Genomic DNA, 69,413 nt, shown 5'->3' with positions numbered 1-69,413 from the left:
GCCTGACAAGTTCTCATTTATGTCAGATCCAATCCTCACAACAAATAAGTTTGACATCCCTGAAACTGAATATTTTGGGTTGATGACTTAGCCCACCCGTCTAGCCTTTTCAATAGTCTTAAGTGGACGTTTCCCTGCCTTTTTCATCCACGGAAAAAACACCAGTTTGGCCTTGACCTGAATGGAAATTAGCATTACACTTTCCCAGGGCTTTTTTTGTAGCAGGAACTCCTTTACATATTAGGCCACACCTCCCTGATGTAGCCAATCCTCCAAGAGCCTCTTAGTACAGGGCCTACTGTAAGCTCCAGGAGGACTGGCTACATCAGGGGTGTGTGGCCTAACATGCAGAGGAGTTCCTGCTACAAAAAAAGCCCTGCACTTGCCTGACTAGATCAAGATGGGTAGCTGCGTTAGTCTGCCTCTAGCAAAAGAAGAGTTCAGTAGCACCTTAAAAGTCTAAGAAAATTTGTGGCAGGGGAGGAGCTTCTGTGAATCACTGCTCACTTCTTCTGAAAGCTCCTCCCTGTCACAAATTTTGTCAGTCTTTAAGGTGCTACCAAACTCTTGCCCTGTTCTGCCTTCCTAAGTAGCTAGACATGGGGAGGGAGGAGCTGTGACTGGAAGAATGTTTTCATTTCATGTTTGCTGGGGTAAACACTTTCTCAGGACCAGCCTCTTCAGGGGACCTTACCCATTAAGCCTGTGTCCCCCATCTTAAGCTTTTCCTACATGCAAGGCTTCATTGTTCTCCCCAGTCTTGCCCTCTACTTCCGCTAACAGCGGCTCCTCAGCTCCCAACTATTTCATCTCCCCTCACAAAGCTCCAAAAAGGGTCTCCAAAACGAGAGCCCGTTTAGTGTAGTGGCTAATTGCACAGACTCTCGGAGAAGCGGGCTTGGTTCCCCACTACTCCACTTGCACCTGCTGGAATGACCTTTGGGTCGGCCATAGCTCTTGCTGAGCTGTCCTTGAAAGGGCAGCTGCTGTAAGAGCTCTCTCAGCCCCACCCACCTCACAGGGTGTCTGTTGCGGGGGAGGAAGGTAAAGGAGATTGTGAGTGGCTCTGAGTTTCAGAGTGGAGGGCAGGATATAAATCCATTCTCCTCCATCGCTGACATCTGGTCTAAAACATGGGGTTGGGGGGCTGCTTACCTTAACTTTCCAAAGGGGACCCTTGCCTGCAGCTGCTGACTTTTCTGCACCTTGAAGGGATCTGCCAGCCCTTCCAGTGGTCTGCTAGAGGCAGTCATTGTGATCTCAAGGAACAGCATTGTGAAGTCATCTGTGATGTCAAGCCTGGGAGATGAAGCTTCCGGAAATCCTGGGAAACATCCCCTGTGGACCACTTTCCCCTGGGCACAGAACCTTCACTGCCACAGAGACCCTCCAGAGGGAAATGGAAACTGAATGGTGACATGAGGGAGAGATTTGAGAGCTCTACCATGGAGGAAGAAGGTAAAGGGACTTCAGGAGAAGGCATTGAGTGGCCCTCTACTGTGAGCTTCAGCAGAGTGAAGGGGGAAAGGGATGGATGGGTAGATATGTAGGTAGATGATAGATAGATAGGTAGGTAGGTAGGTAGGTAGATAGATACGTAGGTAGATAGATACGTAGGTAGATACGTAGGTAGATGACAGACAGATGATAGGTAGGTAGATAGATGATAGATATGTTGCCAACAGGTTGAAGGGCCATGAAGGAAACTGAGATAATGCCTGGCTGAGAGGTTGAGCAGTCTGTCCTCCAAGGTCTGGTGAGAACTGCCTTGGTTGCTTCAGGCAGAACTTGATCAACACATCTCAAGTCTATAAACAAACCTTGGCTGGGCTTCCTCATTAGAATACAGGAAGGGAAAAGGGCTGTGTGCAGGAACCAAACCACCATAACTGCACTACACATTTGATGGTAAGGGCTTTTTGGAGAATCAAAGTAATGTCTTAGGTGTGAGCAGCCTCGAGCAGGACTCTGGAAAAGGCAGCATGTAAATTGTGCAATATAGAGCTCCGTGGTGCAGAGTGGTAAAGCTGCCGTCTGAGCTCTCTGCCCACGACCTGAGTTCGATCCCGGCAGAAGCTGGGTTCAGGTAGTCGGCTCAAAGTTGACGGCCTTCCATCCTTCCAAAGTCAGTAAAATGAAACACAGCTTGCTGGGTGTATTAGAATGCCAAAGGTACCCACAGACCCCAAAAATGCAGGGAAAAAACCTACAAAATGGCCACCACAGAAGGCAGAGCCTCTCACACAAATACATACAGAAGCAGCCCATTTGCAAGGGACAAGAGGAGTAATATGATTCAGAACTTCCTGGTCTTCTGCCTTGACGTGGATAACCCGGGCAAGCCAGATCTCAGAAGCTAAGCAGGGCTGACCTTGGCAAGTACTTTGATGGGAGACCTCTAAAGAATACCATGGCTGGGAGAGGTAGGCTCTATCAAGCCACTTCTCTGAATGTCCTTGTCACACTGGCAGGGACCAGGAAGGGCCTTCTACTGGCTGCCACCACTCTGGCAAGGGTCTGTATGGGAGGTGGACTTTATGGCATTGTACTGTGCTGAGGCCACTCCCCTCTCCAAACCCTCTCCTGGATCCATTCCCAAGTCTCCAGGTATTTTCCACTACAGACCCAACAACCCTGTTTTATGCTTTCCTCCCAGGTCTCACCCCTCGGGGCCAGTTTTCCCTCCAAAACTGCTGGCTACCCGATCAGACGGACAGAAGGGATCCTGGGAAATGTAGGCTACTCCTACAGGCTTTCCTGGAGGCCTCGCTAGGCCTAGGCTCATGACAGTCCTCCATGCCCAGGAGGGGTTGCCATGACTTCCAGGTACGAGTGTACACGCACACGCATACACAAGTAGAAGAAGAAGAATTGCAGATTTATACCCCACCCTTCTCTCTGAATCAGAGAGTCAGAGCGGCTTTCAATCTCCTATATCGGGGTGGCAAACGGTAACTCTCCAGATATTTTTTTGCCTACAACTCCCATCAGCCCCAGCCATTGACCATGCTGGCTGGGGCTGATGGGAGTTGTAGGCAAAAAACATCTGGAGAGCTACCGTTGACCATCCCTGTCCTATATCTTCTCCCCCCCACAACAGACACCCTGTGAGGTGCGTGGGGCTGAGAGGGGCTCTCACAATTAAAAAAATACCCCCAAAAGGGAACTTCCTATTCCTCTGATTAAGCATGGACTTCCATGCCTTCCTTGCTGTAGGCCTTTCAAAGCATTTGGATGGGTATCATGTATTGCCTGCTCTGCCTGTTTGGCGCTGGGCAAGAACTCTGTCCTGGTCATACAAGAACAATCCTAAACAGGACGGCTTTTTAAAATTCCAGATGCTCCACTTGAGAAAGAGTCCTGGGCAATGTTCCCTCTAAACTGCAGAGTCTTGTGAACAAAAATTCTACTTTGTGAGCTACTGGCATTAAAGTTGTGAGCTACTGCATAAATTAGAAGACTGCAGATTTATACCCCGCCCTTCTCTCTGAATCAGAGACTCAGAGCAGCTTACAATCTCTTATATCTTTCTCCCCCCATAACAGACACCCTGTGAGGTGGGTGGGGCTGAGAGAGCTCTCCCAGAAGGTGCCCTTTCAAGGACAACTCTTGCAAAAGCCACGGCAAACCCAAGGCCATTCCCACAGCTGCAAATGGAGGAGTGGAGAATCAACCTAGTTCTCCCAGATAAGAGTCCACATATTTAACCACTGCATCAAACTGGCTCTCCAGACTTTAAATTAGCATGCTCTGGGGCCATCCTTCTTGAGCTAAGACAAAAATGTGTGAGCCAGAGGCTAAAAAATCTGTGAGCTTGCTCACACTAACTCAGCTTACAGGGAACACTGGTCCTGGGCGGCTTGAAAGCTTGCTCCCAACATTTTAGATACTAGCAGGGCCAAAGAAAGGCCATGTTTCACCTTTTTATATCATAGGGTTGCCATACTCCAGGTGGGGCCTGGAGATTTCCTGCTTTTACAACTGATCTCCAGCTGGCAGAGATCAGCTCCCCTGGAGAAAATGGCTGCTTTGAAGGGTGGTCTCTGTGGCATTGTACCATGCTGAGGCCCCTCCCCTCTCCAAACCCCTCCCTCTCCCGGATCCACCCCAAAGTCTTCAGGTATTTTCCAACACAGACCTGACACCCCTATATATATGTACAGTACAACGATGATAAGCAAGTCCCTGAATTCAATGGCATGCTGTATTTTTCTAGCTATAGGCCACTAGGTGGCCTTCTTGGATCATAAATGCAAGCCAAGTTCCCTTTTGCCTGAGCTCCGCTGTTCATTGATGCCTTCGTTTCATTTTCACTTTTCTATATATGAACTATCACACATTTTCAGTCCTCTTGGGACCATAAGCTCAGTTCTCCCCCACTCCCAACATGTTTTCAAAGAACACTGGATTTGTGCAAGTACTACCCTATACCCTGCTTCTATAACTTTAAAGTGGGCATCCCCAATATACCACCTGTGGGCACCTTGGCACCTGCCAACACTTTGTCTGGTGCCCGCCAAGTATTTTTGGAAAGTGGGTGGGGACCAGTGTTTCCTCTAAGTTGCGTTAGCATGAGCTAGCTCACAGATTTTAAGCCTCCACCTCACATACTTTTGTCTTAGCTCAGGAAGGATGACTCCAGAGCACACTAATTATGCAGTAGTTCACAACTAATGTCAGTACATAAGAACATAAGAGAAGCCATGTTGGATCAGGCCAACGGCCCATCAAGTCCAACACTCTGTGTCACACAGTGGCAAAAAATTTTATATACACACATACACTGTGGCTAATAGCCACTGATGGACCTGTGCTCCATATATTTATCTAAACCCTTCTTGAAGGTGGCTATACTTGTGGCCGCCACCACAAGCCTGTAGGAGTAGCCTACATTTCCCATAAAGTAGAATTTTTGCTCACAAGACAGCTGTGGGGAACATTGGTGGGGACTTTTTCCACAGCAAGGCTTCCAGAAGCCCATTGGAGATTTAAATGGTCGTGCAGATTTTTAAAAAGATGTTGCTTTGCCAAGCAGCTGCCACCACAGCACAAAGATCTCCACAAAATCTACCCCTTTTGGCTAGACAGGTAGCTCTTCTGATGACCACTCCTTGCCTGCCTCTCCCTTCTTACCAAAGTCAGAAAATAAAGTATCTTTTGTCTTCGACTCAAAGAGTCAAACCTCTTGCCCTGTAACTCAGGGGTGTCAAACATGCAGCCCGGGGGCCAAATCAGGCTCCGAAGGAACTGGCTGTCATCTGCTTCCTTCTCCCTCTCTTTTGCTTCCTTCTGCATTACAGCTTGCTTTGCCAGGCTTGCCCAATCACACAGGAGCTACAGAACAAAGCCTCTATTTGCTCCATTGGCTGAGGCTTCTTCCTTGGGAAGGAAGCGGAGGAGGGAGAGCCTGCTTTGCCAGGCTCTCTCAATTGCACAGCAGAGCTACTGAGACAAGCCTCTCTTCCTTCTATTGCCTGAGGCTCCTTCCTCTCCTGGTCCCCTGGGAAAGGAAGGAAAGAGCCAGAGCTTCCTTTGCTCAGTTCACTGGATCACATGGAAAAGATACAAAGAAAGCACCTTTAACAAGCGTTTTAAGCTTGTTTTATTTTAAGATTTTTTAAAAAATCTTGAATTGTATTTGTCTGCGTCGTTTATAATGCCACCACCTGGCATTACATTTTATGATGCTCACGGCCCGGCCTGACAAGGTCTCATTTATGTCAGATCCAGCCCCCATGACACATGAGTTTGACACCCCTGCTATAACAGGAGCCAGAATCTGTCTCCAGATTGTTACAGTTTCCCAGCACAACCCCTTTCTTCCCAGTGGCAAAGTCCTGCTTTGCATGTTGAACATACAATGCTGACTTTTACTGAGCCAGTCCCTTAGTCTATCAAGGTTAATATTGCCAGCTTTGACTAAAAGCAGCTCTCCATGGTCTTGGACAGAGGTCTTTCCCCATCACCTACTTCCCAATCCTTTCAATTGAAGATGCTGGGGATTGAACCTGAGACTAATTGCAAGACAGATGTTCTACCACTGAGCCAAAGTCTCACTAGGGCTGCCAAGCTCCCACCAGGGTCAGGGGATCCCCCGCCTGGGAGGGAGCAGGCTGCCGGGGGGATCCTCACCCCCAAAGCGCCCCATCGGCGCGATGACATCACCTGGAGTTGACATCATCGTGCCGGGACACTCTAGGACTTGCACTAAAAACTCTATGGCACCATAGAGTTTTACCACAATTCCTAGAGCATTTCCAGTATGACTCTCTAGGAATCATGGTAAAACTCTATGGTACCATAGAGTTTTTAGCATGAGTCCTAGAGCATCCCTGCGTGATGTCCTCAGTGCGATGATGTTACTTCCATGTGATGCATGCATGCATGCATGCAAAGCATGTATGAAGAACAAGTCCCCCACCACAGTGGCAGAGGGACTTGGCAACCCTAGGTCCCACCTTGTTATTTTGGCTGATATTTTCATCCGCCAAAATGTGAGACTCTTACAGCTTTCTTGACCCACACTGTAGTTTGGTTTGCCATGGAATTGTCTCCATCCAAGTTGAACTGCAACCCCCCCCTTCTCCCTCCCACCCGATTGATCTCCCTGTTCTTGAAAGAATACGATGTTCATGCTGAACTGCTGTTTTGCAGCTGTTATGCAAAGTGAAACAAAATCCATATTGCAGTGTACTGACCACATGGAAGGCATTTCCAGATGTGGATACTTGGTTAAAAGAGGATTCCAGCATTAGCACAGCTTTTCCCTGCCAAACTCCATCTTTTCATTTTCTCCCCACCTCCCCCCCACTTGGTATTAAGTAGTCCCACTAGCTGAGATCAATTAGAGTCCATTTTTCTAGCCATGGAGTGTCACAGGCTGCTAAAAATAAGCTTCTGTTCCTCAGAACAGAGAGACAAACAGAAAGATTTTGTGCTAGTGGAAGAAGGATCATAACGTTATTTAAAGGCCTTGGCAAACCTTCTCTGTACTTAGATGAACTCCCAAATGACTTTGATTGTTAATCTTCAGTTTTTGAAGCTTGCGAGAGATGTTTCCATTTTGGGATTCTGTTACTTTTCCTGAGAACTGTAGCCTTCCATGGTAGCAATGCAACAAATGACTGGGAAACTGGATGAAACAAGTCTTTCAGACTGTAAGGGGAAATTGGGACGATTCTTCTAGCCTTCACTTCTGAGCCTCTTATGGCTCTCAATTCAACATGAATAGAAAATATATTATGGCGCAGGGGTGTCGAACTCATTTGTTATGAGGGCTGCATCTGACATAAATGAGACCTTGTAAGGCCGGGCCATGTGTGTCATAAAAGTGTAATGCCAGGTAGCTGACCCAGACAAACACAAAGACTTTAAAGAAACTTAAAATAAAACATGCTTAAAAGATTAGCACTCTTGCAATATTTTGTTTACTGAACAGTCTCTGATATCTGACACACTTCTTGTTCTGAATGACCGCATCAAAAAACTGGAGACAATAGGTATTTTTATATTCAGTTTGACCCAGAGTTTTAGAGTCTTCAAATCGCCTGCTGCTGTTCTGCTTTAATTATTTTCCTTTTACATTTAAGCGTTTCAATTGTGGGAGGGGGGGTCTCTCATCAGAGGGCAGCTGGAATACCAGTGCTTAGTTAAATGTATACGATTGCTTGGAAATCGTGTCAACACTGCAAAAACAATACAAATTTAAATTACTAGATGAGGCAAGCAATGATATGTAAAAATTTCAAGTGCTGTCAGTTCTCATGCAAATTACTGCACCTTGTGACTTTTGGAGGAGTCTTTTAAAATGCATGAAAACTTCTACAATACAAGTTTGAAACGCCTGTAGAGAAAAGACCAGATAAAAACTAGTCGAGAAAAACGTTGCAGCAGCAGCTCCAAAATGCATCTCACCAAAACAAATGTAGCAACGATGCAAAACAGTTGTGAGAACATTAGGTAATGTAAAAGGTGATGAGAGTCACAAACTCTCCAATGCGGTGATGAGAGTCACAAACTGTCAGTGTAAAAACACCCAATGTCTGTGCTGTAGCAATCTTGAGTATGCTGTTCAGGTGTTGTTCAGGTGTGTATCTGTATGTTGCAAACCTACTTTTGATTTGCTTGCGGGCCTGATGAGGCCCCTCTCGGGCCTGATGCAGCATGCTTGACACCCCTGGAATAGCATATAGAATAGGAAATGCACCCACAACAGCTAGGGATGCCAGCCTCCAGGTGAGACCTGGAGATCTGCTGGAATTACAGCTCATCTCTAGAGTCCAGACGACAGATATCAGTTCCCCCCAGAGAAAGTGGCTGGTTTGGAGGGTGGACTCTATGGCACTCTACTTCCACTGAAGTCTCAGTCCTCCCCAGGCTCCACCCCCAAATCTCCTGGAGTTTCTCATCTTAGATCTGGCAATCGTACCCTTCATCTCCAACCAGTGGCTGGGGAGAGGGCTCATGAGAGGCCTAGCTCTGCTGAAAGCTTGATGTCTATGGATTTGGTTTCTGAGGTCTGATTTGATTAACAAAACATGTTTCCAGTCCTCATGACAGCAAACGTAATGGGTGGTGATGAAAGCCCGCAAAAGAGATTTGTATAGGTTTTTTAAAAAATCCCTACCCTCAAATAAGTTGTGCAAATTAAGTCAGTATAGACAACTCTGTTTAATTTTGTTTGGTACAGAAGGTGAGTTGGTGCAGGAATTCGATGGGAGCAGAAGGGCTTATGAAGAGCAAGCTGTGGGGGGTGGCAGGGTGAGAGAAGCTCCTTTTACTCCTTGATTTGTGCTAACCCCAATGTTCCTCTCCCTTGTAGAATAGTAAAGAGTCCAATAGCCCCTTTAAGACGCACAAATTTTATTGTAGCATAAGCTTTCAAGAAACATAGCACTCTCAGATGACGAAGAGAGCTGTGTTCCTCAAAAGCTTATGCTGCAATAAAATCTGTGAGTCTTAAAGGGCTACTGAACTCTTTACTATTTTGCAGCAACAGACTAACAAAGCTAATCCCTTGATCTATCTCACTTGAAGGCCTCCCTAACTCCAAGTGAAGTTTAGAGATCTCTCAGAGTTAAAACTAGGACTTTTTTTGAGCAGAAACACACAGGAATGCAGTTCCAGCTGACTTTGTGTCAGGGGGTGTGGCCTAATATGCAAATGAGTTCCTGTTTGGCTTTTTCTACCAAAAAAGCCCTGATTAAAACTAGTCTCCCGACTACAGAGATCAGTTCCCCTGGATAAAATGGCAGCTTTGGAGGGTAGGCTCTATATGGCATTACCAGGGCTTTTTTTTTTTAAAGTGGGAATTCCCAGGAACACAGTCCCAGTTGGCTTGGCATCAGAGGGTGTGGTCTAATATGCAAATTAATTCCTGCTGGGCTTTTTAAAACAAGAACCCCTGTGTGGACCAATGGTAATACCAGGGGTTGTAGCCTAATATGGAAATGAGTTCTTGGTGGGCTTTTTCTACAAAAAGCCCTGTGTGAAACAATGGTAACATCAGGGGGTGTGGCCTAATCTGGAAATGAGTTCCTGGTGGGGTTTTTTAAACAAGAACCCTTGTGTGAACCAATGGTAACATCAGGGGTGTGGCCTAATATGGAAATGAGTTCCTGCTGGGCCTTTTCTACAAAAAGCCCTGTGTGAAACAATGGTAACATCAGGGGGTGTGGTCTAATATGAAAATGAGTTCCTGGTGGGCTTTTTGTAGCAGTACTCTCCGCTAAGGGTGGGGTTGCTAACCTCCAGGTGGTGGCTGGAGATCTTCCACTCTTACAACTGATCTCCAAGTGATACGAATCAGTCCACTTGGAGGAAATGGCCATTTTGGAAGGTGAAACTGAAGGCATTATACTCTACTGGTCCTTCCCCTCCCTTCCCCAAAGCCCACCCTCCTTAAGCTCCACGTCCAAATCTCTAGGTATTTCTCAGACTGTCACTGACAACTGTATCTCCATTTGGGGACAGGACTACTTAAATCGCAGCAAAACATTGTCTTCCAAGAAGCAAAGTAAATAGCTTCGATATGTGCTGAAATTACCCTACGCGTAGAAACAGTAATGGAAAAAAAACAAATGCAGCCCAAGACAGACTTACCCATTGGCTTCCCGGCTCTCAAAAATAATCACCTCCCTTTCTCCCAACAAACAGTGATGTGTGAATCATCTGGAGCCGGTCGGCCAGGCAGGTTTCAAAAAGATGAAAAAATTACACAGCCGTTAGCTTGAGATTTGCTTCTTTGCAAACCACGGGTAACCCTTTTAAACAGGAGCGTGTAGGGTATAAGAAGTCCTGTTTTGCACTAAACCCAGCCTTGGCGTGTTTGTTCTGTGATTTCCAACTCAAGGCATTCTTTGGCTTACTACCAAACACTTTAAGGCATGCAGATGTTTGTGACATCATCTTTTTCTTGGGAAGAATAACATCGCTAGTGATGCCCCGTCCATTTGGAGAAACAGAGCTCAATAAAAGGCCAAGCTTCAGACTGCCCCACATAACTGTATGTTCCTTTGGGAGGAAAACAATTCTTTTATGTAGACAATCGGCATGTTGGGCTAGAAATCTTTCCCTTGCTTGTTTGTGCGGATTCAGTGATGGATGAACACAGAAAACTGACACCTACCTAGTATATTTTTTATTTTATTCTTTATCTAAGAAGTTCACAGTTCTTAGGGTTGCTAACTCCAGTTTGGAGAATTCCTGGAGATTTTTTTTTGGGGGGGCGGGGTGTCCTGGGGAAAGGTGAGTGTGGACAGGGGTGGAATTCTAGCAGGAGCTCCTTTGCATATTAGGCCACACAGCCCTGATGTAGCCAATCCTCCAAGAGCTTACAAGGCTCTTTTTGGTAAGCTTTTGGAGGATTGGCCACATCAGGGGTGTGTGGCCTAATATGCAAAGGAGCTCCTGCTAGAATGCCACCCCTGAGCGTAGAAAAGGGATGGGAGTTTATAATGCGTTATAACGCCCAGACTTTCGAAAGCTACCAGTGCCTTTAGGAGAACTGATCTCTGTAGTCTGGAGAATTCCAGGAGAACTACTGTCAAAGTTCCCTCTAAGCTCCAGAGTCTTGTAAGAAAAATTCTCCTTTGTGAGCTACTGGCATTAAAGTTGTGAGCGACTGCATAAATTATTGTGCTCTGGGGCCATCCTTCCTGAGCTAGGACAAAAACCTGTGAGCTGGAGGCTAAAAATCTGTGAGCTAGCTCACACTAACTCAGCTTAAAAGGAACACTGCTTCGGGCCCTACAGAATTTCACCACAGGGTCTCCAGTGATTCCTAGACCTGCCTGATATCACTTCCGGGTTTTCCCTGGAAGTGACATCACAGCATGAATAACGCTGTGCCCCCAGGTTACATAGTCAACTGCCATTCTCATCAGCTGAATATGCATGACTCAACACATGGCGGGCATACTGTGTTAGTTCTGTCACAGCCAAATGTGTACTCCGAGCTGTCCAGATCACTACTTCAGTTAGAGTTGCCAACCTCAAGGTGGCATCTGGAGATTTCCCGTTATTACATTTTATCTCCAGATGGCCAAGATCAGTTCCTCTGGAAAATATGTCTGCATTGAGGGGTGGACGGCATTGGGATTATACCCTGCTGAGGTCCCTCCCCTCCCCAAACCCCACCTGCCCCAGGCTCCACCCACCAAATCTCCAGGTATTTGCCAACTCGGAGCTGGCAACCTTATCGGCTCTTGGCTGACTTTGCCACTTAAGAGCCAGTTTGGTGTAGCGGTTAAGTGCACCGACTCTTATCTGGAGGAACTGATTCCCCACTTCTCCACATGCACCTACTGATGTGACCTTGAGTCAATCACAAGTTCTCTCAGAGCTGTTCCTTTCAAGAGCAGTTCCTGTCAGAGCTCTCTCAGCCCCGCCTACCTCCCAGGGTGTCTGTTGTGGGAAGGGAAAAGGAAAGGAGATTGTAAGCCTCCCTGAGACTCCTTTGGGTAGTGAAGGGCAGGGTATAAAGCCAATCTCCTCTTCCTCCTCTTTGTGAGAACTGGCCTCAAAAGACTGATTTTAAGCATAGTAAGATCTGAAATCGGGCCCAGTCTGAAAATGACTTATTTGTTAACTGGCACAAAGGGAAATGAAGTCTGTTAGGAAGCCATTCCCTTTGAAGAGAAAGATGTGTTTCCGAGTCCTAGGTGCGTGAACTCATAAATGCCAACATTTCTCAGATGAAAACAGGCACAAGCATTGCCTCCTTGCTTTTAATCTCCTGCCAAGGAACATTCCCTGAGCAGTTCTCCCTCCCCCCTCCCACATACCCAAAGACCTTTCTCTCTCCACATTATTCTTTTAATGGGCAATCCTGCAAAAGTACAAGATCTTCGTGTTTTTGGTTAAAGATAGCCTAGAAAAAGAGCACTGTTCTGTAATACGATCGCTCCGGTTCAAAATAAGCCTCACTAACTGCATCACAGAAACCTCCAAGCTTGGCACTGTAGGGTATACTCTGGCCAAACTAGCCATTACCCTTGTTAATATTCCCACAATGGCCCTTTTCATGTAAGAAAAGCCTCTTTTGTAGTGGCAAAATGGAAAGGACTAAATACCTCCTTCCTCTGACGTCTTCAGTCTTGATTGTCCTTTGGGAAGTCAGTCCCCCTTTTTAATTTTAAGGGAGGACAGTAGGAGCTCTAGGGGTCAGTGACAATAGAAAGCATTTGTTTTGCATAGTGTTTGTGTCTTGCAATTCGGTCCCTGAATTGCAACACAGCGTGCGTGCGCAGAGGTGACCAGTGAGAGACTGCAGGTCACCGGATGTAAGGACGTAAGTACACTCTGCCAATGAAGATCTGTGGCGGGAAGTTTAACTGGCCAGGCAAGAAGATTGTTCCAGGAGATGTATATAATCGGAGACCCGGCCCCGCCATGTTCTTTGTGATGTACTCGCCAGTAAAGCATGTTGCCTTCTACAAGTCTCGTAACTCAGTACATTACATTGGCGACGAGGATGGGATGCTAGCCAGGTAATTTCCCCATCGGAAAATCGCCGACATGGCAGGGGATGAAGAAGGCACACAGCCTGGAGAGGCAGAAGCTTCCGCCGCCGCCATGGCAAACCTGAGCAAAATGACTGGCCACATCGCAGAGTTTGACCCTGCCAAACCCGAAAGATGGGAGACCTATGCAGAGCGTGTCGACTGCTACCTACAGGCGAATGTGATTACAGACGACAGCCGGAAGCGAGACGTGCTCCTGACCATCTGCGGGGATGTCACATTCGAGATTGCCAAAGGTCTCTCGGTTCCCATGAAGGTCACCGCGAAAACATACGAGGAGATAGTCAAACTCCCGACAGGGCATTTCTCGCCCCAGCCATCTATCATCGCCCACCGATTCCTGTTCCACCAGAGAAATCAAGGGGTGGGAGAGATGGCCGCCATCTACCTGGCCACTCTCCGCCAAATCGCGGGAAACTGCAGCTTCGACAAGCTGGAGGAAGCCCTGAGGGATCGATTTGTCTGGGGCCTCCGGGACGAAAGGCTACAGTAAAAGCTTTTCACAAAGGAAGAGTTGACCCTCCAACTCACCTTCAATGAAGCCACCGCGTTCGAGAGAGCCACTAAGCCTCAAGTGGAAGCCATCCACCAGGAGGAGATGGCGTTGGGCAACTCCGAGGAGGAAGAGGCGCACCAGCTCCGCCACCAACCAGGAAATGGGCTGAAAGCTTCCACCCAGCCACGAGCTACAGAGAGGCCCGCCAGCACAAAGTGTGCCAGCTGTGGAGTCCCACATGAGTGATGGGACTGCCCCTATTGCAACGTGGGCTGCAGGAACTGCGGAAAAATGGGCCACATCGCGCGCACCTGCAGGGCCAAGATCAACCGCAGGTGCCAATCCACTCACCATGACTCGATCGATGCTTGCACGACAGCATCGGCCAGCATCCAAGTAATGAATTTGCCTCTAGTCACCCTGGATAAGATCAAGGTGTCAGTCCAAATCAAGGGTGCTCCCTGCCTAATGGAGCTGGACTCGGGATCCTCCATCTCCATAATCTCGGAGGAGTCCCTCAGAAAACTCTGCCCTCACGGCAGGCCCCGGTTGCGGCCTGCTGATTTCATCCTGCGAGACTTCCAGAAAAACCCCGTACAGATTCTGGGATGGGCCACTGTGAGGGTAGAGTTCAAGAACTTTAAGGGTGTACTGGACATACTCATGGTCAAGCGCCAGCTCACCACATTACTGGGGCTGGCCTGGTTTAGACCTCTGGGCATACAAATAGTCGGGGTGCAGCAGATACAAACGCACAATTTTGAAAAGGTGTGCCAGGAATTTCCAGAGGTATTTGATGGGTCCCTGGGCTGCTACAAGGGGCCTCCCATCACCTTACAGCTTGACCCCCAAGTGAGACTATAAATGCACAATAAATAAAGAGCTCCAGGACAACCCATACCCCATCCCAGTGGTCAGCCATGTTCTCGCATCCTTGGGCAGCTCCAAGGTTTCTGGGAAGCTGGACCTGGCGCAAGCATACCAGCAGCTCCCAGTGGATGCAGAGACAGCTGAGGCTCAAACAATAGTGACGCACAGGGGAGCTTTCAGAGTGCGGCGATTGCAATTTGGGGTTAGCGTGGCTCTGGGACTCTTTCAGAGCATAATGGACTCTCTCCTTAAAGGGATTCCCAGAGTGCAACCCTTTTCCGATGATGTTTTGATCGCCGCCCTGGATGTCGAGGAGTTTAGCTGCCATCTGCGAGAGATACTCCGCTGCTTTCCAATTCAAGAAATATCTGCAGACTTTGGGGGTGGAGCCAGGAGACTTTAGGGGTGGAGCCAGGAACATGGTTGTGACAAGCATAATGGAACTCCAAAGGGAGTTCCGGTCATCACATTTAAAGGGACCGCACACCTGTTAAATGCCTTCCCTCCACTGGAAATAACGGATAGGGGCACCTTCTATTGGAGCTCATAAAATTGGACCCCCTGGTCCAGTCCTTTGAAATTTGGAGGGTATTTTGGGAAGATGCATCGGATGCAATACTGAAAATTTGGTGCCTCTACCTCAAAAAACATGCCCCTGAGAGCCCCAGATACCTGTGGATCAATTCTCCATTATACCCTATGGGATCGGTCTCCACATGGAATAATGGAGCTCCCAGCAGACATCCCCCTCCCTGCTTTCTGATGACCCTGAAGTGGGGGAGGGCCTCCAACCCGGGGGTTCCACTGCACCCACCTGGGGATTGGCAACCCTAGTTTTACACACAGAAGGTCTCAGGATCAGTCCTTCGTTTGCCTCAGAAGCACAGCTTTATGCAATATTCCCAGTCCAATTCTATGAGCCCCAAAAGAAGATGCCCTATCCTTCATTATTTCCAATTATTGGAAGACATTGAAAAGGTGTGTGGCCCCTATAAATGTGATGGCCAGAACTCTCTTTGGAGTTCAAATATGCTTGTCACAATCTTGCTCCTGGCTCCACCCCCAAATTCTCTGGCTCCACCCCTAAAGCCCTCAGATATTTCTTTAATTGGACGTGGCAACCCTAATCTTGAGTGCTTTTGTGACACAGGAACTTAACTTTCCCCATCATTGCATCTCCAAGCCAGGAAAACATACAGGAATTTCCTCCTGTAAATATCTGTTGCTCCGACTCTCCTCTAGTTGCCGAGGTTACACATGGACGAGTTGAGTCAGACAAATGCAAATTCCACTTGCAATTAAAGCAGCGTGGACAGACATGGCTTGTGTTTTCTTCCCAGAATGCAAGTGCTATAATCTAACACCAACAACAGGGCCCTTCAACCTGGCATCTGCAGGCACTATGGCTCCTGCCAGTACACCCCTTGGAGCTCACTGGGGCCATCGAAAGTCCAGGCTTCTAGTTAGCTGCCTTCATGTTAACTGGAGATTAATTTCAGGGGATCTCCAGGGCCTACCTGGAAGTTGGGAACCCATCTAGATGACTACTGGTGGGTGTGTTGAAGGAGATGGACCTTCAGTGTATTCTAGCAAAGGAAGCTGTTGGGTGGCCTTGCCAGGGACTGAGGAAATGTCTACGGACATCCTGTGACTTGGAAGACAGCGTTCTTGGACCAGAGCCTCATTCTGATGCAATTCCAGACATTTCTGAGAAAGCTGGCTGACATTCTATTGGTCACAGAACTTTATTTCCAGGCGCTTTATTTCTAGGCACTATGTACCTGGTTGCACATGCTGTTGACATAGCTCTGGGTTGGGAATAGGCTTGCCAATCCCCAGGTCCCAGCGGGGGTTTTTCCGCTTTCCCAGGCTCCTTCCCGCCCCCAGTCAGCTGGCCGGTGGGGGGAAGCCCCGCCCCCAGAGGACCATGTGTCTTTGGAGGCTTCAGTCTCCAATTGAAAGGCTTCCTCTTGGGATGGTGTATCTGTGTTACTTGGAAGAAGCTGGCAGCAACTTGTGAGTAGAGAGACCAATCCCTCATTTCAGAGTCACCAGAAATGGGGGGGGGGGGAGGGAAACGTCTGCTGAGCACTTCATTATTCCCTATGTGGAGATTGATTCTCATAGGGTATAATGGGGAATTGATCTGGAGGTTTCGGGGGCTCTGGGGAAGCTGTTTTTTTGAGGTAGAGGCACCAAATTTTCAGTATAGTATCTAGTGTACCCCCCAAGTACCCCCCAAGTTTCAAAATGATTGGACCAGGGGGTCCAATTCTATGAGCCCCAAAAGAAGGTGCCCTTATCCATCATTATTTCCTATGGAAGGAAGACATTTTAAAAGGTGTGCTGTCCCTTTAAATGTGATGGCCAGAACTCCCTTGGAGTTCAATTATGCTTGTCACACCCTTGTTCCTGGCTCCGCCCCCAATGTCTCCTGGCTCCACCCCCAAAGTCCCCAGATATTTTTTGAATTGGACTTGGCAACCCTAGTTAGGAAATTCATGGAGGCTTGAGGGGTGGAACCTGGGAAGGGTGGGGTTTGGGAGGGGAGGGAACTCAGTGGTCCGCAGGGCTTTTTTTGGCAGCAGGAGCTCCTTTGCATATTAGGCCACCCCACCCCCCTGATGCAGCCAATCCTCCAAGAGCTTACAGGCAGGGGTGGAATTCTAGCAGGAGCTCCTTTGCATATTAGGCCACACACCTCTGATATAGCCGCTCCGAGAGCTTACAAAAAAAGAGCCTTTTAAGCTACACAGAGACTGCGAGAGTTATCAGAGATTGCAAGAGTGCTAATCTTTTAAGCATGTTTTATTTTAATTTTTTAAAAAATCTTTAATTGAGTATGTCTGGGTCTGCTGCCTGGCATTACATAGCCCAGCCTGACAACGTCTCATTTACATCAGATCTGGTCCTTATAACAAATGAGTTTGTGACTCTTGCTGTGGGGGAAGCCATCAGTTTCTGCAGTTCTCTTCATCAGGGTGGCTGTTTTGAAAAAGCGATGAGAAGAAACAAAACAGGGGTTTTTCAAGCCACCGTCGTAAGTGTTTTATTTAAAGGATGTCCTCCTTGCCAGTCAGAACGGTAAAAACAAGTTGGGACAGCCATGTCTAAACGGAGTAAAGGCACATTCCATGCCTTTGATTTACTGCTCAAGGCCGGGGAAATAAAAAGATGAAAAGGAAGATCCTCCCATCGACATGGGCCTCATCCCTCGATGCCAACTTTGTGGTCAGAGGGAAGGGATGATGGTGCTGGAAGTCTATATAGGGATTCCAAAATGGAAAAGAACTGTAGTGACTTGGCTCCAGCAGGCAAACAACAGCTGCTCTATGCACCAGCGAGATGATTCTGAAAGACACATAAAGGGAAGGCTGCCCCACTGTCTTGAATAATTATGCACGCCCTGCTTCCTTTAAAGTGTCTCTCTTGTAAGAATACAAGAGAAGCCATAAATGAGGAAAGCTACGCTGTAGGATTGCCAGCCTCCAGGTGGTGACTGGCATCCTCTGGAAGGCCAACAAGAGGGCAGAGAGGCTGAGGTCTTCACAAGAACATCAGAAGGGCCCTGCTGGATCAGACCAGTGGTCCATCCAGTCCAGCATCTTGTCTCACACAGTGGGCAACCAGTCCCTCTGGAGGGCCAACAACAGGGCATGGAGGCTGCCTTCCTAAGAACATAAGAAGAGCCCTGCTGGATCAGACTAGTGAGGGTCCATCTAGTTCAGCAGGGCATGGAGGCCAAGGCCTTCTTGAGGACGGATCAGTGGTCCATCAGTCCAAAATCCTGTCTCACACAGTGGCCAACCAGTTCCTCTGGAGAGCCAGCAACAGGGCATGATGGCCCAGGGCTTCCTCTGATGTTGCCTCCTGGCTCTGGGACTGAGTAGACCAGGGGTGGGGAACAGTGGCTCTCCAGATGTTTTTTGCCTACAACTCCCATCAGCCCCAGCCATTGGCCATGCTGGCTGGGGCTGATGGGAGTTGTAGGCAAAAAAAACATCCGGAGAGCCACTGTTCCCCACCCCTGGAGAAGACAATCTTGATTTTGACTGACTGATGGCAGGTTCAAGTGTGCACTGCTCAATATCATAGAAAGGGAATCCAGATGGCTTCAGAATGAAGACCCCTGCTGGATCAGACAGTAGGCCATTTAGTCCAGAATCCTGTCTCACGTAGTAGCCCATCAATTCCTCTGGAAGGCCAACAAGAGGGCAGAGAGGCTGAGGCCTTCACAAGAACATCAGAAGAGACCTAGTGGACCAGACCAGTGGTCCATCCAATCCAGCATTGTAAAGTATTGGGGTCGACGCAGTAAGAGACCAGAGTCGGAGAGTGATTTCAGCAAGCTTTACTTCAGGAACACCAACACAGACTGAGCTCTATTCAAACCTCCCGCTCCTTTATACAATTCTTGCCCCCTTCTGATTGGACCTTAACTATGTACATGGATTGGCTATTTACAGAGGCCTAAGGGCCTATCAGGGTACAGTATGAGCCTAGATGTTGATTGGCTACTTATGTTTCAATCCTTCCCCTGATTGGGCACGCTTAGGCCTTCTCTGGAACCCTGGTGTGGAGTACAAGCTTGGCTTGTTCAGCTTCCCTCTGTCATGGGTGCTGGGGACCCTTCAGAGGAAGTTGAGTCTGATGCGGAAACTGTGCCCCTGCCACCTGCACCAGTGCCCCTGCCTCCTGTTGGAGAAGATCCCAGCCCCTCTGCCTCGCCCTCTCGGGTGGCTTGTGTGCGTGACCGCCTCCGGCAGGACCTCAGGGATCGGAGGAGGGCGGCACGCTCACAAGCAAGACGCTCCCTGAGCCCTGAGTTCTGAGAGGATTCTGGCCCTTCTAAGAGCAAGGATGCTTGAGTGGTAACAGGATCCTGGCTGCCTCCCTGAGCCAGCAATTAGCCCAAACAGGCAACAGCCAGCAGAGGGCTATATAGCTGTGGGCTTTGGGAGGAGGCTTTGTGGAAGCAACTAGTCATCTCCCTGACAGTCTAGCATCCACTCCGGCTTGACTTTGGTTCCTGACTCCCTGACTTTGGCTTTGGAATTCTGGACTCCCTGACCTCGGCTTCTGGACCTCAGACCTGCGATACTTCTACAGTGATTCGGATTTGGTGCCTCGGACCCTCCTGCTTACTGGCTACAGACCTCGGACTGCCTCTGGACTTTGTCTGACCCGGCCCCAGCCGTGACACCCTCCAAAAGTAACAGTTCCCTCCAAAAGTAACAGTTCTCCATTTGAACCTAGGACACAACAAGCATCCTGTCTCAACCAGTTCCTCTGGAGAGCCAATGACAGGCACAGAGGCCTAGACCCTTCCCCTGATGTTGCCTCCTGGCTCGGGAATTCAGAGGATGTGGAGGTTCCCTTAAGTCACCATGGCTAGTAGTCATTGATAAACGTATCCTTCATGAAGCTATCTAGTCCCCTTTTAGAGCTGTTTATTCATGTGGCCATCACTACATTCTCTGGCAGCAAATTCCACATTTTAATCCCATTTTACTCACCCTCACCTGGGATTACTACCGGGAGTACTACTGATCTCCAGGTTATGGAGATCAGATTGTGGAACAAACAGCAGCCAACTGAAAGTTCTGTATGGTAACTGAAGCCATGTAATAATGCATATGTGGGAGGAGTATTTTGGAATGTTCCAGAGAGCATATAAGCAACTGTAACGCTGAACTGGCTGGCATTTCATGTAGATTCCCTTTATGTGTTTGAAGCCTTGCCTGCCGTGGTTTATTGACTCACTAGAGAACACGATCCCAGGCATTGGTCAACAAATTTGGTGAGTCTGCCAGCACCCCTCTCTGGATTTCTGCTGTGTCTGAAAATGACGTGACAACACTTGGTCCCTATGGACTCTCTTGACATCCCAGGGACCGCGCTCCACCAGTCACAAGTGACCAGGCAAGGTGGATGTAGACATAGGGGTCCTTTTAAGAAGCTTCCACAACAGGAGACAGGTTGCTGGCTCAATGCAACAAGGGTGAGAGGTAACACAAGACCTCCTTTGGAATGGGTGAGGGAAGTTTGAAAGCTGCTAAAATATCTGCAGATTTTGGGGGTGGAGCCTGGGAAGGGTGTGAGAAGGAGATGGACCTCAGCAGGGTATGGAGTTCGCTCCAAACCAGCCATTTTCTCCAGGGGAATTGATTTTGGCCTTCTGGAGTAGAGATGTGAAGGCCCAGGAAAAAACTGGAAAAATTCAGAAAAAAAACAATTTTTTCCCCATTTTTTTCCAGAAGCCTTTTTTTGTTTTTTGTTTTCTGAAAAATTGGAAAAAAAGAAAAGAAATTGATTATGGAATGTTTTAATTTAACTGGATGAATAAAATATTTTAAGACAAGGTGTTCAAATATTTTCCAAATCATTTCCCAAAAAATATGTATGGTATCAGATTATTCTTCTCATCTACAGCAGATTGCAAAATTCTCCAAGAGAAGGGATACAGTGACCATGGGAGATTTCAATTACCCAGACATTTATTTATTCTTCATATTTATATCCCGCCCTTCCTGCCGAAGCAGGCTCAGAGCGGCTAACAACAATCAAACACCAACAATAAAAACAGTAAGCAAACCAGTTCAATTAAAAATCAATTACCAGTTAAACAATTAAAACAATTTTTGGTGCTAGAGTTGGTACAATACATCTGTTGGGAGTCCAACTCTGCTAAAAATGAAAAGTCAAATAGATTCCTGACATGTCTTGCTGACAACTTCCTTTTCCAGAAAGTGAAGAAGGAAACAAGGGGATCTGCTATCTTGGATTTGAACATATGAACATATGAACATATGAAGCTGCCTTATACTGAATCAGACCCTTGGTCCATCAAAGTCAGTATTGTTTTCTCAGACTGGCAGCGGCTCTCCAGGGTCTCAAGCTGAGGTTTTTCACACCTCTTTGCCTGGACCCTTTTTTGGAGATGCCAGGGATTGAACCTGGGACCTTCTGCTTCCCAAGCAGATGCTCTACCACTGAGCCACCGTCCCTCCACCAACAAGGAAGAATTGATTGAAGAAGTGGACCTAGTGGGCACCCTGGGCAGTAGTGACCATGTGATTTTGGAATTTACAGTCTTAGGGAAGGGAAAAGCTATACATAGTCAGACATAGGTTGGACTTCAGAAAGGCAAATTTTGAAAGAACTATGCTAGGTAAAATCCCATTGTCAGAAATACTTAGGAGGAAAGGGGTTCAGGAGGGGTGGGAGTTTCTTAAAAGCGAAATACTGAAAGCGCAATCACAGACGATTCTTATGAGAAGAAAAAATAGGAAAAGCCTAAAGAAGCCGAAGTGGCTCCATAAACAGCTCTCTAAAGACTTGAGAAATAAAAAAGACTCCTTTAGGAATTGGAAGAAGGGCCTTATAACTAGGGTTGCCAATCCCCAGTTGGGGGTAGGGGATCCCCCGGTTTGGAGGACCTCCCCCTGCTTCAGGGTCATCAGAAAGCGGGGGGAGGGGAGGGAAATGTCTGCTGGGAACTCTATCATTCCCAATGGAGATTTATTCCCATAGAAAATCATGGCGAATTGATCCGTGGGTATCTGGAGCTCTGGGGGGGCTGTTTTTTGGGGTAGAGGCACCAAATGTTCAGTACAGCATCTAGTGCCTCTCCCCAAAATACCCCCCAAGTTTCAAAATGATTGGACCAGGGGGTCCAATTCTATGAGCCCCAAAAGAAGGTGCCCCTATCCTTCATTATTTCCTATGGAAGGAAGGAATTGAAAAGGTGTGCCGTCCCTTTAAATGTGATGGCCAGAACTCCCTTTGGAGTTCAATTATTCTTGTCACAGCCTTGATCTTGGCTCCACCCCTAATGTCTCCTGGCTCCACCCCCAAAGTCCCTAGATATTTCTTGAATTGGACTTGGCAACCCTAGCGGAACTGCTCAATTTCTACTTTTCTTCAGTCTTCTCTTCTGAGGGGAATGGTGCTCAACATGGCAAAAACAGAACATATAAGGAGGGTATGAAGTTCCAACCTAGGATCAGCGTAGGGGTAGTACATAAACACCTAGTTTCTTTAAATGAAACAGGGCCAGATGAATTGCATCCAAGGGTTCTAAAAGAGCTTGCGGATGTAATTTTTGAGCCTCTGGCTATTATTTTTGAGAATTCTTAGAGAACAGGAGAGGTGCCGGAAGACTGGAGGCGGGCGAATGTTGTCCCCATCTTCAAGAAGGGGAAAAAAGAGGATACGGCTAACTACCAACCCATCAGCTTGACATCTATACCTGGAAAAGTTTTAGAACAAATCAAACAGTCGGTCCTGGAACATTTAGAAAGAAAGGATGTGATTAATAAGAGCCAGCGTGGTTTCCTCAAGAACACGTCATGTCAGACTAACTTGATCTCTTTTTTTGAGAAAGTGACTACCTTGCTGGACCGGGGGAATGCTGTAGACATCGTTTATCTTGATTTCAAGAAAGCTTTTGATAAGGTTCCACATACTATCCTTGTTGACAAGTTGGTAAAATGTGGTTTGGATCCTGTTACTGTTAGGTGGATCTGTAACTGGTTGACGGATTACACCCAAACAGTGAACTAAAATTCAATGTATTGGTTTTAGCACAGTTTTCCAACCTGTCAAGGTCATCCTGTATCTTGTTTCTGTCTTCTTCTGTGTTTACAACCCCCCCCCCCCCAATTTAGTATCATCTGCAAATTAAATAAGCATTCCCTCTATTCCTTCATCCAAATCACTGATAAAGATGTTGAACAAAACAGGTCCCAGGACAGATCCTTGAGGCGCTCCACTTGTCACTCCTCTCCAAGAGGATGAGGAACCATTCACAAGCACTGTTTTCGTCGATGTTCAATCTTGCCATCTCTTGTTTGACTATATCCAGCTTACCTTGATACATAGATCTTACATTCCACGTTCCAATGCAGTATTGTTCTTTGCAGCATCGGACTGTTCTTTCACCATCAGACACATCCACAGCTGAACGTCCTTTCGACTTTGGCCCAACCGCTTCACTCTTTCTGTGGTTACTTGGACTTGCCCTCCGTTCTTCCCCAGTAGCATATTGGGCACCTTCTAACCTTCTCCAGTGGATCACATTTTGTCTGGGTTCTCAACTGGTCTGTCCATCTTGGGTGGCCCTGCATGGCATAGCCCACAGCCTCACTGAACCACGCAAGCCCTCTCGCCCTGTCAAGGCAGCAATCCATGAGAGGGGGTCTCCAGAACAGAGATGTAAAATTTCTGGAAATTTTAAAGCTCGGGAAAAGCCTGGGTTTTTTCTGGTTTTTTTTTTTCGGAAAAAAACCTGAAATGTTCAGAAAAATGGAAACAATGCTACATTAGTACTTCGTTTTTCTTTTCCAGATTGAAAGTCATGCTGCTTCTTTCGGAAGATAAAATATGACTATGGACAATTTTACTTGGCATCAAATTATCACAACTAGCACATTAAAAATATAGTGTATTCAAACAATTATTACAAACAGAATTTACTTTTTAAATAATATTTATTTATAATTGTAACAAATGGAGCAACACTCTACTGAACTGTTTACTAGTTTATGTGGAACAGACAAAAAAACCTCAACAAAACAATTTTTAAAAATCCAGAAGTAACGATTATTTATATTTCCTCTCCACAGTATTAAATTTTAAAAAAATCTCATTCTCATAAAAAGAATTGAAGAGGGGGAAGTATATAGAAAGGAGTGTAGGACTAAGTTTCAATGAATGGGCATGACCTAGGACTTGCTTGTCCTCAGAGCACAGAAATTAGAATCATAGAGTTGGAAGGGACCTCTAGGATCATCTAGTCCAATCCCATGCACAATGGACGGGAATGGGTGAATTTAACTCACTTATTTAACTTATTGTGGGCAAGAGTCCCACAGAAGAAATGGTGTGGCCTTTATAGTTAACAAGAGAGTGAGGAAGGCAGTAATGGGATACAATCTCAGAAATGACAGAATGATCTCGGTCTGTATCCAAGGCAAACTATTCAATATCACAGTAATCCAAGTCTATGCCCCAACCACTGATGCAAAAGAGGCTGAAGTGGACCAGTTCTATGATGATCTACAACACCTTCTAGAATTAACACCAAAAAAAGATGTCCTCCTCATCATAGGGGACTGAAATGCCAAAGTGGGAAGTCAAAAGGTAACCGGAATAACTGACAAGTTTGGCCTTGGAAAACAAAATGAAGCCGGGCAAAGGCTAATAGAGTTTTGTCAAAAGAACAAGCTGGTCATAGCGAACACCCTCTTCCAACAAACTAAAAGGTGACTCTACATGTGGACATCACCTGATGGGCAACACAGAAATCAGATTGATTATATACTCTGCAGTCAAAGATGGAGAAGCTCCTTGCAGTCAGCAAAAACAAGACCTGGAGCTGACTGCAGCTCAGATCATGAGCTACTCATCGCAAAATTCAGGCTTAAACTGAAGAAAACTGGGGAAGCCATAAGGCCATTCAGGTTTGACCATGAAAACATCCCTTATAATAAAATAAAATATATTATTATGAATATACAGTGGAGGTGAAGAATAGGTTTAAGGGACTAGAGTTGATAGAGTGCCTGAAGAACTATGGATGGAGGTTCATGACACTGTACAGAAGGCAGCAATCAGCACCATCACAAAGAAAAAGAAATGCAAGAAAGCAAAGTGGCTGTCCAATGAGGCTTTACAAATAGCTGAGGAAAGAAGGAAAGCGAAAGGCAAAGGTGAAAAGGAAAGATTCACCCAACTGAATGCAGATTTCCAGAGAACAGCAAGGAGAGATAAGGAGGCCTTCCTGAAGGAACAATGCAAAACAATAGAAGAAAATAATAGAATGGGAAGGATAAGAGATCTCTTCAAGAAAATTGGAAAAATCAAGGGAACGTTTCGTGCAAAGATGGTCATGATAAAGGACAAAAACGGTAGGGACTAAACAGAAGCAGAAGAGATCAGGAAGAGGTGGCAAGAATACACAGAAGAATTATACAAGAAGGATCTCAATGTCCTTGACAACCATGACAGTGAAATCGCTGACCATGAACCAGACATCCTGGAGTGTGAAGTCAAATAGGCCTTAGAAAGCATTACTAACAATAAAGCGAGAAGAGATGATGGTATCCCAGCTGGGCTATTCAAAGTCCTAAAAGATGATGCTGTCAAAGTGATACACACATTATGTCAACAAATTTGGAAAACACAACAGTGACCACAGGATTGGAAAAGGTCAGTTTATATTCCAATCCCAAAGAAGGATAATGCCAAGGAATGTTCAAACTACCGCACCATTGCACTCATTTCACATGCCAGCAAGGTCATGTTAAAGATCCTACAAGCTAGGCTTCAGCAGTATGTCAATTGGAAACTACAAGAAGTTCAAGCTGGGTTTCGGAGAGGTAGAGGAACTAGAGATCAAATTGCCAACATTCGATGGATTATGGAGAAAGCACGGGAGTATCAGAAAAATGTCTATTTCTGCTTCATTGACTACACTAAAGCCTTTGATTGTGTGGATTACAACAAACTGTGGCAAGTCCTTAAAGACCAGACCACCTCACATGTCTCCTGAGAAACCTGTATAAGGGTCAAGAAGCAACTGTCAGAACGGGATATGGAACAACTGATTGGTTTAGAATAGAAAAAGGAGTTCAACAAGGATGTATATTGTTACCCTGCTTATTTAATTTATATGCAGAGTACATCATGTGGAATGCTGGTCTGGATGAAGCACAAGCTGGAATTAAGATTGCCGGGGAAAACATCAACAACCTCAGATATGCAGATGAGACCACTCTAATGGCAGAAAGTGAGGAGGACCTAAAGAACCTCTTGTTGAGGGTGAAAGAGGAGAGCACAAAAGTAGGCTTGAAACTCAACAAAAAAACTAAGATCTTGGCATCCGGCCCCATCACACCTTGGCAAATAGAAGGGGAAGATATGGAAGTAGTGACAGACTTCACATTTCTGGGATCCAAGATCACTGCAAATGATGACTGTAGCCATGAAATTAAAAGATGCTTGCTCCTTGGGAGGACAGCTATGGCGAACCTGGGCAGTATAATAAAAAGTGGAGACATCACCCTGCCAACAAAAGTCCATATAGTTAAAGCGATGGTATTCCCAGTAGTAATGTATGGCTGTGAGAGCTGGACCATAAGGAAGGCTGAGCGCAGTAGAATAAATGTTTTTGAGATGTGGTGCTGGAGAAGACTCTTGACAGTCCCTCGGACTGCAAGATCGAATCAGTCAGTCCTAAGGGAAATCAACCCAGACTGTTCCCTGGAAGGTCAGATGCTGAAGCTGAAGCTCAAATACTTTGGCCACCAAATGAGAAGGGAGTGCTCACTGGAGAAGACCTGATGCTGGGAAAGACAGAAGGCAAAAGGAGAAGGGGACGGCAAAAGATGAGATGCCTGGACAGTGTTACTGATGTAGCAAACATGAATTTGAGCAGATTTCAGAGGATGGTGGAAGACAGGAGGGCCTGGCATGACATTGTCCATGGGGTCGCAAAGAGTTGGACTCGACTGCAACTGAACAACATTCTGGAGACCAATCTCCAGGTGCCACCTGAAGATTGGCAACTGTAACAGCAAGAGAGGCAGAAATCCAGCAGCTGCTTATTTTCTTTCCCTGATAAAAGGTTCAGGACAGACAAAAATTAGGGTTTTTTACACAAGTGACTAAAATGTGGAATTCACTGCCAGTGTTTGCAGTTGCGTGGTGTAGGCCTTTACTTAAGCCCACACAAACTAGTTTGTTTCTCCCCCTTCCTTCCCACAGGAAACTAATGAAATACACTTCACTTTACCTGCAGAAGTGCGCGTGTGTACACAAAAAGTTCACACTTTGAATAAAACTTTGTTGGTCTTAAAGATGCCACTGGACTCCTGTCTTGTTATACTGCTTCAGAGCAACACAGCTGCCCACTTGGATCTAAGTAAACTGAAACATAAAATCTTTATGTTGCCAAGTCCAGGGAGCTGAGGGAGGTCGGGGATGAACCGAAAACTTGTGCTTTGGAGAAGGTAAGATCACGAGCTGGTATCCTCTTTTTTACAGGGTTGCTACGTCCAACTCAAAAAATATCTGGAGACTTTGGGGGTGGAGCCAGGAGCAAAGGTGTGACAAGCACAATTTAACTCCAAAGAGAGTTCTTCCATCATATTTAAAAGGCCCACATGCCTTTTAAATGCTTTCTTTCAATTGGAAATAATGGGTAGGGGCACCTTTTGGGGGGGCTCGTAGAATTGGACCCCCCACCCAATCTTTTTGAAACTTGGGGGCTGTTTTGAGGAGAGGCACCAGTTGTTATACTGAAAATTTGGTGCCTCGGTCTTAAAAAAAACCCAGCCCCCCCCCCAATCAATTTTCCATTATACCCTATGGAAATCGGTCTCCATAGGGAGACCTAACAGACATTTACCTCCCCCCCTCCCTGGTTTTTGATAACCCTGAAGCGGGGAGAGGGTCTCTAAATTGGGGGATCCCCTGCCCCGACCTGGGGATTGGCAACCCTGGCTTTTTAAAGACACGTCCTCTTTTTTTTGGTGTCGGTCTACTTGGGGCTCTTAAAAAAAAAGGATGAAAATGTCTTCTTTTGGAGTTGGACGGTTAGGAATGTTCCCAGTTAGTAGCAATTAACGAACAGAGGGGGCTTAAACTGAGATTTGCAACAGTGATCAGTTGTTTGAAGCGGTCAGTCGGGAATCAGTGTTCCCTCTAAGCTGTGGAGTCTTGTGAGCAAAAAGCTACTGGCATTCAAGTTGTGAGCTATTGCCTAAAGGAGTGCGCTCTGGAGTCATCCTTCCTGAGCTAAGACAAAAATGCGTGAGCTGCAGGCTCAAAATCTGTGAGCTAGCTCACGCTAACTCAGCTTAGAGGGAACACAGGGGGATACATCTCCCCTTTTTTGCTTTTTCAGAACACCCCTTCTAAACTCCCGGAATCCAAGGGGGGTTAGATCAGAAAACTCTGCCCAGGAACGGACACGGCGCTCCCTTACTTTGCCGTCGCTTCAGTCGGCGGGCAAAAACCCCTCCTCTTAAAGGGAAGGCGCAGGCAGCCTTTTGGGCCCCTCTTTCCCCGCCCCTTCCCGAAGCCCCGTCTTCTTTCCACGCCGCCGCGCCCCTTTAAGGCGGCCTTTCCCGTCGGAGGGCAGCCAGGCGAGGGGGACCATGCAGCGCCGGGGCTTGGGGCTGTGCTTGCTGCTGCTGCTGGGGCTGGCGGGGGGCTACTTCCCTGAGGAGCGCTGGGTGCCCGAGTCGCCGCTGCGGCCCCCGCGGGTCCTCCTGGCGCTGCTGGCCCGCAACGCGGAGCACTCCCTGCCGGCGGCGCTGGGCTGCATCGAGCGCCTGCGCCACCCCAAGGACCGCATCGCCCTCTGGTGAGTTGGGAGACAGAGAGACGGGCTTCCTCGCGAGGAAGTCCCTGTGCAACGACTCAGTGGGCTTTTCTGCAGAGCAAGCCTGTAAACTAGAGGTCACCTTTTTGTTGCTCCCTTGAAACCGCGCGCGAGGAGTGGGGGGTGGGGATGGTTTGCAAAAAAAAAGTTTTTGCAAAAAAAATAATAATCGGAATTTGGAGTTGAAGACAGGCTTGGTGGTGGTGGGGGAATAACAATAAGCAATAAAAATAAATTCAGGGGGTGGGGGGAGTAGCCGTGTTGATCTGAAGCAGCGGGACGAAGTTTGAGCCCAGTGGCGCCTTGAAGACCAGCAAAGTTTTATTGTGGGTTTAAGCCAGGTGTGGCCAAACTGTGGCTCAGGAGCCACATGTGGCTCTTTCATACCTATTGTGTTGTTCTTGAAGCCCACGCTGCCCGGTTTGGAGGCATCTGTCTCTTTAAATCACTTGTCCAAGCCAAGCCAGCTGGCAGCTTGGGAAATGCATTTAAAGTTGCTTTCTTTCTACCTCCCCATCTGTTTCCTTCCGTCCGTCCTGCAGCTCTCAGTCATCTGATGTTCATGTCTTGCAGCTCTCAAACATTTGACATTCATGTCTCGTGGCTCTCAAATATCTGACATTTATTCTGTGTGGCTCTTATATTAAGCAAGTTTGGCCGCCTCTGGTTTAAGCTTTGGTGTGCACGTCTGTGCATCCAAAGAAGCGTGTGGTGGACACAACAGCTTATACTTTGAATAAAACTTGGTTGGTCTTCAAGGCGTCTCCGGACTCAAAACTTTATTCAGTGGCAAAAAAAGCTCTTTCAGGTAATAAAAAGTTGCTTGTTATAGTGTCTCTGAGCGTGTGCAGAGTGGCCCCTGCGGAAGAGTTACTTTGGTTTCTTTAAAGCGTGATCTTTAAATTTGTTTCATAGCATTCTTCAGTATAGGTCGACAGGAGATGTTTCACCCCTGAGCGGCCATAGGGGAAGTTACCATTTAGCATGCAATTTAACTGGTCAGGCAAATATAGTAAGATGCAACTAACATACAATCAATATCATGAAGTTGACCCTGTTTTGCATAACTTTTATGGTGGTTAAAAAAGACTACCTAGATATGATTTATGGGGCTTTTCTTTCAGAAATCCCACATCTGATACAAAACGGGGAACTCATGAACATCCAGAAATGTTTTTCCTTCACTGAAGGCCAATATATGTGGTTTAAGCGTATGGGCCACACATATGCTGTATGAATCTTTTAAAAATGTGCTTTCAGTCTAGTTGTCTTTACATGTTCAGTGCGCTTCTATAATTGGTTGCTACAAAGTCGATTTATGTTTCGGCACTTCTTATAAACATTCTTTCTGGCTCTCACCGCTTCTTCACATGCTCAAAGATGGGCTGCTTGTCAATAGGGACAACCAGCTCAAGTACACGGTGCCTCTGAGCATGGACGGAGTTGTCCTTTCCAGCAGGCATCTTCCCTAAAGTCAGGAAGTAATGAAAACACAGACCACGTAATTCTAGCTTCGCGCACTCCTGTTCTGGCAGTCGGCCAAGTGAATGAAATTTTAGACAGGCCACTGAAATCCGACAGCAGAAGGCGTTGATCTGACCAGGGTGTGTGGAGACTGTGGGCTGATTCATACGTGGCCGTTAGGTTTAAGCAAAAAAAAAGAAATTAGCAGAGTAATGTGGTTATTTTGTATCAGATAGGCAGGATTTGGCTAACACTCTCTTCCCAACCATAGCCTAAGGGCACATAAGTCACGATGAAGTCATGAATGTTTTTAAGCGTGCAGAAATGTTTGGAGCGTAATGAACTTATTACAGCACAGTCCTAGGCAGAGTTATAACCTTATAAGTCTTTAGGCTTGCATTGTCAAAATGCAAATTGTTAACTGGTTTGGGAATGTCTTCCTGGATCCAAATGAGAGTATCGAGATCAGTGGTCCCCAGCCTTTCTGGCCCCGGGGACCAGCCCCAGGGCCGGCTGGTCCACCGCGGCCCCAGGGTTAGGGTGGGGGCACCGAATTCAGCCTCATCCCCCACCCTGCAGTGCCTCACCGTCCCGTGGTGCCTTCTCCTCCTTCCATTTTTACAATATTGAGGCTGGGGAAGGGGCCATGAAGCACCTTCTGGGCTCTGTAAAGGTCAACCTCACCCCCCCCCCCCGTCACCGATCGCCTGATTGGTGGGGAAACTGCAGCAGTGGCTAGTGGCCACTGAAAAAGCCACGCTGCCCTTGCTTCCTTCCCACTTCCTTCCAGGGCAGGGGAAGGAAGTGGGAAGGAAGCAAGGGCAGTGCCGGTTTTTCAGCAGCTGCTGGCTGCCACCGCCGTGGTTTCGCCTGCTTTCCCCGCCGATCAGGTGAGGGGTGTGGGGGGGTTGGCCTTTACAGAGCCCAGAAGGCACTTCATGGCCCCTTCCCCACCCTTAATATTGTAAAAATGGAGGGAGGAGAAGATGCCACGGGGGGGGGAGGTGCTATGGTTGGGGGGGCAGGGCCAAGAGGGGGGCCACCAAGGCTGGGCTGCTTGGTTAAGGACAGGCCGCGACCTGGTACTGGTCTGTGGCCCCGGGGGTTGAGGACCCCTGATCTAGATGCCAGTTTAAAACTGTGTAATTTTGACCCTGGGATTTTAGGTAAAGGAAGACTAAAGGCGACTTAAGTAGCTGTCTTCAATCCATTGAAGAACATGAAGCAAGGGAAATGTCCCTATAGTAGCTTGAACTCCCGCAGAGTGGTTTCTTTTTATTTATTTACAGAATTTATATCCTGCCTTTTAGGCCTTGTAAGGGCCACTGAGGCAACTAGTTGAGTAATACAAACACACCTTAAATTTAATTGCTTTTATTTTTTATACTTCTGTTTATTTGTATTGTGTTTGTATTTAATAATACTTGATATATGTTGTGTTTTAAATGTTGCGAGCCACCCCAAATCCCTAAGAGGAAAGGCTGCGAGGTATATATTAAATGAATAAATTTAAAAAGTATTAAAACCAAACAAAGCCCTCTCAGTGAAACAAAAAAAAGCTAAGATGCAGAAATATGTGTATATTTTATGCCTGTCCCTGGCCTTTGGAATTCTGACAGGGGAGGTGGTCGCAGCCACAAAATGTCTGCTCCAGGCGGTGGAGCTAGCCACACGGAGGAAGCCCCAGTGCAGGGGTAGCAGGAAGGGGTTAATTTTAAACACAGCCTGGGAAAGAGGAGTGAGAGAGAATAAAACCAACATTTGGGTGGCAGATGCTGCTGAAACAGGTGTTGTTTTAATTTGCCCAGCCAATCAGGCACCCTGTTGGGCAAGAACCTCACCTGACTCTGCCTGCTTTCTGAAAACGCTTGATGGGCTCTAGGAAAGGTTGTTGATGTGTCAGAGCCCCCTGGCCTGGTGTTTTAACCTGTGTTGACATAGACTGTAAAGTCGTTTCCTGGGGCATTTTGTACATGCAAAGCTCAGCATCTTTGGACCTGTGCCCCAGTGGGGGTGGGCTGCTGCATACCCCTGCAGCCTTCTTCCTTCTATTTCCCTGCTTCTTGCCCTCTTCAAATAAGCAGTGACCAGGCAAAGAGAACAACTTCCATCCACAGTTCACCTTACCCTCTAGACGATGCTGCAGATTACCTCCTCGGTCTTTATGGTTCCCTAACATTTATGGTTTTTACCACAGAGGCTAGGGGAAATTCCTAGAGAGTCACTATGTGGAAGCCATCTTTCTCCTGCTCCTCATTTCCCTAAGGACTGAAAATTAGGGTTCTGGGTAGGTAAATGGGAGGCCGATTGGGGGGGGGGTGTCACATGACCTGAAGTGAGTGACTTTGGAGTGGTGGAAGGGGTGCCAGGCTGTGTCTCATTGTCCCCATCTTTGCAGGGTGGCAACTGACCACAATGTGGACAACACAACAGCTGTGCTTCGGGAATGGCTGGTCAACGTTCAAAGCATGTACCACTCGGTGGAATGGCGGCCCATGGAGCAGCCCAGGTGAGTGAGGGAGCATGAAGGGGAGAGGCATGTGGTCTACCTGGGCATACTGTAGGGAAAGTGGAGTAGAGCTTAGGCAAAACAAAAAACCCTGGACACTGGATTTGAAGCTGGAGCCGATTCCAAAGAAGTTTCATTCTAACTTGAGCTCTCTTCTGCAGTCTGCTTCCCATCTTACATTTGCTAGACACAGTAGTCTGGTTTGTAGATTTGCATGATCTTCCTCCTGCAAGTCTGCGTGTAATCACAGAGGTGGTTCCGACAGAAGTTTTGGTATATGGTGGGATGGAGAACATTCACTTCCGAGGTTCATCTGGAGCATGCAGAGTCTAAAAATTGCACACTGGGGCTCTGCGTGGAACAGAATCAGGCTGATAGCTCCTTCTAAGAAAGGTGCCTCATGTGATTCTTTCACATGTTTTGTGTGGCTCTCAAAGCCCCTGCTGCCCCATCGGCTGGCTTGGAGAAGGCATTTCTCTCTTTAAATCACTTCTCCAAGGCAAGCCAGTTGACTGCTTGGAGAATGCATTTAAAGTTAAAGTTGATTTCTTTCCATCTCTCCCACTCCTCCATTTATTTTCCTTCCTTCCTGGAGGCCCTCAAACATCTGATGTTAATGTCTTGTGGCTCTTAAACATCTGACGTTTATTCTATGTGGCTCTTATGTTAAGCAAGTTTGGCCACTCCTGGTCTGTAGGGAAGTGTATGATGTGCCCTGAACAAAGCAAGATTCTCAGTTCAGATAGTCCAAATTCTACTGCTTGTATAAATCAATGCTGCTGTAACACAACTGTTATTAGGGATGGGCATGAACCTAAAAATTAAAGTTCAAAGTTTGGGGCTGCTCCTGAAGTGAGCCAGAATGCCCCAAACTGGAAGCCATTTAACCCTACTTCAAAAAAGTGGGTAGCAAAACTGATGGGTTTAATGGCTTGCAGCCATTTAAACCTAACAGCTGACGGGCAGACCTACACCACTGCCATTTCAACCTAACAGCGGGGAGAGTGCGCCTGGCAGCTGTAGGCTGAAATGGTTGGCAACCATTTCACTTCCTTGCTTGGAAGCAAGGGACGGTGAAACCGAATGGTGAAATGGCTGCCAGCTATTTAAACTAACAGGTCAGCCGTGAAACCGGATAAAAGTCTGGCAAATGTTCAGGTAAGGCACCTTCCCTGAACATTGGTTTGAAGGCTCCAAACTGGGCCAGGTTCATGCCGAATTTTGGCTGGTGAACCTATTCATGCCCATCCCTAATTGGTATTGTTTTGTGTAATGCATTCAAATGCTTGCTAATTGATTTTGTTTTTTGAAAAAGGACATCTGAGAGTCTCAGGATGTTGAATCGTGGGGCCAGTATCACAAGTAGTGTTGGCACAGTTCTTGTTTGGCTGTGCAGAAAGAACGCCGATGCATTATTTATTATTTATTTTTTTTATTTGATTTATATCCCACCCTACCCCACCAAAGTGGGCTCAGGGTGGCTCAGCATAAAAATTCTAACAATAAAATTCAGAATTAAAATACAATAGTAGTTACATAGTTAAAACATTAATATCGATACATCAGTCCATATCAGTGTGCTATCTATAAACTTCCTTCAGTATTTTGGTGCCGGTCAGTTTATAAGCCAACCGGAAGAGGACTGTCTTACAAGCCCTGCGGAACTGTCCAATATCCCGCAGGGTCCTGACCTCTTCCGGTAACTGGTTCCACCGGCAAGGGGCTGTAATTGAGAAGGCCCTGTCCCTGGTTGACTAGAAGAGCATGACCATTCAAGGGATTTTCCACCCAGGGTCTACTGTGAATTCTCCATCTTGGAGCTCCAGCATAGAATGGATTAGACATGGCTCTGGGAGGTTAAAGTTACGTAAGAACTTAAGAAGAGCCCTGCTGGATCAGACCAGTGGTCCATTTAGTCCAAAATCCCGTCTGACACAGTGGCCAAACAGTTCCTCTGGAGGGCCAACAACAGGGCAGAAAGGCCGAGGCCTTCCTCTGATGTTGTCTCCTGGCCAGAGGTGGAATTCTAGCAGGAGCTCCTTTGTATTTTAGGCCACACCTCCTGATGTAGCCAATCCTCCAAGGGCTTACAAGGCTCTTTTTTGTAAGCTCTTGGAGGATTGGCTATACCAGGCTGGTGTGGCCTAATATGCAAAGGAGCTCCTGCTAGAATTCTACCCCTGTTCCTGGCACTGGGGTTTGGAGGTTGACTGCCTCGGAATATGGAGGTTCCCTGTAGTATCACGGCTAGTAGCCACTACCTGTCTTCCACGAATGAAATCTAATCAGGTTTATTGCAGTCGAAAGACCAGCAAGATTCACAACAGATAAAAAGACGGTTTTTTTAAAATTGATACATAAAAAGTAGGATCGCGAATAAAAAGGAAATTCACATTTCAACATTTAACATTTTCTTAGACAGTATCCTCCATGAATCTATCTAAAGCCGTTTATTCCTGTGGCCATCATTGGATCCTCTGACAGAGAATTCTACATTTTAATCACTCCCTGTGTAAAGAAGTATTCCTTTGGTCTGTTCTGAATTTCCTGCCCAGCAGTTTCATTGAATGTCCTCAAGTTCCAGCATTTGGAGAGAGGGAGAAAGATTTCTCTTTGAGAGCTCTCTCCATATCATGCATAATTTTATAAACCTCTTATCATGTTCCCCCCTACCCCCTTAAGTCATCTATTTTCTAAACTGCAGAGTGCCTGATTCTTCAGCCTTTTGTCATATGGGAAGTGCTCCAACTCCCTAATCATCTTGGTAGCCTTCTTCTAGACCAGGGGTGGCCGAACTGTGGCTCTTTCACACATATTGTGTGGCTCTTGAAGCCCCCACTGCCCCCTCAGCTGTCTTGGAAAAGGCATTTCTCTCTTTAAATAACTTCTCCAAGCCAAACCAGCTAGCAGCTTGGAGAAGGCTTTTAAAGTTAAGGCTGTTTTCTTTCCACCTCTCCTTTCCCCATTTCCTTCCTTCCTTGCCTGCCTTGCAGCTCTCAAACATCTGACGTTCATATCTTGTGGCTTTCCGACATCTGACTTTTATTCTGTGGTTCTTACATTAAGCAAGTTTGGCCACCCCTGGAATAGACCAAGAGGTGCCCAAACTTGCTTAACGTAAGAGTCGCATAGAATACAAGTCAGATGTTTGAGAGCCGCGAGACAGGAACGTCAGGTGTTTGAGAGCCACAAGGAAGGGAGGAAGAAGTGAAAAGAAAGTAACTTTAAATGCATTCTCCAAGCCACCGGCTGGCTTGGCTTGACTTGATGAAGTGATTTAAAGAGACAAATGCCTTCTCCAAGCCGGCTGATGGGATGGTGGGGCTTTTGAGAGCCGTACAATATGTGTGAAAGAGCCAAACGTGGCCTCCGAGCCACAGTTTGACCACCCCTGTTCTATGCTTTTCCCAGCCCTTGTGATATTCCTTTTGAGATAACAGTGGAGAACCGTTCAACCACCTTACTCAAAACGACTATTCGGGCATGTTCTCTGTGGCAGAGAATCATTCCTCTGTCTGTTAGTCCCCAATTCTTTGGAATACTAAATACTAATGCACAGAAGTCCTCTTAATTTCTAACAACTATATCTTCAGCCCAAGTGCGGAGTTATGCCAGTGCTTGGAAGGTGGGGAGCATTACTGCTTTCAGAGACCTGACCATGGGCCTCATTTTTCCTAGCAGGTCTTACCCAGACGAAGACGGCCCCAAGCACTGGTCAGATTCCCGTTATGAACACATTATGAAGCTTCGTCAAGCGGCTTTGCAGTCTGCCCGGGACATTTGGGCTGATTACATCCTGGTAAGGAAGAGTAGGTGGCACGGAAGTGCCTTGGGAGGAACTGGACTATACATGGCTTTATTACCGAGCTAATAGGATTGTAGCAGCCCCGTGGCGCAGAGCGGTAAACTCTGCAGTCTGTGCTCTCTGCTCATGACCTGAGTTCAATCCCGGCGGAAGCTGGGTTCAGGTAGCCGGCTCAAGGCTGACTCAGCCTTCCATCCTTCCAAGGTTGGTAAAATGAGGACCCAGTTTGCTGGGGGGAAAGTGTGTAGATGACTGGGGAAGGCAATGGCAAACCACCCCATAAAAAGTCTGCCGTAAAAACGTTGTGAAAGCAACGTCACCCCAGAGTTGGAAAGGACTGGCATTCCAAAGTGTTCACACCCTGCTTGCTCTTTCCTTCTTGCTCCCAGGCAAAAACAACACAAACAAAAAAAGCAGCTGGGATGGGATTTCAGGGTAAATCCGGAGCCAACCAAACAGCTGTTCTCCAAGAGAGTCAGCCCCTGGACTTCACATGCTTTGTACTTCCACTCTGAAATTAGGTGCTGGCTTGTAGCCCAGAAAAGCCTGGCAGGGAACAACTTATATATCCGTACCCATCGTTAGGGTTAGTGGATCGTGCCTTTCTGCCTTGCTCAGTGGATCGTTCCTCTCTGCCTTGCTTTCTGCCTTGCTCAGCGGTGCCCGTTTCTAGTAGGCGCACGTCCAGCACGTTAGGTTTCTTCTAGTCCCAGTGGGACTGTAATAGCAACAGGCATATATCTGAGCTCTGGCTATGGTCCTTACAGGATAACAGACTTAGCAGCTGTTTCCTGCAACCATCGTGCCTTCCAGTAATTCACAGGTGGAAACCGTCTTCTTTTCCCATTCCTGTAAATGAAAATAGCCCTGACCTGGATGTCTCAGGCTAGCTCTATGTTGTTGGATCTCAGAAGCTAAGCAGGGGTCAGCCTTGGTTCGTGTTTAGATGGGAGGCCACCAGGGAAGTCGAAGGTCATTATGCAGAGGCAGGCAACGGCAAACCACCTCTGAACAGCTCTTGCCTTGAAAACCCCACGAGAGGTCATCAAAAGTCAGTGGCAACTTGGCAGCACTTTGTTATTATTTAGTATTGTATTGCATTGACCTGAATGACCCAGGCTAGCCTGGTCTCCAGATCTCAGAAGGTAAGAAGGGTCAGCCCTGGTCAGAGCAAGTCCAGAGTTTGGTGTAGTGGTTAAGTGTGTGGACTCTTATCTGGGAGAACTGGGTTTGATTCCCCACTCTGCCACTTGCAGCTGCTGGAATGGCCTTGGGTCAGCCATAGCTCCCACAGAGGTTGTCCTTGAAAGGGCAGCTGCTGGGAGAGCTCTCTCTGCCCACCTGCCTCACAGGATGTCTGTTGTGGGGAAGGAGATTGTAAGCTGCTCTGAGACTCTGATTCAGAGAGAAGGGCGGGGTATAAATCTACGTCCTTCCTCTTTTGTGCAGAGGCAGGCAACGGCAAGCCACCTCTGAGTGTCACTCGCCTCCTGCGGGGTCATCATGTGTCAGTTGTGACTTGACACAGCATGTTGCATCACCACCATCCCCCTTTTATGTTAATCACTGCCAGAGTGCCCCCCCCGATATATTGCACGATGCAAAATGGTGTTCTCCACTCGTGAAGTTGCAGCACGTCTTGCACTGTTTGAGAAGCAGAGATGGAAGAAGACAACATTGGATTTATATTCTGCCCTCCACTCAAAGACTTAAAAGAGTGGCTCACAATCTCCTTTATCTTCTTTTCCCACAACAGACACCCTGTGAGGTGGGTGGGGCTGAGAGGGCTCTCACAGCTGCCCTTTCAAGGACAACCTCTGCCAGAGCTATGGCTGACCCAAGGCCCTTCCAGCAGCTGCAAGTGGAGGAGTGGGGAATCAAACCCGGTTCTCCCAGATAAGAGTCCGCGCGCTTAACCACTACACCAAACTGGCTCTCATGGTTGTTTGTCCTTTTGTTTCAAGACAAGGTGTGGAAACATGATCATCCTGCGCCCCTGTCATTTCCTTTTGCACCCTTAGAAGCTCATTCATTCACACATCTTGAGCAGCGGAAAAAGGTCATGTTCTTCAGGTTGTTTTGGACACAAGGGATAAAAGGACTGAGGCACAATTATTGCCAAAGTAATCCTAGGATCATTATCTCTAAGCCAGTAAAACACATTCCAAAATAAGCCTGATAGTAATAAGTGGCTTAATATAGTAATCTCTAATATTTTAAACCCTGGCCCCAACGGTGACATTCAAGCGGAATGTGAAATGGTTGTGTCCATCTTATTAAGTCCTGTTCAAAAATGTTACTTGTAAACCATAGAGCAGGGGTGTCAAACATGCAGGGGGGGGGGAGAGGCGAATCAGGCCCCCAGAGGACTTCTATCAGGCCCCTGAGAAACTGGCTGTAATCGGCTTCCTTCTCCCTCTATCTTGCTTTCTTCTGCATCACAGCTTGCTCAATCATGCAGGAGCTGCAGAGCAAAGTCTCTGTTTTCTCCATTGGCTGAGGCTCCTCCCTTGGGGAGGAAGGGGGGGGGAAGGCAGAGTATGCTTTACCAGACTCTCTCGATTGCACAGCAGAGTTATGAAGCCAAGCCTCTCTTTCTTCTATTGGCTGAGGCTCCTCCTCCTCCTGGCCCCCTGAGGAAGAAAGAAAAGAGCCAGAACTTCCTTTGGCCAGTTCCCTGGATCACATGGGAGAGATACAGAGAAAGCACCTTTAAGACCGAGTGCTCATGTTTTAAGTTTTTTTCTAAACTCTTTAATTGTGTTTGTGTCCTTTATAAAGTTTATATCTCTGCTGCCCATTCTTAAGTAGGTACACGCACAGCCCATCCTGGCCCGATATGGCCCGGCTCAACAAGGTCTCATTTATGTCAGATCCAGCCCTCATAACAAATGAGTTCAACACCCCCACATAGAGAGTAAAATACTTAATTTTGCAAATGGAAAAGCTCTACAGTAGCACAGAGTAGTTAAATATACATATAAGAAGGGTAAAGATCTCAGGGGAAACTACCACTACTTTCCTGCATGTGATTGATCAAAATGAACCTCACTGCTGACCATGGACCCCAATATGGCGGTCTGTGACCTGACAGTCACCTTTGCACAAAGGACAAGATGTGCGTGTCCCCCCTCCCCCCCGCACAATTCAGAGATGCAATGGCTGTAGCAGCTACCCAAATACTTCATGCTGGAACTTTGAAATCATCCATAGACATATATGAAGCTGCCTTCTACTGAATCAGACCCTGGGTCCATCAAAGTCAGCATTGTCTACTCAGACTGGCAGCGGCTCTCCAGGGTCTCAAGCTGAGGTTTTTCACGCCTGGACCCTTTTTAGTTGGAGATGGCAGGGATTGAACCTGGGACCTTCTGCTTAGCAAGCAGATGCTCTAACACTGAGCCACCGTCCCTCCCCAAAACAGTAACCGCGGTGGACTCCTTAACAGATACTAGAAAATTAGAGTGGTCTTTGGCAAATAGGGGTGGATACCAACGCTCCCTCTAATCTCTGGTGTCTTGTGAGCAAAAATTCTACTTTGTGAGCTACTGGCATTAAAGTTGTGTGCGAGCGATTTGGCTACTGCATAAATTAGTTTGCTCTGGGGCCATCCTTCCGGAGTGAAGACAAAAGTGTGTGAGCTGGAGGCTGAAAAACTGTGAGATAGCTCACACTAACTCAGCTTAGAGGGGACACTGGGGTCTGCATGGCGTAGCCTTGAAAAACAGGTGCAGGGAGCAAAAAAAAAATCATGCGATATCCTTCAGCCAACATACTTGGTTTCCAAATGCATGAAGAGCGCCGAGCCTTTTCTTATGCAGCCAGGTAGCTAGCTTCTTTGGCTCCTCTGCTCCCTAGTATTGGCTGCACCCTCAGGTGGAATTCACCAGATTTGTTATCTAGCTGAAGTTCCAAATAGACTGATTTATTTGATTGATAGATTTATTTGCCAGGCAAATTCAGAAACAGGTCTGCAAAGAAGAATCACGCCCTTGCCAGGGGTGTTCCCTTCAATTATACTTTTAGGTTACAGCAGGGCTTTTTTTTTGTAGCAGGAACTCCTTTGCATATTAGGCCACACAACCCGATGTGGCCAATCCTCCAAGAGCTTACAGGGCTCTTAGTCCAGGGCCTACTATAAATGCCTGGAAGATTGGCTACATCAGGGGGTTGCAGCTTAATACGCAAAGGAGTTCCTGCTACAAAAAAAGCCCTGGGTTACAGAGCAAAAGCTGCAGCCAGAACCAAAACTTACAGCTTCTGAGTAAAGTTCCCCTACACGTTCCAAGGGCCTTTTAGATTAAAGCAGGGCTTTTTTTGTAGCAGGAACTCCTTTGCATATTAGGCCACACACCCCGATGTAGCCAATCCTCCAAGAGCTTACAGGGCTCTTAGTCTAGGGCCTACTATAAATGCCTGGAGGATTGGCTACATCTGGGGGTTGCAGCTTAATATGTAAAGGAGTTCCTGCTACAAAAAAAGTCCTGAGTTACAGAGCAGAAGCTGCAGCCAGAACCGAAACGTACGGCTTCTGAGTAAAGTTCCCCGACACGTTACAAGGGCCGTTTGCACAAACCAGCATCTTTGGTGTCTGTTAAAGTCCCTTGGAGTTGTCTTAGTTGACTCCCCTAAATAAACTTATCTCAACACAAGCTTGTTCTCCTTTGTACTTCTGCTTTTGCCAGGAGAGGCATGCTTGCAAGTTGCAAAACAATTAAATATGGCATTAAATAAGCCAGACTTCCATTTTCATACTTCAACTTGATGATCTCTCCTCACCCCTCTTGTCTGTCTGGAATGCTTCTGGCATGTAACTCTCAGGGGAGGAAGTTAAATCTTCAGCCTTTATTGTGGTATCTGAACAGATGCCGTGTATTGTGTGGATGCCTTGACCTGGATTGCCCAGGCTAACCTGATCCCAGAAGCTAAACAGGGTTGGCTGTGGTTAGTATTTGGGTGGGGCACCACCAAGGAACACCAGAGTCACTATGCAGAGCCAGGCAGTCACATGCTACCTCTGAACATCTCTTGCCTTGAAAACCCTACGGAGTCACCGTAAATCGACTTCAACTTGACGGCACTTTCTGACACATTATATGTAATATGTGCGTATTTTAGCTAGGAGCCCCATGGTGTAGAGTGGTAGGCCGCAGTACTGCAGTCCAAGCTGTGCTCACGACCTGAGTTCGATCCCGGCAGGAGCTTGGTTCAGGTAGCCGGCTCAAGGTTGACTCAGCCTTCCATCCTGCCGAGGTTGGTAAAATGAGGACCCAGCTTGCTGGGGGGAAAGTGTAGATCAGTGGTCCCCATCCCTTTTGACCCCAGGGACTGGCCGGCCCACCCACTGCAGCCCCAGGGCCAGCAGGGTTGGGGTACCGAATTTGGCCTCTCCCCGCCCTCCCTGCGCGCCTCCTCCTCCTGGCCCCCGGGGCGCCTCCTCCCTCCATTTGCACAAGTTTAAGGCCGGGGAAGGGGTAGTGAATCGCCTCCCTGGCTCTTTAAAGGCTGATCCCCCCCCCCCCCGCTGATCGGCAGAGGAAACAGTGGCAGCAGCACAAGTGACCCGCTGAAAAAGCGCCGCCGCCCTTACCTACTCCCCACCTCCTTCCTGGGTGTGGGAAGGAAGTGGGGAGGAGGCAAGGGCAGCGTGGCTTTTTCAGCGGGTAGCTCACGCTGCTGCTGCGGTTTCCCCAGCTGATCGGCGGGGGTGGGGGGAGGGAGCTGGCCTTTAAAGAGCCGGGGAGGTGCTTCACCACCCCCGTCCCCGGCCTTAAACTTGTGCAAACGGAGTGAGGAGGAGGAGGCGCCATGGGGGGGGGTGGTGAGGCTGTGCGGGACAGCGGGGCTGTGCGGCCCAGTTGCTAATGGGCTGGGGGCCCCTGGTGTAGATGACTGGGGAAGGCAATGGCAAACCACCCTGTAAAAAAAAAAGTCTGCCAAGAAAATGTCCTGATGTGACATCACCCCATGGCTCAGTAACGACTCAGTGCTTGCACAGGGGACTAGCTTTACCTTTTTATTACAGCTAGCCAGGCTAGAAGTGGCGGTAACATTGATTGAAATATATTAGTGGGTAAGCTGGCTCTCCTTGCTGGCAATCTCTTAAAAGGAGTCATTCCCCCGAGAGTATTATGGAATCCTCAAAACTGAAAATGGAACCGCTGCTTTAAAACTGACTCGCCTTTTCCTCTGCATGATTTGGCAGTTTGTGGATGCGGATAACCTCCTGACAAACCCCGACACCTTGGGTCTTATGATAGCCGAAAACAAGACTGTGGTGGCACCGATGATGGATTCGCGGGCAGCTTATTCAAACTTCTGGTGCGGGATGACTTCGCAGGTATGCGGGTTGCAGAATCTCTGGTTTGGTTGGATTCCTCATTTATGCCAGCCCGTGGCAGTCCAGGGTGAACTGCAGCAGTGGTTGAAACACCTCACAAATTCTCTGGATGAGGAGAGGGGGGGGGGGGGGATATGTGTATTTTTAGAATGTTGTTGCAATCAGTAGAAATTTTTATTTTGCTGCAAGTTGTTATAGTTTCTATTTTATTGCTTTGTATCAGCCACGCCAAGATTATAGGATGAACACATTTTAAAGAAACATAGGGCGTTTTCGCACTGACCTTAATCGGCAGCGACGTCCCTCTTCACCGCGCAGGATCTGCGCGGATTTCGCACCAATTGCTGCGGAGCACCCGGAAGAGCCGCAGAGTCCCGCGGCTTTTGCGGCGCAAATGGAAACTGGTTTTTGGCGGTTTCCATTTGCGCCGCAAAAGCCGCAGGACTTTGCGGCTCTTCCGGGTGCTCCGCAGCAATTGGTGCGAAATCCGCGCAGATCCTGCGCGGTGAAGAGGGACGTCGCTGCCGATTAAGGTCAGTGCAAAAACGGCCATAGAGATTTTAATGTCTAAGAAGAAGAAGAAGACCGCAGTTTTATACCCCGCCCTTCTCTCTGAATCAGAGTCTCTGAGCGGCTTACAGTCTCCTATATCTTCTCCCCCCACAACAGACATCCGGTGAGGTAGGTGGGGCTGAGAGAGCTCTTGCAGCAGCTGCCCTTTCAAGGACAACTCCTACAAGAGCTATGGCTTACCCAAGGCCATTCCAGCAGCTACAAGTGGAGGAGTGGGGAGTCAAACCCGATTCTCCCAGATAAGAATGTTATTGCTTTGTATCAGCCACACCAAGATTGTAGGATAAACACATTTTAAAGAAACAGAGATTTTAATGTCTAACAAGAAGAAGACCGCAGATTTATACCCCGCCCTTCTCTCTGAATCAGAGTCTCAGAGCGGCTTACAGTCTCCTATATCTTCTTCCCCCACAACAGACACCCTGTGAGATGGGTGGGGCTGAGAGAGCTCTCCCAGAAGCTGCTCTTTCAAGGATGACTCCTATGATAGCTATGGCTAACTCAAGGCTATTTCAGCAGGTGCAAGTGGAGGAGTGGGGAATCAAACCCGGTTCTCCCAGATAAGAGTCCACGCACTTAACCCTACACCAAACTGGCTCTCTGATTCCCTGTTAGACTCAATTTGCATTTTTTGGTTGCCGGCATAATGTTCAAGGTGGGGCTTGAATGTGCATTTCATTTCCCCCAGATGCATGCAATAAGATGTGTCCTTCGAGTATTGTGCTGGGAACTCAAATGCTGAGGAGCCTGATTTGGATTGGGATCGCTGCGAACAGAACAAGGGTGCTTTTGTCCCCCTGCCAATGTTATTAATTTCCCAACCTGAAATGGTCCCAGAAGAATACTGCTTGCCCCATTAGGGAAACCTTTGTGTATCTCATCAGTAGGAGCTTTTCCACATTCTCATTTTCTTCACTTTTGAAGTTCCTGTTTCTTCAGGGTTTTTGTTCTGTCTCACATGGGTTTTGCTCCCTGTAGTACTCAATTTGATATTACACCAGTTTATGGTCAGCATAAAAAACTTGCAGTTTAACCCTGCAGGGAGATATGCTGGATCTAAACTGGTGTAATATTGAATTTACCACTAGAGGGAACCAAACATATACAGAATGGGAAAACACCCCCCCCACACACACACACAAAAGAAACAGGAACTTACAAGTGAGGAAAATGAAGATTTAGTAAAACCTTTGATAGGGGAATCCCCAACAAAGCAAGGAAAAAACAAAGAAAAGACCTGAGTTTAATCCTCGGCAGAAGCTGGGTTTTCAGGTAGCCGGCTCGAGGTTGACTCAGCCTTCCATCCTTTCGAGGTCGGTAAAATGAGTACCCAGCTTGCTGGGGGGAAAGTGTAGATGACTGGGGAAAGCAATGGCAAACCACCCCGTAAAAAGTCTGCCGTGAAAACGTTGTGAAAGCAACGTCACCCCAGAGTCGGAAACGACTGGTGCTTGCACAGGGGACCTTTCCTAGGACACTATACAGGGCCTCCAGTATCTTTCGACTTTGACCCAATGATGATGCAGGTGCAGCTTAAGGCTTGACGTTTACCATTCGCGTTGAAGCCCAAGATAGACGCTGAACTCAATTGACTAATTGCTCAAGGGGTTTTGGAACCAGTGTCCAACACTCAGTGGGAAACCCCAGTCATCACACCGATCAAGCCAAACAGGGCTGTTCACATCTTATGTAGCCAATCCTCCAAGAGCTACAGGACTCTTAGTATGGGGCCTATTGCAAGCTCCAAGAGGATTGGCTACATCAGGAGTATGTGGCCTAATAAGCAAAGGAGTTCCTGCTACAAAAAAAGCCCTGGATAGTTGTATGTTTGGCTCCATGTGCTTGCACTTCCCGGCATGGAATTCCAGACATATGCCTGATTGGATAGACCTGGGAAAAACATAACATGTAGATTGCCCTGTGGAGAAGCTTGTCAGGTATATTCTCATCTCCGTTCTCGGCTCTCAGTCACTCTGTTACTACTAGTTCCAACAGTCCCTCACTTGTACATCTGTCCTCATCTCTAACCGTGGGGCTGAAATCTTTTTGGGTATTGATCGGTTACAGCGAGCCATTTGCTTATCTTTCCCATATGGTTTTGCGTGCTGTTTTGGCCGCTGTGTGACACAGAGTGTTGGACTGGATGGGCCATTGGCCTGATCCAACATGGCTTCTCTTACGTTCTGGGCCACGGTAGTTCCTTTACAGGACAGCTCACATGACGTTTCCCTTTCTGCTTCCTTCAGGGCTACTACAAACGCACCCCCGCTTACATCCCCCTCAGGAAACGCGACCGCCGGGGTTGCTTCGCTGTCCCCATGGTGCACTCGACCTTTCTCATCGACCTGCGGAAGGAGGCCTCCCAGAACCTCGCCTTCTACCCGCCTCACCCGGACTACACGTGGGCGTTCGATGACATCATTGTCTTTGCCTTCGCCTGCAGGCAGGCGGGTGAGTCGGGGCCTGGAACTCTGCTTACAGAGGAGAATATCAGCCAGTCTGGGGCCCCAGTTCTGCGCTGGGATGATGTCGAATGAGGCCTGATTTGTTCACTTGCTGCTTTCCTTCCATACCTTAAGCTGAGAAATGCTGATTGAAGGGGGCAACCACAGTGAAACATGACGATTGTTCATTTATAGCAGGGGTCCCCAATCCCTGGGTCGCGGACTGGTCACTCTGTTCTGTTAGCATGGCCTGTTAGCAACCGGACCGCACAGGCATGGCACTCTTGGCTTCACGGACCACAGACCTGGGAAGCTGGGAGCAGTGGGGTGGGATGATCTCCTCTGAGCCTGGCTTCCCAGATGGGTTTGGAGGGGAGCAGCCTTGCTCTGGGGCTGCCTTGGAGCAAGACAAGAGATGCCGCACCACCTCTTTCGCCCATCCGGGATCCAGGCAGATGAAAGAAGTGGCATGGCCTTGCTCCAAGGCTGCCTCCCCTTGCAGGCGAGGTGGCAGAATCAGCCCCAGTCTCCCCTCATTTAAAGACCCCCATGGTGGACAGGGGCATGGGTGGGGGGAGGCCAGGGGTGGCAAAAACCACAATGCTGCCCCCCCGGTCTGTGGAAAAATTGTCTTCCATGAAACCGGTCCCTGGTGCTAAAGAGGTTGGGAACCGCTGATTTATAGGATTGCCTTGCAAATAATTTAAAGGGTCTTTGTACATTTTCCCAAATTGCATGCTCTTGTGCAACACCTAGTGCTTTTACTCCATATATTATAGTGCCTAGAATGGGTGTCGAACACATTTGTTATAAGGGCCGAATCTGATCATTGACACTAAATGAGATCTTGTTAGGCTGGGCCATGCGTGTCATAAAATGCCAGGTAGCAGAGGTCTAAACTTTATAAAGTGCACAAACACAATTAAAAGATTTGTTAAAATAAAACATGATTAAAATGTGAGCACTCATTGGTCTTAAAGGTGCTTTCTTTATATCTCTCCCATGGGATCCAGGGAGCTGGGCAAAGGAAGCTCCGGCTCTTTCCTTCCTTCCCTAGGGAACCAGGAGAGAAGGAGCCTCAGCCAATAGAAGGGAGGGAGGCTTGGCTCAGTAGCTCCTGTGCGATTGAGCAAGCCTGTCAAAGCAAACTCTGATGCAGAAGGAAGCAAGAGAGAGGGAGAAGGAAGCAGATGACAGCCAGTTGCTCGGGGGCCTGATAGGAGCCCTCTGGAGGCCTGATTTGGCCTCTGCATCACATGCTTGACATCCTTAATCTAGAAATTGCTTGCACAACATCTTGTACGAATGGAAAAGCCAAATAGGGATTCAGTAAATCAGACTTAGTGCAAGTACCTAGTTCACTCTCTTTCTTGCGCTTCTGTTTGTGCAAGAGTTCTAGCAAAAGGGGAAATTTCACACTAGATTCCAGCCCAGGGTGTTGAACTCTCTGGATTGCAACTCTTCTGGTAGTTGTTAAAAATTTATTCAGCATCACTCCTGCTGAGGCCAAAAAAGTTGGCCCAAGTTTCGTAACATATGTGGGGAATCCATCATGGTCCTGTATGCTTACTCCCATGTTCATTCCCCGTTGCTTGCAGAGGTCCAGATGTACGTGTGCAACAAAGAAGAGTATGGCTCCCTGCCTGTGCCGCTGCGATCCCACAGCACCTTGCGTGACGAGGTAGAGAGCTTCATGCATGTGCAGCTGGAAATCATGGGTGAGTGTTCAACAAAACGGTGGTGTTCCTGTTGCTCCCTACCACCGGTTTCAGCTAACTGGTGGACCTGTATTGTGTTAATCCCTGTTCTGTGTGAAGTTTATGCTTTATAGGGCATGGGGGTGCATTAAAGACAGTTATGAAGTCTCCTCTAGGGAGAGTGCAAGGGTGTCTGCTAGGGGTATGCGTTCGGTATGAACCGAACCAAATAAATATCCGAAAATGCCTTACTGGTATTTTTCGGATATTTATTTGGTTCGGTTCATACCGAACGCATACCCCTACCAGACACCAAAGCTCTGGTATTACTGGTATTTTTTGGGTATTTACTGGTATACTGGTATTTTTTGGGTATTTATTCGGCTGAATGCAGATTAGATAGTGTGATGCAGCTACTGTTATTGGTGGCCTGAATAAAGAAGAGGAGATTGGATTTATACCCTGCCCTTTACTTGGAGTCTCAGAGCGGCTTAAAATCTCCTTTCCCTTCCTCTTCCCACAATGGAAACCATGTCAGGTGGGGCTGAGAGAGTTCAGAGAGAACCATGACTGACCTAAGGCCACCTACTGCATGTGGAGGCTTGGGGAAATCAAACCTGGTTCTCCCAGATTAGACTCTGCCACTCTTAAGCACTTCACCAAACTAGCTTTCTAGTACTATTCAGCTTTTATTTAATCCAACTATGTTGCTGAGTCATGCTGCCACCAAAGTGGCAGCGCAGCTTGGAGAAGGCATTCCCTTCCCTTGTGGAGGCATGTCGCTGAAGCTCTGAGCATCTTCTTTTACTTACTTAACCAGGGCCTTTTTTTTGAGCTGGAACGCAGCTCTGGATGGCTTGGCATTAGGGGGTGTGGCCTAATATGCAAATGAGTTTCTGCTGGGCCTTTTCCACAAAAAGCCCTTTTTGAAAGAATGGTGGCATCAGGTTGTGTGGCCTAATATGCAAATGAGTTTCTGCTGGGCTTTCCCCACAAAATGCCCTTTGTGAAAGAATGGTGGCATCAGGGTGTGTGGCCTAATATGCAAATGAGTTCCTGCTGGGGTTTGGGGTTTTTTTAACCAAACAAAGCACATGGCTGGCATTCAGTGGGAGCAGATTGTGGGTCTTTAATAGAGGACATTTAAATAGTAGACGTGCGTAGAGTGCCCAGGTATTTCTAAGTCAGGTGGTGGCTTCCAGGTGGGAAGAGGCTGTGGCAGTTCGAAAGCCTTTGGCTGCAGTCACACGCACTAAATGATGCACTTTCAACCCGCTTTCAGTGCACTTTCCAATTGGATTTTACTGTGTGAACTGGCCAAATGCAGTTGGAAAGTGCGTTGGAAGCGGATTGAAAGTGCATTATTCAATGCGTGTGATCACAGCCTCAGACAGAACTTCTGCTCCCCTTTATACCTCTTCAGCGCTTTCCAGCACAGGCAGTTTCCACATTCAGCTGTGAACCGATGGTGGTGTGTGTCGGATCATGAAGTCAGTGGTGTATGCATGCAGGAATCAGCCCTCTGGCTTCCAGATTTAACTTGCTGAACTCAGCGTTTCTAGCAATGAGCCTTTTTCATTTGATTGGAGAGGGAGACACAGCATCTTATGCCATTTGTGATCCCCCCCCGCCCCCAAGTGCACCATAAGCATTAGCAGCTGAGCACACATAATGGAAAGTTCAGGTGGTGTTTGTTTAGAAATGGGAAACACAAAGCTATTTTAATTCAGAGTTTGGTTTAGGAATGAGCATGTTCCGTCAGTAGGCGGTGGGAGTGACTAAGGACTTGTGTCTTCCTTTTGTTCTGATGCCAGCGTCATGAGAGATTCCCTCCCACATATAGTTAGAGGACATGAACTGAACATATTTAAAAGCTTTGCTTTTGCAAAGATGTTCGGCAACAGAGTTCTCCGGGATTTATCTATTAAACGGAGATTAACAACCTTTAAGGAGCCCCGTGGTGCAGAGTGGTAAGCTGCAGTACTGCAGTCCAAGCTCTGCTCACGACCTGAGTTTGATCCTGGCAGAAGCTGGGTTCAGGTAGCTGGCTCAAGGTTGACTCAGCCTTCCATCCTTCTGAGGTCGGTAAAATGAGTACTCAGCTTGCTGGGGGCAAAGTGTAGATGACTGAGGAAGGCAATGGCAAACCACCCCATAACCGAAAGTTTGCCAAGAAAACGTCATGATGTGACGTCATCCCATGGGTTGGTAACAACTCAGTGCTTCCACCTTTTACCTTTATAACAACCTTTAATTCTGATAACACAGAAGAGCAAGGGGGTGAATTTGGTTCCTTGAACCATAAGCAGCGAACCAGATAGAACACCTGGAAAAAAGCACCTGGAGAGCCAGTTTGGTGTAGTGGTTAAGTGTGCGGACTCTTATCTGGGAGAACCAGGTTTGATTCCCCATTCCTCCACTTGCAGCTGCTGGAATGGCCTTGGGTCAGCCATAGCTCTGGCAGAGGTTGTCCTTGAAAGGGCAGCTGCTGTGAGAGCCCTCTCCAGCCCCACCCACCTCACAGGGTGTCTGTTGTGGGGGAGGAAGGGAAAGGAGATTGTGAGCCGCTCTGAGACTCTTTGGAGTAGAGGGCGGGATATAAATCCAATATCTTCTTCTTCTTCTTTATCATTTACTGAGATAAGAAGTTATTTTTTATTAAGCTAGGCAGAAAAGGGTATAGGCATGAAAATCCTACAATTACTGTGAGGATAAATGCTAAAATTATCAAAGTGCCTAGCATTGTTTAATCATAATATAGCAAGCAATAGTTTTAAAAAAGCAAAATAGGCTTCAGCTGCTTAACTCCTTGTTTTTAGGGATTATCAAAAAGCCCAAGTTAGCCTCAAGGAGACCTCATCTGATCATCTTCTAAGACTTCCATCCAGAGAAATCTGATTTGCACGTCACAGAAGTGCATATTTGTTTTAAAAGTCAACTCTCTCTAAATCTGTTCTGTCATATTTGGTCATGGACCACAGCTTAGAGGGAGCTTTGCCCCCAGGCACTGTGCCTAATGGAGAAGTTGGGCCTGCAACAGCAAATTGTCTCTTGCTTTGAAAACCGTATGGGATTGCTGCAAGTCGACTGCAGCTTATTTGAGACCAAGGTTGGGCAAACTTGCTTAACATAAGAACCACACAGAATAAACATCATATGTTTGAGAGGTACAAGACATGAACACCAGATGTTGGAAGGGAGGGAGGAGAAGGAAAGCAAGCAAATAGGGGGAGAGAGAAGTGGAAAGAAAGCAACTTTAACTTTAAATACATTCTCCAAGCTGGCCGATGGGGGCTTTGAGAGCCACACAATGTGTGCGCAAGAGCCACATGAGCCACAGTTTGGCCACCCCCTGCTTTAGACACATATACACATCCTCAATGAGCTTCAGTGGACTTAGAAGGGTGTAAACTGATAGCCCCCTAAAAGTGCCACTGAAATGACAAAGCACTCTTTTTTTGAGTGCCTTTATTTGCTGGCTCTGGCCCTTCTAATTCAGGGCACCGGGACTAGTCTACCATGCTGAACCTGCCCTCCCAGGACCGCCTCTGGTATCAAAGAGCCTCTGTGTTCATCCAGCAGCCTTTGGGTTCTGGAGGAGGTTTCTGGACTCCGTGCCTTGAGGACGCTTTACAGTCGCGCTTTGTGCAGTCTGTGGCTGGACAAAGATCCCTTTATGAAATCCAGCTGCCCTCAAAGCGGGGATGGTCACTGCTTTCCCATAGAGGCTGAGGTGAGAGAGCTGAGCAAACAACCCTCTTTAATTAACGACCGCTCGCTTTGGAGGATGAAAGACGACTCCTGCATGCATTTGAACTGGCTGTCTGCCCTTTTTGGGTTAAAAAAAAGGTTTTGTAAGCAGCGGATCATTCCCTGGCACAGTAAACCCAACAGCTAAATAAGGAACATACTCATATATGCCGGTTCTGAGTTGGTACAGTCCTCTTGCTGGGCTGTACTACCTTGGAATGCACGGGGAGGGGATATTCATATATGCTGGTTCTGATTTGGTACAGTCCTCTTGCTGGACTGTAGTATCTTGGAATGCCTTGGGGAGGGGATATTCATATATGCCGGTTCTGAGTTGGTACAGTCCTCTTGCTGGGCTATACTATCTTGGAATGCACGGGGAGGGGATATTCATACATGCTGGTTCTGATTTGGTACAGTCCTCTTGCTGGACTGTAGTATCTTGGAATGCCATGGGGAGGGGATATTCATATATGTCGGTTCTGAGTTGGTGCAGTCCTCTCTCTGGATTCTACTGTCTTGGAATGTGCTCTTTGAGAATTTCCCATGCCAGAAGCTTCTTGTATGTGCAGATAGTGTGCTCAGGAAGAAAATTTCTGTCTAGCACACAGGGCTTTTTTTTATAGCAGGACCTCCTTTGCATATTAGGCCACACACCCCTGATGTAGCCAGTCCCCCTGGAGCTTACAGTAGGCCCTGTACGAAGAGCCCTGTAAGCTCCAGGAGGATTGGCTACATCAATGGGGTGTGGCCTAATATGCAAAGCAGTTCCTGCTACAAAAAAAAGCCCCGCTAGCCATATTGGCAGGGAGGAAATGAATGTGCCTCAGGAAGCAGGAGGAGCAGCAAGAGATTCTAAAGAGTTCCAGAGGGGGGCTGTCTTAGTCTGCTTTAGAACAGTTAAGATTTGCACCTTAAGAGACCAACAGGGGTTTCAGAATGTGAGCTTTTGAGAGTCAAAGCTGTGTTTGTCTGACTCTGGTAGAAGGGAGCTTTGACTCTTGAAAGTTTATATAGCCTGCCCTGCCCTGGATGCCTCATCAGATCTCGGAAGCTAAGCAGGGTTGACTCTGGTTAGTACCTGGATGGGAGTCCACCTTGGAATACCAGCAGTTGGGAGGGCAGGGTAGGCTTTAGTCAACCTCCTCTCTGAATGTCTTGCAGGCCCTGGTAGAGAAGAAGAAGACTGCAGATTTATACCCTGCCCTTCTCTCTGAACCAGAGACTCAGAGCGGCTTGCAATCTCCTATATCTTCTCCCCCCACAACAGACACCCTGTGAGGTGGGTGGGGATGAGAGAGCTCTGACAGAAGCTGCCCTTTCAAGGACAACTCCTACAAGAGCTATGGCTGACCCAAGGCCATTCCAGCAGCTGTAAGTGGAGGAGTGGGGAATCAAACCCTGTGGTGCTGAGAGAGCTCTCACAGCAGCTGCCCTTTCAAGGACAACTCCTACAAGAGCTATGGCTGACCCAAGGCCATTCCAGCAGCTGTAAGTGGAGGAGTGGGGAATCAAACCCTGTGGTGCTGAGAGAGCTCTCACAGCAGCTGCCCTTGCAAGGACAACTCCTACAAGAGCTATGGCTGACCCAAGGCCATTCCAGCAGCTGCATGTGGAGAAGTGGGGAATCAAACCCGGTTCTCCCAGATAAGGGTCCACACACTTAACCACTACACCAAACTGGCATAGGTCAGTCAGTAGAGGTTGCCATGACTTCCAGATGTGGTTGGACAGACAGACACAAAATACAACGGAAGGAAAGAAAGAACCCTGAAATGTCTGTTGGTGTCTTAAGGAGCTATTGGACTATAATTATGGAGATTTAAAAGATGTTAGTGAGACTACATTTACTTATTTATTTGTATAGTTGAGGCCCTTTTTAACCTGCATTTTTTTAAACGCCAAAATAGTACCCACCTTGCTCTAAACTTTCATTGTCTCTGGATGGGAAGGTGGTTAATTTTTATTCTCTTTTGTCTAAACGCAGTGGGCAAATGAGACTCTTGGCAAATAGCGACACCTAGTGGTGAACACAGCATATGGTCTCCAAAAGTTGTAGTGCAATGAAGAGCCCCCCCCCTCCCCATAGCTGTTCTTTCCAAAAATTCTCTGCTTCCATGCACCAATGTCTATAAATGCATCCGATCCAGGTGAGCAGCCGTGTTGGTCTGAAGCAGTAGAACAAAGCAGGACTCCTGTAGCACCTTTAAGACCAACAAAGTTTTATCCAACGTGAACTTTCGCGTGCACGGACAGTTCCTCAGACAAACTGAAATGAAACTTGCCATACATATAAGGCAGATATTGAACAGCAGGTTTCATTTCTGTTTGTCTGAGGAAGTGTGCGTGCACATGAAAACTCACACCTTAAATAAAACTTTGCTGGTCTTCAAGGTGCCACTGGACTCAAACTTTGTTCTAGAAATGCATCAGCTGGTGTACTTTTCCATAATGCGTTCCCCTTCCAGCACCAGTCTGGTATAGTGGTGAAGTGCGTGGACTCTTACCTGGGAGAACCAGGTTTGATTCCCCAGTCCTCCAAATGCAGCTGCTGGAGTGACCTTAGGTCAGTCATAACTCTCTCAGAGCTGTTCTGCTCAAGAGAAGTTCTGGGAGAGCTCTCTCAGCCCCACCTATCTCTCAGGGTGTCTGTTGTGGGGAGGGAAAGGGAAAGGAGATTGTAATCTGCTCTGAGACTCCTTTGGCTAGCGAAGGGAGGGGTATAAATCCAGTCTCCTCTTCTTCTCCTTCTGTTCTAGCCTTTTGAGGGGGGGGGGACCCTTTCATGCCATTTCCTCTTCACAAAATCAGTATGCGTAGAGGTTGGAGGATATGGTCCAGAGTTATTGGGGAATAGGCAGGGTGCTGGACTTTGGATCCACCAGAGCCTCAGCGCATGGCTTGTGGCCAGTTACTGTCTGTCATCCTAGGCTAGCATACCTCAAGCAGCGGCTACAGGAAACAAAGAGACACTAAATGTTGCTGAGAGGAAACCATGGTACCCTGATCCAGTGTGGTCTCTCAGTCAGTCCATCTCTTTTCCTAAGACCCTCACATTTTTCTAGGATTATTGTCTTTGTCCTGAGATAAGACTACTGTTTTATGGTTTCTGTCCTTAAAACGGGCTACTGGTTTTGTTCTGACAACCATCATTGTGGGATAGTGTGGGAATCCATTCTTCTTTCCTATCTTCTGAACCAGTTTGGTGTAGAGGTTAACTCGTGGACTCTTATCTGGGAGACCTGGGTTTGATTCCCCACTCCTCCACTTGCAGCTGCTGGAATGGCCTTGGGTCAGCCATAGCTCTAGCAGAAGTTGTCCTTGAAAGGGCAGCTTCTGGGAGAGCTCTCTCAGCCCCACTTACTTCATAGGGTGTCTGTTGTTGGGGAGGAAGGTAAAGGAGATTGTGAGCCGCTCTAAGACTCTGAGATTCAGAGTGTAGGGCAGGATATAAATCCAATATCATCATCTTCTAAATATAAAGGTGTCATCTCTGGGGACAGAATGAATTTTTTTTTTGTCTCTTGGTGAGTCTGTCTGAATTGCTCAGGCGACCCATCCTCTGACTCTGCCTTGTCTTTCTTTACAGTTAAGAACCCTCCAGTGGAACCCTCCCGGTATCTTTCTGTGCCTCCCAAAGTCCCAGACAAGATGGGCTTTGATGAGGTAAGTTGTGAAGTGGCAGGATCCTACAAGGACTCATGGAGGACTGCAGAATTATGAAACAATTCAATATAAGCCAGGATAGTAAATAACAGTAAATAATGCAGTGAAATTGAATGGCATGTGTCGAGAACCAGTGAAATAAATACATTATAATAGAGCGACACTAACACCTCAGTCACAACAAAATCACTTCAGGTTACGGTGAGAGACTGTATTTTTCAAGCACTCCCTCACACGAAACAAGAAGAAGAAGATAGAAGAACAGGGTGTCTGTTGTGGGGGAGGAAGGTAAAGGAGATTGTGAGCCGCTCTGAGACTCTTCGGAGTGGAGGGCGGGATATAAATCCAATATCTTCTTCATCTTCTACACGAAACAAGACCTCTAAAGTAGCTCGTTAGGGAGTCTTGTCTACTTTTTGTTATGCACGGGGGGAGTTTTTTAATGCAGGGGAGCGCTAGAAAATTATATCCCCCACCTGCAGTCTGAAATGGTACGGTAGATTTAGATTTATTTGATTTATATCCTGCCCTCCCCACCGAAGCAGGCTTAGAGTGGCTCACGGAGAATCTGTTCTGCCATGTACTGTCAGTGTGTATAAGACTGGGCTTGATACTGGCATTGTAGGCTAGCATTAGCCATCCCTTCCCTTGCCTTTCTGGCACTGGCGGCCTCCTCTTTGCCGTTCCAACCGGTGCTTTACTTCCTTTTTCAGGTCTTCATGATCAACCTGAAGCGCCGGACGGATCGCCGGGAGCGGATGCTGTGGGCCTTGTATGAGCAGCAGATTGACTGCAAGATCATCGAGGCTGTGGACGGGAAGTGAGTCTCCATCCCTGGGAACACCGTTCTTCTAGGGGCAGTCCAGATAGTTTTCCATTGCCTTCTCCCGCTGAATGCAAAAGGCTGCATGAGCCTTCTTCCTTTCCAGAAGAAACACGGCCATGGTTGCTGTAAAATGTCAGCTGATTGTTGGGCCCAGGTTCACCTAAACAAACTGGACCCGCTCTTAATGTTCTCCATGTTCCTGTTTCTCTCTCACAGAGCAGGAACTGGATCTGCCAAAGCTGAGTGACTCATCCTAGACCATTCTAGAGGGTTGCAGTAGTGCTGTCTTTTGTTGAACCTTGTAGAAACAGGCAACCTTTTGAATTGCACAGTCCTTTTTTTCTCTGAATGCGTGCTAGGACTGCCAGGCTGGTGCCTTGCAGCTGATAAGAGGGCTGGGAATGGGAATGTGGAGGTGACATCAGTTATGCTGTTAACATCACTTCTGGTGAAAACCCAGAAGTTCCGTAGCGTAGCTCTAGGAATCACCGGAAACTCTGTCGTAAAACCACAGAGTTTCTGATGACTCCTAGAGCTGCCCTGCCTCACTTCTGCATTTTTCTTAGAACTGATGCAGTTGAATCTCCTCCCTCCTTCTGTGGCAGGCAACTAGGGCTAATAGTGGGAGGCCTACTGTCTCAAATGCCCACTCAAGATTTCTCTGCATTTCCATTCTGCCCAGACTCCATAACTGCTGCAAGCATGTGTTGAAATGGGTCCACAGTTGCCTCTTCTGTGCATTATTTTTTTCACTGTGCAGGAAATGAACTAGGTCGGGGTAGCCAAACCTGCTTGATGTAGGAGCCACGTAGAATAAACATCAGATATTTGAGAGCCATAAGATATGAGTGTCAGATATTTGAAAGCCTGCAAGGAAGGAAGGAGGGAGGAAAGGAGGGCAAATAGGTGGGGGGGGGAGTTGGAAAGAAAGCAACTTTAAATGCATTCTCCAAGCCACTGACTGACTTGGAGAAGTGATTTAAAGAGAGAAATGCCTTTTCCAAGACAGCTGAGGGGGCAGTGGGGCCTTCAAGAGCCACACAATATGTGTGAAAGAGCCACAGTTTGGCCGCCCCTGAACTAGGTTGTGTCTGATCTCCCTGATCCGTCTTATTCTCTTTGACCCTCAGAGCCATGAATACCAGCCAGGTGGAGGCCATGGGCATCAGCATGCTGCCAGGTTACAAGGACCCGTACCATGGGCGTCCCCTCACCAAGGGGGAATTGGGTTGCTTCCTGAGCCACTATAAGATTTGGCAAGAGGTAAATTGATTGACAGACTGCCTTTCAACTTAAAAAAACTCCCAGGATTGTTTCCCACAAAACTCTGCAATGAAATGTTAATAAAAATGGACTAAAATGGGGTTTATAAAAATCTATAAAACGCAGTGAAAATCTCATTCTCAGTAGAGCCAGTCTCTCACCGCACCATCTCTTATCAGTGATGTTCAGAAAACCCTCTGGAAAAGCAGGTCTTCAAACCCATCTGGAAAGCCTTTAAGGAAGATACTGTTCTCAATCGCTGCAGGAGGAAATTCCAAATTTAAAGCACTACAGCCCCAAAATGCATTTTTAAAAATATAATCAGCTACTCTGAGATAACAGGGTTGTGTTTGGGCTTGAGGGTCTACATGGGTATCCTGGGGTCAAAATTCAGCTTCCTAAGAATATTAGTTTCCTTTTTTGGGGGGGGGGTGCGTCAAGCTCTGAGCTTTTTTGGAAAGTGATACTTTCTGGGCAGTGATGCTCTTTGTTCTTGGTGCTTTGGAGGGCAACAGTGGGAGGGCTTCTGGAGTTCTGACTCCACTGGTGGACCTCGTGATGGCACCTGGGTTTTTGGCCACAGTGTGACACAGAGTGTTGGACTGGATGGGCCACTGGCTTGATCCAGCATGGCTTCTCTTATGTTTTTCTTTGTGGAGCAGTGATGATCTGTATTATCGGTGTTTGGGGGGCTTCTGGAGTTCTGACCCCACTGGTGGACCTCCCAATGGCACCTGGGTTTTGGCCACTGTGTGACACAGTATTGGAACTGGATGACCCATTGGCCAGACCCAAGATAGCTTCCAACAAGAGTGTCAGACTAGTATTTGTGAGACCTGGGTTCAAACCCCTGCTCTGCCCTGGAAGATTGCTGGATGGCCTTAGGCTGGTCACACTCTGTTGGCTTAACCCACTTCACAGGTTTGTTGTGAGGATAAAATGGAAGAGGAGAATATTGTTAAGGTATTTTGGGTTCGCATTGGGGAGAAAGATGGGGTACAAATGAATGACTGATTTTTTTGTAGCAGGAGCTTCTTTGCATATTAGGCCACACACACCCCTGATACAGCCAATCCTCCAAGAGCTTACAGGGCTCTTTGTACAGGGCCTTCTGTAAGCTCCAGGAGGATTGGCTACATCAGGGGTGTGCGGCTTAATATGCAAAGGAATTCTTGCTACAAAAAAAGCCCTGACTGAATTAATTAATGAGGCATCATTTCCTGACAATTTGAGCTGAGACAGACAAGTATGTTTGCGGGGAGTAAAAAATGGCGTGGCCGAGGGATGGCGGCATATGCCAGATTTTTGGGTATGACAGGATAACTCCTAAAAAAGGAGAGGAGGAAAGGGGGGGATACGCCAGGAGCAAAGGGTAGAGTTAAAAACAAAAGAAACAGGTGACTGTTTTTGCTTTCCTGGCAGATTGTGGAGAGGGGTCTGGAGAAGTCGCTGGTGTTTGAGGATGACCTGCGTTTCGAGATCTTCTTCAAAAGGCGCCTGATGAATCTCATGTATGACCTAGAGGAGGAGGGCCTGGACTGGGATTTGATGTAAGTGTCAGCCACACCCATACGTATTTTTCACGTATTTATTCAGCCAAATACAGATTAGAGATCTCTAGCATGGCTAGAAGGCATTTAAGGAGACCAGTCTCTTTAAATGCCTTCTGAGTTCACTCATGGGCAGTGTGATTCCCCGAGTGAATTCGGAAGGGATTTAAACTTTAAATGCTTGCTGAGTTCACTCCGAGTTGTGCCACCATGGCAGCATGATTCAGCAAGTGAACTGAGCGAGCATTTAAAGTTTAAATCCCTTTTCCATTATACCCTATGGGGATGGTCCCCATACAGTATAATGGAGCTGAATAAATTCGGCAATCCCGATTATTTCCTGAATCCCAGTATCAGACCAGTATTGGGATTCACAATAACTCTGTGGGGTAGGTTGGGCTGAGAGAGTGTGACTGGCCAAGGTCACGCAGGGTGCTTCCATGATGTGGGTGTAGATTCAGATACTAGTCCAACACTAAACCATTACGCTACCTTGTTGAAGCTAAACAGGTCAGATGAGGCTTGGAGAGGGAGACTTCCTGGGGGAACCCCAAGTAGAAGCAGGGGAGGGCAAACTTTACATTTCTGAGAGGTACGTAATTTTTCCCAAGAACCTTGGGAGCTACCAGTCACAAAATGGTGGCTCGATGAGTGGAACCAGCAGTGGTTTTTTTGTAGCAGGGATTCCTTTGCATATTAAGCCACACACCCCTAATGTAGCCAATCCTCCAAGAGATTACAGGGCTCTTAGTACAGGGCCTACTGTAAGCTCCACAAGGATTGGCTACATCAGGGAGGTGTGGCCTAATATGCAAAGGAGTTCCTGCTACAAAAAAAAGCCTTAGGAGCCAGTGCATGTGTGTACCCCTTGCTTCATATGCAGAGACAGAGGAGAGAAGGTTGTGTGTGGATTGCATCAACACTAGAAAAGGACAGAGAGCTACTTCTAATGGTGTGGGGAGTGACTGGTCACTCTGACATGACCTACTGCCCACTCTTGACCTGTGATGAAAGGAAAGCAGGATTAAAATGCTGTAGAGAAAGGAATTAATTTTGAAAACAGTAACTTTAAAGCTACAGCTCATGGCAGCAAAATCCATACATTTTACACCTGGAAGTCATAAGCTTAAAATTAATTTAATTTAAAATTAATAAACTTTAATATTTTTTTGATGCATAACAATAACCAAACAACAAAATACAGACAAAATTGAGAGAAAGAAAACGGAGCGCAAGACTCACATCGCTACAATGTGGCTTGTAAAAACAGCACTTATAAAAACAAGTTTGGACTTACAATTCCAAACGAGGGACAAGTCAATAAAAAATAAAGTCTAAATATTTCTTAGGTAAATTGCATTCTGCATTATCATGTGAAGTAATGTACTGAAAAAAAGAGAGCCATTTCTCTTGGAAGTTGGAATTATGCAAATAATTTTCAGATAATAGTACCTGAGTCGCTATTTTGTCCGATACAGCCAGGCCTCAGATTCAGTGGGAGCTCACAGGAGCACAGCTCCTGAACTTTTCTGAGAGTTCCACCTCCTCCTCCTGAGAGTTCTACCTCCTTGTCCACTGAATAGTATTGCAGCTGCATAACGATCCGTCGATGAGCTCCATCACCTATTTTTTTACAAAACGACCCCTGGATATGGCTATATCCCAAATTGTCCGTTTCCACCACTGGGCTATCAGTTTTGGCTGCTAGTAAAAGAAAAGCAGCCAGAACTAGATTGGGTATAGTAATAGGAGTGGTCTCCCAGAAGTTCAACAAAACCGATAGAGGGCTTAGGATGGTGCCTGCTACTATTTCACCGATAATAGGTAAAACCCATTTGTATTTTAAAACAGAACCTCATATCATTGCTGTAGAAAATCATGAGTGAGTTTAAACACAAAACACAACTCTGTTGGAAGCTGCGTAAGCGGTTATTGGTTCTTGCTGACTCTTGTTTTACTCTTGGCGCCCTCTAGCTACATTGGCCGGAAGCGCATGCAGGTGGAGCATCCCGAGAAAGCTGTGCCCCACATCCGCAACCTGGTGGAAGCAGATTACTCCTATTGGACGCTGGCCTATGTCATCTCCCTGCAGGGAACCCGGAAACTATTGGACGCCAAGCCTCTCTCCAAGATGTTACCTGTGGACGAGTTCCTGCCCGTCATGTTTGACAAACACCCTGTGTAAGGCTGGACTTCGTGGCAGCTAGGAGGGCAAACCGGGAGTGGGGAGGGCAGGGAGGGGTGTTAACATGACTGGTAGTACGGGTTGCAGGAAGGTTGGCTGCTTTTGTGGCTGAGTGTGCTTTTGTTGCATGAGATGTCGGTTCTTAAAATGGGACACAGGTCAGTAACTGGTTTCCCAGTATGGTACAAGTTGTAGCTGGAGCTCTACAGAAAAACAAGGACTTACCATCCAATGGTATAATAATAATAATAATAATAATAATAATAATAATAATAATAAAATTTTATTTATATCCCATCCTCCCCGCCAAGGCGGGCTCAGGGAGGCTAACAACATTTCATAAAATTACACAGAGTTTACAATCACATTAACTTTAAAACGTTCCAGTTAACCAAGTATTATACAGATTTCCAGGTGCTAATTCCATTTATAAATGATAATAGCGAAAGTCACCCGACAGCGGTCTCTCAGCCAGCAAAAGCCATCCTGAAAAGGGTGGTCTTGCAGGCCCTGCGGAACTGGTCAAGGCACTGCAGGGCTCGCACTTCTTCCGGGAGCTGGTTCCATAGGTGTGGAGCTGCGATGGAGAAGGCCCGTGTACGGGTGTTTTGAAGTTTGGCCTCCTTTGGTCCAGGGATAGTCAGCTGGTTCTTCCCTGCTGACCTCAGTGCTCTCTGGGGTTCGTATGGGGAGAGATGGTCCTTCAGGTAGGCAGGTCCTCGGTATAATTTGTCCAGAAGGGGGCAGTAACTTCAGAGTTACTTTCCTTCATGTTACGGAGGAAATATGCTTCCATCCTTTTGAAATTGAGCGTGCATCTATGTACATGAATTTGTGCTTCCTCTTACAGTTGATGTTAACTCCTTCACTTATGTCTGATTTGCATATCTGTAGCCAATTATGTCTGATTTGCATATCTGTAGCCTTTCCTTCCCCTACTTTGTTCCCGGTGTGCTTTTGCAATAATTAAATCCAGTGCACTTTCCTGCCATTTCAGTTCAAATCGGCAGTTGGTAGCCTACAGTTAAATTTCCCAAGGTGGTGTTAGATCTCTTTCCTGTTCGAGAAGTTCAAAACCAGTCCTGAAAGGAATCTCATATAGAGATGAATATTTTAGTGCTGGATGAGTGTAGAATTTTTGAAGAACATCAGGGTTGTTTATCCCAAGAATCTGCCGACTGGAAACGTATCCCTTTAGGACTGCTGCAAGTGTGAAGAGAGCCAGGAATTCTTAAAAGATGTTTATGTCTAGTAAGAGCCCCGTGGTAAAGCAGTACTGCAGTTGGAGCCCTCTGCTCACGACCTGAGTTTGATCCCAGCGGAAGCTGGTTCAGGTAGCCGGCTCCAGGTTGACTCAGCCTTCCATCCTTCTGAGGTTGGTAAAATGAGTACCCAGCTTGCTGGGGGGAAAGTGTAGATGACTGGGGAAGGCAATGGCAAACCACCCCGTAAAAAGTCTGCCGTGAAAAGGTTGTGAAAGCAACATCACCCCAGAGTTGAAAACGACTAGTGCTTCCACCTTTACCTTTTTATGTCTAGTATATTTTTATCCTTCTAAGAAGGATGCAGAACACTCCCAGCTCCTCTCTTCCTCATACAACTGTCTTGTGTGGTAGGTTAAATAGAGAGGTATTCTAAGGCTATTGAGTGAACTTTCTAAACCCATGTCATATCCTGCTCTAGTCACTGCACTTTACTGGTCACTTCCAAATCTGGGAGTAGGTAGGATGGACCCAGGGTTTTCAGAATTTGTATTTACTGAAACTTCCAAAATTTTGTTTTACTCTTGACGCCTCTAGCTACATTGGCCGGAAGCGCATGCAGGTGGAGCATTCTGAGAAAGCTGGGAAATACTGAAATTTCCAAAACAAGAAACATCCAGGGCTTTTTTTGTAGCAGGATGTCCTTTGCATATTAAGCCACACCCCTTGGTGTAGCCAGTCCTCCAAGAGCTTACAGCTTACCCTGTACTAAGAGTCCTGTCAGCTGTTGAAGGATTGGCTACATCAGGGGTGTGTGGCCTAATATGCAAAGGAGTTCCTGCTACAAAAGAAGCCCTGGAAACATCTCACCTTCCTGGTTTGTCTGAAGATAACTGGAAATCGGTGCATCCTTCGTGCTCTCATTTAGAAGGTCTTCAAACTTTAATCCATTTTAGCTGAGACTTCCCCCAAGGAGCCCTGAGAACCATAGTTTTTGTACTATGAAATTTCAGCCGACTTAACTCTGTAGCATCCAAAGACCCCAAAAGCATTAAGGTCTTTTCAACATGGCATTTTGTTTTCCCTCCCCACAGCACTGAGTACATGGAGCATTTTGAGAACCGGAACTTGCTGGCCTTCTCGGTGGAGCCCCTCTTGGTCTACCCGACACATTACACGGGGGACGATGGGTACATCAGCGACACGGAGACCTCTGTGGTGTGGAACAACGAGAACGTCAAGACAGACTGGGACCGGGCCAAGTCCCAGAAGATGAAGGAGCAGCAGGAACTGAGGAAGGAGGCCAAGAACTCTGATGTGCTCCAGTCCCCTCTCGACAGCACGGCCCGCGATGAACTATGACCCTGCTGGGGCACAGAGGAAGAGACTGAGGGGAGAGGCACGGTGTAAAGAAAAGAGCGTTCCCCTTCCCAAAGATTATGGGATTGTTCTTGGATGACAACTGTTGCGGGACTCCAGCGTATGCCGCGTCTTCCATCATAATGTGGGGCATCACGTAACGGGTGACCTCAGGTACCTGAGGCACGCCAAAATCTTCTATTTGAGGGTGTGGGGACGGAACTCCGTGTGGTTTGCTCAGGCGTTACCACTACCCTTCCCCCAAACTCCTACCTTCCTTTTTTGTTTGGAAAGCAGTGCGGGTACAATCTTAACATATCCATTTGTGCAAGAGGAGTTTTATTCTCTGAGTAATCGGTACCCTCTGGGGAACCCCACACCTGCTGGGGGTGAGAGAGGGGCTGAGACATAGTCTCGACCAGCAGGTTCGGCACCCTTGTGCCCTGTGTCAGACCGAAATTCTCTCTTTTGGTGTACGTTTGAGACCTTTGTGATTATTTTTATATAAAACTGTGACAGTGACAATCTCCTTTCTGTAGAATACTGATTCTTCACCCCCACCACCCCTTGATACCTTGGAAGCGTTTGAGATTGCCACTTCAATAGGAAAGTTCTGTTTTCTCCTAGGCCTCAGAACTTCCTTTTTAAAGCATATCTCATGCCCTGTGTGTATGAGGACAAAACAGCACCCTGGTACATTCTCATCTGTACAACCCAATTGTTAGAAGGTTCATGATGTGTGTGGGTCACCAAGGAAGGTGTAAGAACATAAGAGAAGCCATGTTGGATCAGGCCAATGGCCCATCCAGTCCAACACTCTGTGTCACACAGTGGCCAAATAAATTTATATCTGTCTGTCTGTCTGTCTATCTATCTATAATCTATCCATCCATCCATCCATCCATCCACACACACTGTGACTAATAGCCACTGATGGACCTTTGCTCCATATTTTTATCCATTCCCCTCTTGAAGCTGGCTAGGCTTGCAGCCGCCACCACCTCCTGTGGCAGTGAATTCCACATGTTAATCACCCTTTGGGTGAAGAAGTACTTCCTTTTATCCGTGTAGCCAGAACTACATTTCCCAGCATGCAGTGTGACAAGCTGGTCCAGGTGTGGCCACACTTGCTTAACATAAGAGCCACATAGAATAAGCCTCAGATGTTTGAGAGCCACAAGACGCGAATGTCAGATTCCAAGAGAGGATTGGATAAACATCTGGAGCAGAGGTCCATCAGTGGCTATTAGCCACAGTGTATTTTTGGAACTCTGTTTGTATTCTGTATTCTGAGTGCTTTTGTGGGGGGTGGCAACAGTGGGAGGGCTTCTACTGTCCTGGCCCCACTGATGGACCTCCTGATGGCACCTGGGTTTTTTGGCCGCTGTGTGACACAGAGTGTTGGACTGGATGAGCCATTGGCCTGATCCAACATTGCTTCTCTTATGTTCTTATGTTTGAGCGCCACAAGATGGAAGGCAGAAAAATAGATGGGGGAAGAGGAGGTGGAAACAAAGCAACTTTATGTTTAAATTCATTCTCCAAACCACCAGTTGGCTTGGCTTGCAGAAGTGATTTAAAGAGAAACGACTTCTCCAAGCTGTGTCATAATAGGTGATTTTAACTACCCGCAGATTGATTGGGTCAATATGTGTTCTGGTCGAGAGAAAGAGATTGAGTTTCTTGATGCTCTCAATGACTGTGCTATGGAGCAGATGGTCTCAGAACCTACCAGGGGTGGGGCGATCCTGGATTTGGTCCTAAGTAATGCCCAAGACTTGGTGAGAGATGTAAAAGTGATTGCGCCGCTTGGGAGCAGTGACCATAATGTTATTGATTTCACCGTTTGTATAAATAGGGAGTTGTCCAAAAAGACCGTCACAACCACGTTTAACTTTAAAAGGGGTAAATACACTGAGATGAGGAGGCATGTGAGGAGGAAACTGAAAGGAAAGGTACATACGGTCAAAACCCTTGGGGAAGCTTGGATGCTATTTAAAACTATAATCCTAGAAGCTCAGATAAAATACATACCACAAGTTAGGAAAGGCACAAACAGGCATAAGAAAAGGCCTGCGTGGTTAACAAACAAAGTAATGGAAGCTGTAAAAGGTAAGAAGGACTCCTTTAAGCGGTGGAAAACCAGTCCAAGTGAGATTAGTAAAAGGGAACACAGGCTGTGGCAAATCAAATGCAAGACTGTGATCAGGCAGGCAAAAAGGGACTATGAGGAGCATATTGCAAAAAACATAAAGACCAACAATAAAACTTTCTTCAAATATATTAGAAGTAGGAAACCAACCAGGGAGGCAGTGGGGCCCTTGGATGACCATGGGGTAAAAGGATTACTGAAGGAGGATAGGGAAATGGCTGAGAAGCTAAATGAATTTTTTGCCTCTGTCTTCACTGTGGAAGATGAGAACTTTTTGCCCGCCCCAGAACCACTAATTTTGGAAGGGGTATTGAAAGATCTGAGTCAGATTGAGGTGACAAAAGAGGAGGTCCTACAACTGATAGACAAATTAAAAACTAATAAGTCACCGGGTCCGGATGGCATACATCCGAGAGTTCTGAAAGAACTCAAAGTTGAACTTGTGGATCTTCTAACAAAAATCTGTAATCTTTCATTGAAATCTGCCTCCGTTCCTGAGGACTGAAAGGTAGCAAATGTCACCCCCATCTTTAAAAAAGGTTCCAGAGGAGACCCGGGAAATTACAGGCCAGTCAGTCTGACTTCAATACCGGGAAAGTTGGTAGAAACCATTATCAAGGACAGAATGAGTAGGCACATTGATGAACACGGGTTATTGAGGAAGACTCAGCATGGGTTCTGCAAGGGAAGATCTTGCCTCACTAACCTGTTACATTTCTTTGAGGGGGTGAACAAACATGTGGACAAAGGAGACCCAATAGATGTTGTTTACCTTGACTTCCAGAAAGCTTTTGATAAAGTTCCTCATCAAAGGCTCCTTAGAAAGCTTGAGAGTCATGGAGTAAAAGGACAGGTCCTCTTGTGGATCAAAAACTGGCTGAGTAATAGGAAGCAGAGAGTGAGTATAAATGGGCAGTCTTCGCAGTGGAGGACGGTAAGCAGTGGGGTGCTGCAGGGCTCGGTACTGGGTCCCATGCTCTTTAACTTGTTCATAAATGATTTAGAGTTGGGAGTGAGCGGTGAAGTGGCCAAGTTTGCGGATGATACTAAATTGTTCAGGGTGGTGAGAACCAGAGAGGATTGTGAGGAACTCCAAAGGGATCTGTTGAGGCTGGGTGAGTGGGCGTCAACGTGGCAGATGCGGTTCAATGTGGCCAAGTGCAAAGTAATGCACATTGGGGCCAAGAATCCCAGCTACAAATACAAGTTGATGGGGTGTGAACTGGCAGAGACTGACCAAGAGAGAGATCTTGGGGTCATGGTAGATAACTCACTGAAAATGTCAAGACAGTGTGCGTTTGCAATAAAAAAGGCCAACACCATGCTGGGAATTATTAGGAAGGGAATTGAAAACAAATCAGCCAGTATCATAATGCCCCTGTATAAATCGATGGTGCGGTCTCATTTGGAGTACTGTGTGCAGTTCTGGTCGCCGCACCTCAAAAAGGATATTATAGCATTGGAGAAAGTCCAGAGAAGGGCAACTAGAATGATTAAAGGGCTGGAGCACTTTCCCTATGAAGAAAGGTTGAAACGCTTGGGACTCTTTAGCTTGGAGAAACGTCGACTGCGGGGTGACATGATAGAGGTTTACAAGAAAATGCATGGGATGGAGAAAGTAGAGAAAGAAGTACTTTTCTCCCTTTCTCACAATACAAGAACTCGTGGGCATTCGATGAAATTTCTGAGCAGACAGGTTAAAACGAATAAAAGGAAGTACTTCTTCACCCAAAGGGTGATTAACATGTGGAATTCACTGCCACAGGAGGTGGTGGCGGCCACAAGTATAGCCACCTTCAAGAAGGGTTTAGATAAAAACATGGAGCACAGGTCCATCAGTGGCTATTAGCCACAGTGTATGTGTGTGTATAAAATTTTTTGCCACTGTGTGACACAGAGTGTTGGACTTGATGGGCCGTTGGCCTGATCCAACATGGCTTCTCTTGTGTTCTTATGTTCTTAAGCTGACCATTGGGGTAGTGGGAGGCTTTGAGAGCCACACAATGTGTGTGAAAGACCCACAATGTGGCTCCAAAACTGCAGTTTGACCACCCCTGTGCTAGTCTATAGTTTTCAGAAGGTAGCTGTGTTGGTGAAGTGGAACAGCTAGATTTGAATCCAGTACTACGCTGGAGCCCATCAAGATGTTGGGGATATGACCTTTTGAGAATCAAAGCTCCTTCATCAGATACATATCTGAAGAAGACAGCTTTGACCCTCAAAAGCTTATAGCCCATGCTAATAGACTGGAATCCAGCTAAACAAGTCTGTAGCTCTTGTCTTAATTTAATTTGATTTAAGCATATCTCATGCCCTGTAGGGACATGGTAGGGACCCTGAAAGCTGTCTGTACCAGTAAAACTACCATGTTTATGTTCAGATAGATACATTAAAAGCAGGTCCCCTATTACAGGTCGATCTTATGGGCAGGCTCTGGAACTGAAAATAATGAAGACATATAAACTGTGGCAATCTCACCTCCTGAAACCTGATACCCACCTTGACCATCCTGTTTGTTTTAAATATAATGAAAATTGAAGATTGATTGACCTTTTTAAAAAAACAAACAAACAAAGGACTAACCTACATTATGGGAAAGAAGGTTTTTGTTTCTCATTGCTGGGAGGGGAGAAGAATAAGATCTCGGGAGAAATGGAAGCAGACTGGTCCATGGTAGCCCACTCATCGCTCCAATCCTGGAGCTTACAGTTTACACTCATAGCCAATCCTCCGGGAGCTTACAGTAAGTCCTGTACCAAGAGCCCTGTAAGCTCTTGGAGGATTGGCTACATCAGGGGTGTGTGGCCTAATATGCAAAGGAGTTCCTGCTACCAAAAAAAAACCCTGGGAAGAACATAGCCCGTGAAGTGCATCATGGGGTGGACACAGGATCACCAGCTCTGAATTGAGAAATTCCAGGAGATTTTGGGTGTGGAGCCTGGGGAGGGGAGGAACATCAGTGAGGTATACCACCATTGAGTCCACCTTCCAAACCAACTGTTTTCTCCAGGGGAAACTGATCTCTGTGGTCTAGAGATCAGTTGTAATTCCAGGAGATCTCCAGCCATCACCTGAAGAGTGGCAACTATAGGTTTACAGGCAACATGGGGCTTTGGGTGCCATCTGATATGGATGCCACACAACACTGTCTAGTTCTTATGATGCAATATTGTAAGAGCTAGACAGTGTATGTATACATTTTGATACAGCTGTGTCCCTTTTTGTGGAAAGTTCTGCCTATGATACTTGAAGCTGCTACGTGGGTTGGGCCACAGCTGGACAGTCTTGGTGAATAACTACTATAGGTATGTGGAGGCTTGGATCCTAACAGCTTCAAGTGGATTTCTACTCATGGAGTAGGCTTTCCTCATGCAGCCCTCAACAACTGATCTTAAGGGTTGGAAGCGTTTCCAGAATGATATGGGATGTAGTAGAGAAGGCTGTTCTGGAGAAAAGCAGTTGGCAAAAAACTGGGGACTACCTGCTCCAAGTCTACGTCCACAATGTGTCGTCTGTACTCAAAGATCAACATCTACAGAATTATTCCATCATTGGTTTTTCTTGCCTCTGTGAGCCCTACTGGCAGATGCCACATGAAGATGAGGACTTAGGAAATTCTCCCTGATCCTGTTCTTGTGTTCATTCACAAGTCAGATGTCTAGCCACTTCTTCTTGGCATGGTATGTAGGAATTTCCAGCAGGAATTGACATACTCAACCCTGTTCTTTTCCTCATCCCATGTACTTTTGCTGGTGCAAAAGAGCTTGTCTCTTCAGATGCAGAAGAACTGTGTGGTCCTCTCCCTTGCTTTCAGAAGCACATGTACTCCAACACATGATACATAGAACTTG

The 69,413-nt window shown here is 47.0% G+C and overlaps 1 protein-coding gene and 1 non-coding gene across 2 annotated transcripts; one reads left to right on the top strand and one right to left on the bottom strand.

Annotated features, from left to right (window-relative positions):
* Positions 1–28,521: 28,521 nt before the first annotated feature.
* Positions 28,522–63,935, top strand: COLGALT1 (collagen beta(1-O)galactosyltransferase 1). The gene is made up of 12 exons (XM_060252640.1): positions 28,522–28,759; positions 32,640–32,750; positions 36,432–36,549; positions 42,761–42,895; positions 45,715–45,919; positions 47,511–47,630; positions 54,949–55,025; positions 55,739–55,845; positions 56,982–57,114; positions 58,537–58,664; positions 60,639–60,845; positions 63,146–63,935. The coding sequence occupies exons 1-12, from the start codon at positions 28,551–28,553 to the stop codon at positions 63,411–63,413; spliced, it is 1,818 nt and encodes a 605-aa protein (XP_060108623.1). The 5' UTR covers positions 28,522–28,550; the 3' UTR covers positions 63,414–63,935.
* TRNAS-GCU (transfer RNA serine (anticodon GCU)) lies at positions 39,896–39,962 on the bottom strand. Its single transcript has one exon. It is a non-coding gene; the product is annotated as a tRNA-Ser (tRNA).
* Positions 63,936–69,413: the final 5,478 nt, after the last annotated feature.

The sequence above is a fragment of the Heteronotia binoei genome, chromosome 13, assembly GCF_032191835.1.
Source record: "Heteronotia binoei isolate CCM8104 ecotype False Entrance Well chromosome 13, APGP_CSIRO_Hbin_v1, whole genome shotgun sequence".
Lineage (NCBI taxonomy): Eukaryota > Metazoa > Chordata > Lepidosauria > Squamata > Gekkonidae > Heteronotia > Heteronotia binoei.
This window is presented reverse-complemented; position numbering and strand designations above follow the sequence as displayed.

Coding starts and splice junctions, on each gene's coding strand:
- COLGALT1 (XM_060252640.1), top strand. CDS start 28,551: ATGCAGCGCCGGGGCTTGGGGCTGTGCTTGCTGCTGCTGCTGGGGCTG. Junction 28,760..32,639: donor AAGGACCGCATCGCCCTCTG/GTGAGTTGGGAG, acceptor CCATCTTTGCAG/GGTGGCAACTGACCACAATG. Junction 32,751..36,431: donor CGGCCCATGGAGCAGCCCAG/GTGAGTGAGGGA, acceptor TTTTCCTAGCAG/GTCTTACCCAGACGAAGACG.